Source organism: Salvelinus fontinalis, unplaced genomic scaffold (genome assembly GCF_029448725.1).
Source record: "Salvelinus fontinalis isolate EN_2023a unplaced genomic scaffold, ASM2944872v1 scaffold_0766, whole genome shotgun sequence".
NCBI classification, from domain to species: Eukaryota; Metazoa; Chordata; class Actinopteri; order Salmoniformes; family Salmonidae; genus Salvelinus; species Salvelinus fontinalis.
Window position 1 is genome coordinate 7,050 of NW_026600975.1, and position 72,089 is coordinate 79,138.

General features: G+C 42.2%; 2 protein-coding genes across 4 annotated transcripts; both read right to left on the bottom strand.

Annotated features, from left to right (window-relative positions):
• Nucleotides 1–18,189: 18,189 nt before the first annotated feature.
• On the bottom strand, nucleotides 18,190–29,275 carry LOC129847301 (endonuclease domain-containing 1 protein-like). 2 transcript variants are annotated; one of them, XR_008758399.1, is made up of 5 exons: nucleotides 29,204–29,275; nucleotides 28,091–28,361; nucleotides 23,800–23,907; nucleotides 21,158–21,522; nucleotides 18,880–18,960 (listed from the first exon to the last, which is right to left on the bottom strand). XR_008758399.1 is itself a non-coding variant. In XM_055915052.1 (2 exons), exons 1-2 carry the CDS (start codon nucleotides 21,593–21,595, stop codon nucleotides 18,190–18,192), a joined length of 1,209 nt encoding a protein of 402 aa, XP_055771027.1. In that variant the 5' UTR covers nucleotides 21,596–21,688. The 2 variants fall into 2 exon arrangements, 1 of the variants encoding a protein (XP_055771027.1); XM_055915052.1 differs by lacking the exons at nucleotides 23,800–23,907; nucleotides 28,091–28,361; nucleotides 29,204–29,275 and having other exon boundaries at nucleotides 18,190–18,960; nucleotides 21,158–21,688.
• A 21,745-nt stretch (nucleotides 29,276–51,020) lies between these two features.
• On the bottom strand, nucleotides 51,021–62,998 carry LOC129847302 (uncharacterized). Of its 2 annotated transcripts, XM_055915054.1 has the most exons (3): nucleotides 61,515–62,998; nucleotides 53,890–54,146; nucleotides 51,021–52,127 (listed from the first exon to the last, which is right to left on the bottom strand). In XM_055915054.1, exons 1-3 carry the CDS (start codon nucleotides 61,522–61,524, stop codon nucleotides 51,270–51,272), a joined length of 1,125 nt encoding a protein of 374 aa, XP_055771029.1. In that variant the 5' UTR covers nucleotides 61,525–62,998; the 3' UTR covers nucleotides 51,021–51,269. The 2 variants fall into 2 exon arrangements, with proteins under 2 accessions (XP_055771029.1, XP_055771028.1); XM_055915053.1 differs by lacking the exon at nucleotides 61,515–62,998 and having other exon boundaries at nucleotides 53,890–54,626.
• Nucleotides 62,999–72,089: the final 9,091 nt, after the last annotated feature.

Below are 72,089 nucleotides of genomic sequence, written 5' to 3' on the forward strand. Positions count from 1 at the left end.
CACCAGGTACAACCCTAAATCCGTAAACATGGGCACCCTAATAGACATTATCCTGACCAACCTGCCCTCCAAATACACCTCTGCTGTCTTCAATCAAGATCTCAGCGATCACTGCCTCATTGCCTGTATCCGCCACGGGTCCGCGGTCAAACGACCACCCCTCATCACTGTAAAACGCTCCCTAAAACACTTCTGCGAGCAGGCCTTTCTAATCGACCTGGCCCGGGTACCCTGGAAGGATATTGACCTCATCCCGTCAGTTGAGGATGCCTGGTCATTCTTTAAAAGTTACTTCCTCACCATATTAGACAAGCATGCTCCGTTCAAAAAAATGCAGAACCAAGAACAGATATAGCCCTTGGTTCACTCCAGACCTGACTGCCCTCGACCAGCACAAAAACATCCTGTGGCGAACTGCAATAGCATCGAAGAGCCCCCGCGATATGCAACTGTTCAGGGAAGTCAGGAACCAATACACGCAGTCAGTCAGGAAAGCAAAGGCCAGCTTTTTCAAGCAGAAATTTGCATCCTGTACCTCTAACTCCAAAAAGTTCTGGGATACTGTAAAGTCCATGGAAAACAAGAGCACCTCCTCCCAGCTGCCCACTGCACTGAGGCTAGGTAACACGGTCACCACTGATAAGTCCGTGATAATCGAAAACTTCAACAAACATTTCTCAATGGCTGGCCATGCCTTCCTCCTGGCGACTCCAACCTTGGCCAACAGCCCCGCCCCCCCCGCTGCTACTCGCCCAAGCCTCCCCAGCTTCTCCTTTACCCATATCCAGATAGCAGATGTTCTGAAAGAGCTGGAAAACCTGGACCCATACAAATCAGCTGGGCTTGACAATCTGGACCCCCTATTTCTGAAACTGTCCGCCGCCATTGTCGCACCCCCTATTACCAGCCTGTTCAACCTCTCCTTCGTATCATCTGAGATCCCCAAGGATTGGAAAGCTGCCGCGGTCATCCCCCTCTTCAAAGGGGGAGACACCCTGGACCCAAACTGTTACAGACCTATATCCATCCTGCCCTGCCTATCTAAGGTCTTCGAAAGCCAAGTCAACAAACAGATCACTGACCATCTCGAATCCCACCGTACCTTCTCCGCTATGCAATCCGGTTTCCGAACCGGTCACGGGTGCACCTCAGCCACGCTCAAGGTACTAAACGATATCATAACCGCCATCGATAAAAGACATTACTGTGCAGCCGTCTTCATCGACCTGGCCAAGGCTTTCGACTCTGTCAATCACCATATTCTTATCGGCAGACTCAGTAGCCTCGGTTTTTCTAATGACTGCCTTGCCTGGTTCACCAACTACTTTGCAGACAGAGTTCAGTGTGTCAAATCGGAGGGCATGTTGTCCGGTCCTCTGGCAGTCTCTATGGGGGTACCACAGGGTTCAATTCTCGGGCCGACTCTTTTCTCTGTATACATCAATGATGTTGCTCTTGCTGCGGGCGATTCCCTGATCCACCTCTACGCAGACGACACCATTCTGTATACTTCCGGCCCTTCCTTGGACACTGTGCTATCTAACCTCCAAACGAGCTTCAATGCCATACAACACTCCTTCCGTGGCCTCCAACTGCTCTTAAACGCTAGTAAAACCAAATGCATGCTTTTCAACCGTTCGCTGCCTGCACCCGCACGCCCGACTAGCATCACCACCCTGGACGGTTCCGACCTAGAATATGTGGACATCTATAAGTACCTAGGTGTCTGGCTAGACTGCAAACTCTCCTTCCAGACTCATATCAAACATCTCCAATCCAAAATCAAATCAAGAATCGGCTTTCTATTCCGCAACAAAGCCTCCTTCACTCACGCCGCCAAACTTACCCTAGTAAAACTGACTATCCTACCGATCCTCGACTTCGGCGATGTCATCTACAAAATAGCTTCCAATACTCTACTCAGCAAACTGGATGCAGTTTATCACAGTGCCATTCGTTTTGTTACTAAAGCACCTTATACGACCCACCACTGCGACCTGTATGCCCTAGTCGGCTGGCCCTCGCTACATGTTCGTCGTCAGACCCACTGGCTCCAGGTCATCTACAAGGCTATGCTAGGTAAAGTGCCGCCTTATCTCAGTTCACTGGTCACGATGGCTACACCCACCCGCAGCACGCGCTCCAGCAGGTGTATCTCACTGATCATCCCTAAAGCCAAAACCTCATTTGGACGCCTCTCCTTCCAGTTCTCTGCTGCCTGCGACTGGAACGAATTGCAAAAATCTCTGAAGTTGGAGACTTTTATCTCCCTCAACAACTTTAAAAATCTGCTATCCGAGCAGCTAACCGATCGCTGCAGCTGTACATAGTCCATCTGTAAACTACCCACCCAATTTACCTACCTCACCCCCCATACTGCTTTTATTTATTTACTTTTCTGCTCTTTTGCACACCAGTATCTCTTCTTGCACATGATCATCTGACAATTTATCACTCCAATGTTAATCTGCTAAATTGTAATTATTTGATTTATTGCCTACCTCATGCCTTTTGCACACATTGTATATAGATTCTCTTTTTTCTACCATGTTATTGACTTGTTTATTGTTTACTCCATGTGTAACTCTGTGTTGTCTGTTCACACTGCTATGCTTTATCTTGGCCAGGTCGCAGTTGCAAATGAGAACTTGTTCTCAACTAGCCTACCTGGTTAAATAAAGGTGAAATAAATAAATAAAATAAAAAAAGTACCACCGCATATGTTCAGTTGGTTGGATTACCAGAATATAGTTCATTTCCCCCCACTTTCTGATGTCCCCAGAATCTCTATGTTATTAACCCATGGGTTTCCTTATGTCACATCAGTTATAGTGGGGAGAGAGAAAAAGGGGTAAAGAGGTATTTATGACTGTCGTAAACCTACCCCCAACCCAACGTCATGACACACTGTTACCATAGAGATACTATTATATGTTCTGAATGTAATTCTATCACTGTTACCATAGAGATACTATTATATGTTCTGAATGTAATTCTATCACTGTTACCATAGAGATACTATTATATGTTCTGAATGTAATGCTATCACTGTTACCATAGAGATACTATTATATGTTCTGAATGTAATTCTATCACTGTTACCATAGAGATACTATTATATGTTCTGAATGTCATTCTATCACTGTTACCATAGAGATACTATTATATGTTCTGAATGTAATTCTATCACTGTTACCATAGAGATACTATTATATGTTCTGAATGTAATTCTATCACTGTTACCATAGAGATACTATTATATGTTCTGAATGTAATTCTATCACTGTTACCATAGAGATACTATTATATGTTCTGAGTGTAATTCTATCACTGTTACCATGGAGATACTATTATATGTTCTGAATGTAATTCTATCACTGTTACCATAGAGATACTATTATATGTTCTGAATGTAATTCTATCACTGTTACCATAGAGATACTATTATATGTTCTGAATGTAATTCTATCACTGTTACCATAGAGATACCATTACATGTTCTGAATGTAACATCTATAATGAATGAAGCCTGTGAGAGTCTGGTGTTTTGAAGGAATAAAACAATTATACTTCTGGTCCTTCTTTAGACACTGTGTTAACTAACCTCCAGACGAGCTTCCTGGTCCTTCTTTAGACACTGTGTTAACTAACCTCCAGACGAGCTTCCTGGTCCTTCTTTAGACACTGTGTTAACTAACCTCCAGACAAGCTTCCTGGTCCTTCTTTAGACACTGTGTTAACTAACCTCCAGACGAGCTTCCTGGTCCTTCTTTAGACACTGTGTTAACTAACCTCCAGACAAGCTTCCTGGTCCTTCTTTAGACACTGTGTTAACTAACCTCCAGACGAGCTTCCTGGTCCTTCTTTAGACACTGTGTTAACTAACCTCCAGACGAGCTTCAATGCCATACAACTCTCCTTCCGTGGCTTCCAACTGCTCTTAAATGCAAGTAAAACTAAATTTATGCTCTTCAACCGATCGCTGCCCACACCTGCCCGCCCGTCCAGCATCACTACTCTGGACGGTTCTGACTTAGAATATGTGGACAACTACAAATACCTGGGTGTCTGGTTAGACTGTAAACTCTCCTTCCAGACTCACATTAAACATCTCCAATCCAAAATTGAATCTAGAATTGGCTACCTATTTCGCAACAAAGCATCCTTTACTCATGCTGCCAAACGTACCCTTGTAAAACTGACCATCCTACCGATCCTCGACTTCGGCAATGTCATCTATAAAATAGCCTCCAACACTCTACTCAACAAATTGGATGCAGTCTATCACAGTGCCATCCGTTTTCCGTTTACAATAATAGACTATAGATGGGTGTCACGTTCCTGACCTGTTTTCTCTTATTTTTGTATGTGTTTAGTTGGTCAGGGGGTGAGTTGGGGTGGGCATTCTATGTTATGTGTTTCTATGTTGGTTAATGGGTTGCCTGATATGGTTCTCAATTAGAGGCAGGTGTTTTACGTTTCCTCTGATTGAGAACCATATTAAGGTAGGTTGTTTCACATTGTTTGTTGTGGGTGGTTGTCTCCTGTGTCTGTGTTTGTAGCGCCAAACGGGACTGTTTCGGTTTGTTTGTAGTCTGTACCTGTTCGTGCGTTCTTCGTGTATATGTAAGTTCTTATGTTCAGGTCGGTCTGCGTCGTTTGTAGTTTGTTAAAGTTTTTTCGTCTTTACTTTAATAAATTCATTATGTCTACATTTCACGCTGCGCTTTGGTCCAATCCCTACTCCTCCTCTTCAGACGAAGAGGAGGAAAGCACCCGTTACAAATGTCCATATGGGCTGTGTTATGTAGGTAAACACCACCCATGTTATCTACATGATTAAATGTCCATGTGGGTTGTGTTATGTAGGTAAACACCACCCATGTTATCTACATGATTAAATGTCCATGTGGGCTGTGTTATGTAGGTAAACACCACCCATGTTATCTACATGATTAAATGTCCATGTGGGTTGTGTTATGTAGGTAAACACCACCCATGTTATCTACATGATTAAATGTCCATGTGGGCTGTGTTATGTAGGTAAACACCACCCATGTTATCTACATGATTAAATGTCCATGTGGGCTGTGTTATGTAGGTAAACACCACCCATGTTATTTACATGATTAAATGTCCATGTGGGCTGTGTTATGTAGGTAAACACCACCCATGTTATCTACATGATTAAATGTCCATGTGGGTTGTGTTATGTAGGTAAACACCACCCATGTTATCTACATGATTAAATGTCCATCTGGGTTGTGTTATGTAGGTAAAACCTCTCGTTATCTCAGAGAATTAGTGAACATAAAGTTCAATCAGGAGTAACGACAGGGATTATCCGGTCGCAGTACATTGTAATGACCTACAACATGACATTAATACCTTTAGGTTGTGTGACAGAGAGAAAGTCAAGATATCAGACAGGGGAGGTGATATAACACTGAGCTAATGAGAATGTTTGGGGGTTTTCACCCTCCAGACATGATTCCCTAAAGGTCTTAATGATGAAATGTCCATGCATGTTATGTTGTAAATGTCAACATGAATTAATGCCTCCACTTCAGACTACTCTGACGTTTCTTCTTGAACGGAACCCAATGATTAATGAAAACTTACTTGATGTCCTCATTGTGGGTTTACAGACGTGTTCAGGGCCAGCCCTCCCATTAGACCGTCGCCTATGGCAGCACCTGAATTTGAGACGATATTTTGAAAATTGTCTGCCGCCCTCCGGCGCCCCTGTTCGGTCACTACACCGCCCGCGGCGCCCCTGTTCGGTCACTACACCGCCCGCGGCGCACCTGTTCGGTCACTACACCGCCCGCGGCGCACCTGTTCGGTCACTACACCGCCCTCCGTCGCCCCTGTTCGGTCACTACACCGCCCTCCGTCGCACCTGTTCGGTCACTACACCACCCTCCCGTCGCCCCTGTTAGGTCACTACACCGCCCTCCGGCGCCCCTGTTAGGTCACTACACCGCCCGCGGCGCCCCTGTTCGGTCACTACACCGCCCGCGGCGCCCCAGCCACCAGCTCATAGTGCTGCTCCAGTTCCCTCCCCCACCCCATTCCCCCTTCTCCCGAAGTTCACTCACACTATCCTTGGTAGGAATGGTGAGGTGTGTCTTTATATGGGATTATCCAGTTGTGAAACATTAATAAATGAATCTGCCAAACAAATCATTGTATTTTTTTAAAGTGTGTGTGAGGACGACGATTAGTGATTAAGACAGTAGCCTAACTTAAAACCTGTTATCGTTAGTGATTAAGACAGTAGCCTAACTAACCTGTTAACGTTAGTAATTAAGACAGTAGCCTAACTTAACCTGTTAACGTTAGTGATTAAGACAGTAGCATAACCTAACCTGTTAGCTAGCTACAACTCGTGGATATAATTTTAGATAAAAGTAATCTATCGAGATTTCAAATAATTTGCTACCATGTCTAATAGACAAAAAATATCAGTAAGCAAATGTATTTATTAAACAACGAGAAAAGAGGCACAATCTCTAAACCAAAGAAATTCTCTGGTGAAATGTATCAGTGTGCAGCAATGTCCATCAGCCGGTGTGGAGAATTACAAGCCTACGAGGACAGGACATTCATTCGCCAAGAACGACGAGCCCCCGTTAGCTGATTCTAGCAGCGAAGAGGACAAACCGGAGGAGTCCGGGCCATGCACTTCCACCGATGATGACAGCTCTCTGGCTGGACAAGAACAGGTGGTCGCACCAGGCCTAGCTAGACCTCCAAACAATGCCGGGGAAGACCCTACTATCTTGGACCCAGACTCAGATTCGTCGCTCCCCGTCCCCGGTGACAGTGGTGGTGCTGCTGCTAAATCCGACTCCCAGACAAAATCATAGAAGATCCCGGTGAGTGGCCAGAATATATGAATGGATCTTTACGGGATATGTTAGTGCAGGCTGGGCCACATCAGGATAAGGAGGGGAATTTACCAAGAGATGAGGGGCAACGAAAGTTTTCGGTGGCCAACTACAATAGGAGGATGGCGAACGGGGAGAGAGTGGAGAGACCAAGGCTTGTCTTTTCCAAGCAAAACGATGCAGACTTCTGTTTTTGCTGCAAACTTTTTTCACACGTGTGCAAATCTGCGCTGGTCAGGGATGGAACCAGGGACTGGAAGAATCCGTGTCACCACCTCAGCCTCTCATGAGAAGTCACATGACCACCCAGATAGTTTCCAGAGGTGGAAGGAGCTGGAGTTCAGGCTGGTGTCCAAGCAAACTCAGATGATTTGATTTCAGGACCCTGGACAGCTACCGAGAGAAAACATCGCTGACTGCAATGCAGCACCACAGCAGAGGAAAGAGGCCACTCTACACAATACATACATGATGATGTTGGACAATCACATTCAATATGGAAATAAACGAAATTCGTTAAGGCTGGGTCATTGACAGAAAGCTTATTTTACACTGCTCCAGCGAAACGAGGCCGCCATGCATTCATAACGAGGCCCACCCATTTATAACGAGGCCCACCCATTTATAACGAGGCCCACCCATTTATAACGAGGCCCACCCATTTATAACGAGGCCCGCCATGCATTTATAAAGAGGCCCACCCATTTATAACGAGGCCCACCCATTTATAAAGAGGCCCACCCATTTATAACGAGGCCCACCATGCATTTATAACGAGGCCCACCCATTTATAACGAGGCCCACCCATTTATAACGAGGCCCACCCATTTATAACGAGGCCCACCCATTTATAACGAGGCCCACCATGCATTTATAAAGAGGCCCACCCATTTATAACGAGGCCCACCATGCATTTATAACGAGGCCCACCATGCATTTATAACGAGGCCCACCATGCATTTATAACGAGGCCCACCATGCATTTATAACGAGGCCCACCATGCATTTATAACGAGGCCCACCATGCATTTATAACGAGGCCCACCCATTTATAACGAGGCCCACCACCCATTTATAACGAGGCCCACCCATTTATAACGAGGCCCACCATGCATTTATAACGAGGCCCACCATGCATTTATAATGAGGCCCACCCATTTATAACGAGGCCCACCATGCATTTATAACGAGGCCCACCATGCATTTATAACGAGGCCCACCCATTTATAACGAGGCCCACCCATTTATAACGAGGCCCACCATACATTTATAACGAGGCCCACCCATTTATAACGAGGCCCACCCATTTATAACGAGGCCCACCATGCATTTATGACGAGGCCCACCCATTTATAACGAGGCCCACCCATTTTTAATGAGGCCCACCCATTTATAACGATGCCAACCCATTTATAACGAGGCCCACCCATTTATAACGAGGCCCACCATGCATTTATGACGAGGCCCACCCATTTATAACGAGGCCCACCCATTTATAACGAGGCCCACCCATTTATAACGAGGCCCACCCATTTATAACGAGGCCCACCATGCATTTATGACGAGGCCCACCCATTTATAACGAGGCCCACCCATTTATAACGAGGCCCACCCATTTATAACGAGGCCCACCCATTTATAACGAGGCCCACCCATTTATGGCGAGGCCCACCCATTTATAACGAGGCCCACCATGCATTTATGACGAGGCCCACCCATTTATAACGAGGCCCACCATGCATTTATGACGAGGCCCACCCATTTATGACGAGGCCCACCCATTTATAACGAGGCCCACCCATTTATAACGAGGCCCACCATGCATTTATGAACGCGCTTGTTTCCAAAGCTCAAATGATCTTACTGTGTTTTACAGTTCTACAGGAATATTAAAATATATGTTAAATATGTAATATAAAAGTGTTATTTTTATTGTAATTGTAACAATTATGGGGTCGTACCATGTGTGATAACAGGTGGGATATTATTAATCAGAAACTCGTTTTCCTACTGTAGGTAGTAGGTTGCATAGTGACAGCAACATTGTAACTCTCCGATGCAGCGGTTAAAGTGAAACTCCCTTCTGCCTGGTCAGGAACCTCCTATATGTACACGCGTCCACCCAACATGTTAACGGTCAGAAACACAGAATTACACAGATCATTGGAGCTTATTTCTTCATCCTCCAACAAATAAGTGGTAAGACTTCCTGTTTGACGGACACAATTATCCTCCATAGATGTCGGTATAGACAAATACTACAATACTGTCGCATGTTCTGATTAAATACCTCCGTGTCTGGGAAGGGCTTGGTGTGTTTGGTTCTGATTAAATACCTCCGTGTCTTGGAAGGGCTTGGTGTGTTTGGTTCTGATTAAATACCTCCGTGTCTGGGAAGGGCTTGGTGTGTTTGGTTCTGATTAAATACCTCCGTGTCTGGGAAGGGCTTGGTGTGTTTGGTTCTGATTAAATACCTCCGTGTCTGGGAAGGGCTTGGTGTGTCTGGTTCTGATTAAATACCTCCGTGTCTGGGAAGGGCTTGGTGTGTTTGACTAAAACCAGGGCTCGAATTGACTGAGGGTATCACGTATCCTTTGTAAAAGAAAATAGCTAAAATGATATATATATTGTTTTCTTTATATTTGTAAATAAATACATAAAACGTATCCAGATGATATCAAGCGTTCTATAACAATGCGTAACTCTGTGACGTCTTATGGTAGAAACAAGCTCTGAAATGCCCGAGAAAGACGGGACTCCGATGCATATGGAGATATATTGATTCCTCTCTATGACAATCTGAAGCTGAGCTGCAGCTTATAATATTCGAAGAGATACAAAAAAACGGACTCTACTATTCTGTCCCTATTAATTGAGCTTTTCTCTTTCTGAAAAGAGAATATATTTGTTTAAACCCAGGCAGCTTTTAGTGAAGCACTTCTGTTGTTGCGTTTTACAAGGGACGAGAAGCCAGCGGTTGAAGCTGACAGTTTTCTGCGTCAGTGGAGCCTCTGTCTGGGTGGAAAGATCACTTTTGAAAGCGCCAAGTTTAGATCCATGAGGATGTCTAAGATGTCATTATTTTTGTCTCGTCCTGGGCGGCAGAACAACCAGGCCACTGGTGATTTTATCAATGTAATCAGATTAAAAATATTAGGCTATTTTACTGACATTGAACTGATTATATAGCCTACTAACCAGATGTGTTAAAATGGTGTTTAATTTGTAGCAGAGGACAATTAATTGGGCTGCTATTATGTTCTGTTCCTCCGACTTTTAGCTGAGATAAAAATGGACCCAACGACCTTCGACTCCAACAAAGAACCACTGGGGGGCGACAGACAACAGTAGACAACTCTGTACAACAGAAAATAAATACATAAATAAATTACATTATAATGACATTCACTGCAGACAGTGTGTGTGTGTGTGTGTGTGTGTGTGTGTGTGTGTGTGTGTGTGTGTGTGTGTGTGTGTGTGTGTGTGTGTGTGTGTGTGTGTGTGTGTGTGTGTGTGTGTGTGTGTGTGTGTGTGTGTGTGTATGTGTGTGTGTCTGTCTGTCTATGACTCCAGTTACAATGAAAATCCCTTTGTTCAACAGACCTGGAGATATTTATTGGTTTCTGATGGATCAGCAAAGTGATTGGTGACAGATTGGTAACATGGTGAGTACAGGGTTCTCCATGTTTTCTCCCAGGTCAGTGATGTATTGCTTCGTCCCAAATGGAACCCTATTCCCTATGTAGTGCACTACTTTAGACCAGGACCTATTTGAACCCTATTCCCTATGTAGTGCACTACTTTAGACCAGGACCTATTTGACCATTATTCCCTATGTAGTGCACTACTTTAGACCAGGGCCTATTTGACCATTATTCCCTATGTAGTGCACTACTTTAGACCAGGGCCTATTTGACCATTATTCCCTATGTAGTGCACTACTTTAGACCAGGGCCTATTTAAACCCTATTCCCTATGTAGTGGACTACTTTAGACCAGGACCTGCACTACATAAGGAATAGGGTGCCATTTGGGACACAGCCAATAAGAATGGTTATAATTCCAGACAATGCAGGGCTGCGTTCAGTACATAAAACTAAATAGTATGTTCAGTACATTAAACTAAATAGTATGTTCAGTACATTAAACTAAATAGTATGTTCAGTACATTAAACTAAATAGTATGTTCAGTACATTAAACTAAATAGTATGTTCAGTACATTAAACTAAATAGTGTGTTCAGTACATTAAACTAAATAGTATGTTCAGTACATTAAACTAAATAGTATGTTCAGTACATTAAACTAAATAGTATGTTCAGTACATTAAACTAAATAGTATGTTCAGTACATTAAACTAAATAGTATGTTCAGTACATTAAACTAAATAGTATGTTCAGTACATTAAACTAAATAGTGTGTTCAGTACATTAAACTAAATAGTATGTTCAGTACATTAAACTAAATAGTATGTTCAGTACATTAAACTAAATAGTATGTTCAGTACATTAAACTAAATAGTATGTTCAGTACATTAAACTAAATAGTATGTTCAGTACATTAAACTAAATAGTATGTTCAGTACATTAAAACTAAATAGTATGTTCAGTACATTAAACTAAATAGTATGTTCAGTACATTAAACTAAATAGTATGTTCAGTACATTAAAAACGTAATGGAGCGTTCAGTTGAATATAAATGGTGCTGTACTGAACAACCAGCTGAAGAAATGGGGAGCGGTTGGGTTGTTGGGTCTAAATGCACCGTTTCCCTTTAAATACGTCCCTCAATGCTTCCAGCCACACCAGGCAGACCCACTTCCAGCCACACCAGGCAGACCCACTTCCAGCCACACCAGGCAGACCCACTTCCAGCCACACCAGGCAGACCCACTTCCAGCCACACCAGGCAGACCCACTTCCAGCCACACCAGGCAGACCCACTTCCAGACACACCAGGCAGACCCACTTCCAGCCACACCAGGCAGACCCCCTGAAAGGAGCACATTTATCTCAAAGTCTGATCAAGAATGTACAAAAACATTTTGAGAACTTGTCGTTGAGCACAAACCATTCCACAACGTAGCAAACGTTCCAGCGAACTGAACGTACCCCTGGTGAGTTGTGTGTAGGACACTAGAGCTGCCTTTACACAGACAGACCAATATTGATATAAATATCTGATACTTTTACACTATTTGGTATTTTGAACAATCAGATGACCTCTCAAAAAGAGCAGATGTGAAACGAACTGATATGATTGGTCAACAGATATCTGAATCGGGGTGCCTGTGTTAAAACAGCCTTATTTGACTGAGTGAAACCGAGAATGAGAAAAGATTGAGTGAAATATAAAGAGGGATGGGAAGCCAAAATTCTAACTTGCTTTGACATTGCTGGTTTTTAACCGAATCATTCCTGAAATCTGATCATTACTTTCAATTGATTAGGGACCTGCTTTGTGTACTGAACAAGACTCATATTGTCTAAAGATGATCACATTTTCAATCCCTGTTCAACCTCACATAAAGACAGAGCTGACCCTCACTACCAGGGTAGAAGGTTAATGTCCACTACCTGCTGCTGACAGAGCTGATCCTCACTACCAGGGTAGAAGGTTAATGTCCACTACCTGCTGCTGACAGAGCTGATCCTCACTACCAGGGTAGAAGGTTAATGTCCACTACCTGCTGCTGACAGAGCTGACCCTCACTACCAGGGTAGAAGGTTACTGTCCACTACCTGCTGCTGACAGAGCTGACCCTCACTACCAGGGTAGCAGGTTAATGTCCACTACCTGCTGCTGACAGAGCAGATCCTCACTACCAGGGTAGCAGGTTAATGTCCACTACCTGCTGCTGACAGAGCTGATCCTCACTACCAGGGTAGCAGGTTAATGTCCACTACCTGCTGCTGACAGAGCAGATCCTCACTACCAGGGTAGCAGGTTAATGTCCACTACCTGCTGCTGACAGAGCTGATCCTCACTACCAGGGTAGCAGGTTAATGTCCCCACTACCTGCTGCTGACAGAGCTGATCCTCACTACCAGGGTAGCAGGTTAATGTCCATTACCTGCTGCTGACAGAGCTGATCCTCACTACCAGGGTAGCAGGTTAATGTTCACTACCTGCTGCTGACAGAGCTGATCTTCACTACCAGGGTAGCAGGTTAATGTCCACTACCTGCTGCTGACAGAGTTGATCCTCACTACCAGGGTAGCAGGTTAATGTCCACTACCTGCTGCTGACAGAGCTGATCCTCACTACCAGGGTAGCAGTTTAATGTCCACTACCTGCTGCTGACAGAGCTGATCCTCACTACCAGGGTAGCAGGTTAATGTCCACTACCTGCTGCTGACAGAGCTGATCCTCACTACCAGGGTAGCAGGTTAATGTCCACTACCTGCTGCTGACAGAGCTGATCCTCACTACCAGGGTAGCAGGTTAATGTCCACTACCTGCTGCTGACAGAGCTGATCCTCACTACCAGGGTAGTAGGTTAATGTCCACTACCTGCTGCTGACAGAGCTGATCCTCACTACCAGGGTAGGAGGTTAATGTCCACTACCTGCTGCTGACAGAGCTGATCCTCACTACCAGGGTAGCAGGTTAATGTCCACTACCTGCTGCTGACAGAGCTGATCCTCACTACCAGGGTAGCAGGTTAATGTCCACTACCTGCTGCTGACAGAGCTGATCCTCACTACCAGGGTAGCAGGTTAATGTCCACTACCTGCTGCTGACAGAGCTGATCCTCACTACCAGGGTAGCAGGTTAATGTCCACTACCTGCTGCTGACAGAGCTGATCCTCACTACCAGGGTAGCAGGTTAATGTCCACTACCTGCTGCTGACAGAGCTGATCCTCACTACCAGGGTAGCAGGTTAATGTCCACTACCTGCTGCTGACAGAGCTGATCCTCACTACCGGGGTAGCAGGTTAATGTCCACTACCTGCTGCTGACAGAGCTGATCCTCACTACCAGGGTAGCAGGTTAATGTCCACTACCTGCTGCTGACAGAGCTGATCCTCACTACCAGGGTAGAAGGTTAATGTCCACTACCTGCTGCTGACAGAGCTGATCCTCACTACCAGGGTAGCAGGTTAATGTCCACTACCTGCTGCTGACAGAGCTGATCCTCACTACCAGGGTAGCAGGTTAATGTCCACTACCTGCTGCTGACAGAGCTGATCCTCACTACCAGGGTAGGAGGTTAATGTCCACTACCTGCTGCTGACAGAGCTGATCCTCACTACCAGGGTAGCAGGTTAATGTCCACTACCTGCTGCTGACAGAGCTGATCCTCACTACCAGGGTAGCAGGTTAATGTCCACTACCTGCTGCTGACAGAGCTGATCCTCACTACCAGGGTAGCAGGTTAATGTCCACTACCTGCTGCTGACAGAGCTGATCCTCACTACCAGGGTAGCAGGTTAATGTCCACTACCTGCTGCTGACAGAGCTGATCCTCACTACCAGGGTAGCAGGTTAATGTCCACTACCTGCTGCTGACAGAGCTGATCCTCACTACCAGGGTAGCAGGTTAATGTCCACTACCTGCTGCTGACAGAGCTGATCCTCACTACCAGGGTAGCAGGTTAATGTCCACTACCTGCTGCTGACAGAGCTGATCCTCACTACCAGGGTAGCAGGTTAATGTCCACTACCTGCTGCTGACAGAGCTGATCCTCACTACCAGGGTAGCAGGTTAATGTCCACTACCTGCTGCTGACAGAGCTGATCCTCACTACCAGGGTAGCAGGTTAATGTCCACTACCTGCTGCTGACAGAGCTGATCCTCACTACCAGGGTAGCAGGTTAATGTCCACTACCTGCTGCTGACAGAGCTGATCCTCACTACCAGGGTAGCAGGTTAATGTCCACTACCTGCTGCTGACAGAGCTGATCCTCACTACCAGGGTAGCAGGTTAATGTCCACTACCTGCTGCTGACAGAGCTGATCCTCACTACCAGGGTAGCAGGTTAATGTCCACTACCTGCTGCTGACAGAGCTGATCCTCACTACCAGGGTAGCAGGTTAATGTCCACTACCTGCTGCTGACAGAGCTGATCCTCACTACCAGGGTAGCAGGTTAATGTCCACTACCTGCTGCTGACAGAGCTGATCCTCACTACCAGGGTAGCAGGTTAATGTCCACTACCTGCTGCTGACAGAGCTGATCCTCACTACCAGGGTAGCAGGTTAATGTCCACTACCTGCTGCTGACAGAGCTGATCCTCACTACCAGGGTAGCAGGTTAATGTCCACTACCTGCTGCTGACAGAGCTGATCCTCACTACCAGGGTAGCAGGTTAATGTCCACTACCTGCTGCTGACAGAGCTGATCCTCACTACCAGGGTAGCAGGTTAATGTCCACTACCTGCTGCTGACAGAGCTGATCCTTACTACCAGGGTAGCAGGTTAATGTCCACTACCTGCTGCTGACAGAGCTGATCCTCACTACCAGGGTAGCAGGTTAATGTCCACTACCTGCTGCTGACAGAGCTGATCCTCACTACCAGGGTAGCAGGTTAATGTCCACTACCTGCTGCTGACAGAGCTGATCCTCATTACCAGGGTAGCAGGTTAATGTCCACTACCTGCTGCTGACAGAGCTGATCCTCACTACCAGGGTAGCAGGTTAATGTCCACTACCTGCTGCTGACAGAGCTGATCCTCACTACCAGGGTAGCAGGTTAATGTCCACTACCTGCTGCTGACAGAGCTGATCCTCACTACCAGGGTAGCAGGTTAATGTCCACTACCTGCTGCTGACAGAAGGTCTATTCTCTTTCACAACACATTCAAATGTTATTTATTTATTTTTAATAAGAAGGATGAAATATAAATGTTATAATAACATTGTAATCATATGCAAAGTGAGTCTAGGCTAAGCAGTAAATATTTTAGATATTTGTTTCAAAATAGATTTTGTATGAAGTTGATCCTGAGATTAACATGATATACAGTGGGGAGAACAAGTATTTGATACACTGCCGATTTTGCAGGTTTTCCTACTTACAAAGCATGTAGAGGTCTGTAATTTTTTATCATAGGTACACTTCAACTGTGAGAGACGGAATCTAAAACAAAAATCCAGAAAATCACATTGTATGATTTTTAAGTAATTAATTTGCAGTTTATTGCATGACATAAGTATTTGATACATCAGAAAAGCAGAACTTAATATTTGGTACAGAAACCTTTGTTTGCAATTACAGAGATCATACGTTTCCTGTAGTTCTTGACCAGGTTTGCACACACTGCAGCAGGGATTTTGGCCCACTCCTCCTCCAGATCCTTCAGGTTTCGGGGCTGTCGCTGGGCAATACGGACTTTCAGCTCCCTCCAAAGATATTCTATTGGGTTCAGGTCTGGAGACTGGCTAGGCCACTCCAAGACCTTGAGATGCTTCTTACAGAGCCACTCCTTAGTTGCCCTGGCTGTGTGTTTCGGGTCGTTGTCTTGCTGGAAGACCCAGCCACGACCCATCTTCAATGCTCTTACTGAGGGAAGGAGGTTGTTGGCCAAGATCTCGCGATACATGGCCCCATCCATCCTCCCCTCAATACGGTGCAGTCGTCCTGTCCCCTTTGCAGAAAAGCATCCCCAAAGAATGATGTTTCCACCTCCATGCTTCACGGTTGGGATGGTGTTCTTAGAGTTGTACTCATCCTTCTTCTTCCTCCAAACACGGCGAGTGGAGTTTAGACCAAAAAGCTCTATTTTTGTCTCATCAGACCACATGACCTTCTCCCATTCCTCCTCTGGATCATCCAGATGGTCATTGGCAAACTTCAGACGGGCCTGGACATGTGCTGGCTTGAGCAGGGGGACCTTGCGTGCGCTGCAGGATTTTAATCCATGACGGCGTAGTGTGTTACTAATGGTTTTCTTTGAGACTGTGGTCCCAGCTCTCTTCAGGTCATTGACCAGGTCCTGCCGTGTAGTTCTGGGCTGATCCCTCACCTTCCTCATGATCATTGATGCCCCACGAGGTGAGATCTTGCATGGAGCCCCAGACCGAGGGTGATTGACCGTCAACTTCAACTTCTTCCATTTTCTAATAATTGCGCCAACAGTTGTTGCCTTCTCACCAAGCTGCTTGCCTATTGTCCTGTAGCCCATCCCAGCCTTGTGCAGGTCTACAATTTTATCCCTGATGTCCTTACACAGCTCTCTGGTCTTGGCCATTGTGGAGAGGTTGGAGTCTGTTTGATTGAGTGTGTGGACAGGTGTCTTTTATACAGGTAACGAGTTCAAACAGGTGCAGTTAATACAGGTAATGAGTGGAGAACAGGAGGGCTTCTTAAAGAAAAACTAACAGGTCTGTGAGAGCCGGAATTCTTACTGGTTGGTAGGTGATCAAATACTTATGTCATGCAATAAAATGCAAATAATTTCCTTAAAAATCATACTATGTGATTTCCTGGATTTTTGTTTTAGATTCCGTCTCTCACAGTTGAAGTGTACCTATGATAAAAATTACAGACCTCTACATGCTTTGTAAGTAGGAAAACCTGCAAAATCGGCAGTGTATCAAATACTTGTTCTCCCCACTGTATGTTATTGAATTATCACGTATGATGTCGATCACAGCTTGAATTTCAGATCAGGTCAAATCTAATCTAATCTCAACACTCAAAACCAAATCAGCTACTGGGTTATATCTTTAAGAATCAATGGGAACATATCATTCATTTAAAAGTCCATATGGATACAACAATCACAGATTGTCCCTTTAACAAGAGAAAAAGCATTACAAATAATATACAGAGTGAATCTACTGAAGCAGGTCAGTAGTCTACTAAAGCAGGTCAGTAGTCTACTAAAGCAGGTCAGTAGTCTACTAAAGCAGGTCAGTAGTCTACTAAAGCAGGTCAGTATAGTAGTCTACTAAAGCAGGTCAGTAGTCTACTAAAGCAGGTCAGTAGTCTACTAAAGCAGGTCAGTAGTCTACTAAAGCAGGTCAGTAGTTTACTAAAGCAGGTCAGTATAGTAGTCTACTAAAGCAGGTCAGTAGTCTACTACAGCAGGTCAGGTTAGTAGTCTACTAAAGCAGGTCAGGTCAGTAGTCTACTAAAGCAGGTCAGGTCAGTAGTCTACTAAAGCAGGTCAGGTCAGTAGTCTACTAAAGCAGGTCAGGTCAGTAGTCTACTAAAGCAGGTCAGGTCAGTAGTCTACTAAAGCAGGTCAGGTCAGTAGTCTACTAAAGCAGGTCAGGTCAGACTAAACCAGGTCCATTATTACCTGCTTGACCTGATGATGTCACAGGTTCCTGGTGGTTATGTCACTACATCATCATCACCAGCACAGAAACAAATACAACAGGTAGGTAATAACCTTTGACCCCCACAGAGGAACAGACACAGTCATCATCATAGACACAATGATCATGTTCATCCCCCCCAACCTTGAGGGGAAGAGCTCTCGGAGGATCAACTTTTGGACACTGATCTGGGAACAGCTGGACACCATTACCATAACGCTTGTTCAGCTTGTCATACAGTTCTGCCAAGTTATGGGGTTCCAATACTTTTGTGTTCTTCAGTCCCTCTTTGTTCTCCCCCCAGTGTGCTACGGCCATCCACTTGTCCTTCTCACTGGTTTCACAGCAGAAGGCTGTCCACAGGAGATCTGGGATGTTCACTCTGTGGTTCAGTTGGTTGTTGTTGTTGTTGGGAACTGCTCCAGTCACCACATAGGCTTCTATCTTGTTGTTGTTATCCTTACAGTTCTTCTCAAGATATTCTCTGACTTTGCACTCCATTGTACACCATCTGACTCGGTTGAGGTTTTCGTTCTGGGGAACGGCGTTTGTCAGGGTGCAAGTGGACCTCTTGGTATCATCATCAGGTGCATATGAACATGGGAAAAGGTGACCTCTGTCCAGACCGCTTTTGTCGTAGTCTGTGTTCACAGCCTGGTTGACTATAACTTTACGATTATTAAGCATCTTCTTCACCTCACGTTGGAAATTCATCTCTTCTATATCTATATCTTTATTAAGCACCTTCTTCATCTTATGTTGGGTATTCATCTCTTTTATATTTATATCTTCAAGCTGCAGAAACATCAGTCAGACATTACAACTCTTTAACTAGTTTAGACATTAAAACTCTTTAACTAGTTTAGACATTACAACTCTTTAACTAGATTAGACATTACAACTCTAACTAGTTTAGACATTACAACTCTTTAACTAGTTTAGACATTACAACTCTTTAACTAGTTTAGACATTACAACTCTTTAACTAGTTTAGACATTACAACTCTTTAACTAGTTTAGACATTACAACTCTTTAACTAGTTCAGACATTACAACTCTTTAACTAGTTTAGACATTACAACTCTTTAACTAGTTTAGACATTACAACTCTTTAACTAGTTCAGACATTACAACTCTTTAACTAGTTTAGACATTACAACTCTTTAACTAGTTTAGACATTACAACTCTTTAACTAGTTTAGACATTACAACTCTTTAACTAGTTTAGACATTACAACTCTTTAACTAGTTTAGACATTACAACTCTTTAACTAGTTTAGACATTACAACTCTTTAACTAGTTTAGACATTACAACTCTTTAACTAGTTTAGACATTACAACTCTTTAACTAGTTTAGACATTACAACTCTTTAACTAGTTTAGACATTACAACTCTTTAACTAGTTTAGACATTACAACTCTAACTAGTTTAGACATTACAACTCTTTAACTAGTTCAGACATTACAACTCTTTAACTAGTTTAGACATTACAACTCTAACTAGTTTAGACATTACAACTCTTTAACTAGTTCAGACATTACAACTCTTTAACTAGTTTAGACATTACAACTCTAACTAGTTTAGACATTACAACTCTTTAACTAGTTCAGACATTACAACTCTTTAACTAGTTCAGACATTACAACTCTTTAACTAGTTTAGACATTACAACTCTTTAACTAGTTTAGACATTACAACTCTTTAACTAGTTTAGACATTACAACTCTTTAACTAGTTTAGACATTACAACTCTTTAACTAGTTTAGACATTACAACTCTTTAACTAGTTTAGACATTACAACTCTTTAACTAGTTTAGACATTACAACTCTTTAACTAGTTCAGACATTACAACTCTTTAACTAGTTTAGACATTACAACTCTTTAACTAGTTCAGACATTACAACTCTTTAACTAGTTTAGACATTACAACTCTTTAACTAGTTTAGACATTACAACTCTTTAACTAGTTTAGACATTACAACTCTTTAACTAGTTTAGACATTACAACTCTAACAAGTTTAGACATTACAACTCTAACTAGTTTAGACATTACAACTCTAACTAGTTTAGACATTACAACTCTTTAACTAGTTTAGACATTACAACTCTTTAACTAGTTTAGACATTACAACTCTTTAACTAGTTTAGACATTACAACTCTAACAAGTTTAGACATTACAACTCTAACTAGTTTAGACATTACAACTCTTTAACTAGTTTAGACATTACAACTCTAACTAGTTTAGACATTACAACTCTTTAACTAGTTTAGACATTACAACTCTAACTAGTTTAGACATTACAACTCTTTAACTAGTTTAGACATTACAACTCTTTAACTAGTTTAGACATTACAACTCTTTAACTAGTTTATACATTACAACTCTTTAACTAGTTCAGACATTACAACTCTTTAACTAGTTTAGACATGACAACTCTTTAACTAGTTTAGACATTACAACTCTTTAACTAGTTTAGACATTACAACTCTTTAACTAGTTTAGACATTACAACTCTTTAACTAGTTTAGACATTACAACTCTTTAACTAGTTTAGACATTACAACTCTTTAACAAGTTTAGACATTACAACTCTTTAACTAGTTTAGACATTACAACTCTTTAACTAGTTTAGACATTACAACTCTTTAACTAGTTTAGACATTACAACTCTAACTAGTTTAGACATTACAACTCTTTAACTAGTTTAGACATTACAACTCTTTAACTAGTTTAGACATTACAACTCTTTAACTAGTTTAGACATTACAACTCTTTAACTAGTTTAGACATTACAACTCTTTAACTAGTTTAGACATTACAACTCTTTAACTAGTTTAGACATTACAACTCTTTAACTAGTTCACAATTTAACAATCCAGACTTAAGCTAAAGGTGGTTGCAACACATTCTCAAAGTGTATAAAAGATACTGTATGTCTATAGCAGTAAACAAATACACATGTTGAATGAATAGAGATTAGAACTACCTGGGGTTCTATCATCCAGGTTGGTCTATTGGTCGACGTTGATTTGTTTTGATTTGATCCCGTACACGTTGTATCACCAGTGGGGTCTGTAGGAGGACCAGCGTTTTTTTTTTTTATTATTATTTTTTTTTCAGTTTTTTTTTGTTGACTTGTATTACCAGTGAAGGTGTAGGCTGAGAACACAGGGATCCTGTTGGTCGTGTTGTAGAGAGTTGCAAACCTGTAGATGGTGTTGTACTTTTGGCAAATCAGCTTGTAGTGGTTCTGGTCCTGGACTTCTCCACCAACCAAAATACCTGGGAGATTTGGAGTTGACCCATTCAGGAAGAACTTATTGCACTGTGGAACATCACTGAACTTCTCCACTACATGAGAGAGAGCAGGAGGAAGGAGAGAGAGAAGGAGGAGAGTAGAGAGATGATTCAATACCCCCATCATCACCTGAAGACTGTACACCACAGAGACAAAGATGAAGTTACAGAGACCAGTTGGTAGACTGGAGACTGTTGAGCTGAGTCAGGACAGACTGATTTAAATAGGTTTTCAGAGACTCCTCCTTCAGATGTCAAGACAGAAAGGGTTGATTTGCATAAACCCCTCTGTATGTTTCCATGGAAACTGCTGTAACAAATAACATGTGACTCACCTACTGTAGTTTCTAACACGTATGGACCCAGAACTTAATCACACAAGTCTATAGTTCTGGGTTAATGAGATTAGACTGCTCTAAATAGTGACTGCATCCACACTTTGGTTCTGGTAGAACAACGTTTTAGGATAAAAACATGACTTTACTCAGCATAGAGTCTGTCAGAAGATACACATCCCACTATTACAACAGTGGGACTGTTCTGGAATTACGATTGCTGAGTTCACATTCATTAATGTCCCACAAGGCTTAGCGACTCTGAATCAGCAACTCAAAGAAGTAACACACAAAATGACCTCCAGCAGGCCACAAATGTGCATGTGTCAGCATATGGTCTCACAAGGGGTCTGAGGATCTCATCTCGGTACCTAATGGCAGTCAGGCTACCTCTGGCGAGCCCATGGAGGGCTGTGCGGCCCCACAAAGAAATGCCACCCCACACCATGACTGACCCACCGCCAAACCGGTCATGCTGGAGGATGTTGCAGGCAGCAGAACGTTCTCCACGGCGTCTCCAGACTCTGTCACATCTGTCACGTGCTGAGTGTGAACCTGCTTTCATCTGTGAAGAGCACAGGGCGCCAGTGGCGAATTTGCCAATCTTGGTGTTCTCTGGCAAATGCCAAACGTCCTGCACGGTGTTGGGCTGTAAGCACAACCCCCACCTGTGGACGTCGGGCCCTCATACCACCCTCATGGAGTCTGTTTCTGACCGTTTGAGCAGACACATTCACATTTGTGGCCTGCTGGAGGTCATTTTGCAGGGCTCTGGCAGTGCTCCTCCTGCACAAAGGTGGAGGTAGCGGTCCTACTGCTGGGTTGTTGCCCTCCTACGGCCTCCTCCACATCTCCTGATGTACTGGCCTGTCTCCTGGTAGCGCCTCCATGCTCTGGACACTACGCTGACAGACACAGCAAACCTTCTTGCCACAGCTCGCATTGATGTGCCATCCTGGATGAGCTGCACTACCTGAGCCACTTGTGTGGGTTGTAGACTCCGTCTCATGCTACCACTAGAGTGAAAGCACCGCCAGCATTCAAAAGTGACCAAAACATCAGCCAGGAAGCATAGGAACTGAGAAGTGGTCTGTGGTCACCACCTGCAGAATCACTCCTTTATTGGGGGTGTCTTGCTAATTGCCTATAATTTCCACCTTTTGTCTATTCCATTTGCACAACAGCATGTGAAATGTATTGTCAATCAGTGTTGCTTCCTAAGTGGACAGTTTGATTTCACAGAAGTGTGATTGACTCGGAGTTACATTGTGTTGTTTAAGTGTTCCCTTTATTTTTTTGAGCAGTGTACTATGAATACATTTCTTATTTCATGAAACTACCAGACAGGACTCATCTTCATACAGAGGAGTTTATCCAACCCTCCTTGTCCAGTCTTGACCACTAATTATACCAGACAGGACTCATCTTCATACAGAGGAGTTTATCCAACCCTCCTTGTCCAGTCTTGACCACTAATTATACCAGACAGGACTCATCTTCATACAGAGGAGTTTATCCAACCCTCCTTGTCCAGTCTTGACCACTAATTATACCAGACAGGACTCATCTTCATACAGAGGAGTTTATCCAACCCTCCTTGTCCAGTCTTGACCACTAATTATACCAGACAGGACTCATCTTCATACAGAGGAGTTTATCCAACCCTCCTTGTCCAGTCTTGACCACTAATTATACCAGACAGGACTCATCTTCATACAGAGGAGTTTATCCAACCCTCCTTGTCCAGTCTTGACCACTAATTATACCAGACAGGACTCATCTTCATACAGAGGAGTTTATCCAACCCTCCTTGTCCAGTCTTGACCACTAATTATACCAGACAGGACACATCTTCTCCCAGATACCATCACAGAATATATAACAATTTAGTTAGAAAGGACGCCACTGGGTGAACATTGAGGCATTGATAGATCATGAGAGAAGAAAATACTAAATTACCATTTCTAAACTTTTCATTTAATATGGAAAAACTCACCCCAGCACTTTCTGAGACAGGAAGGACATCACCCTCTTCTGGTCTTCACCCTACCAGGGACAGGACAGTGATGAACTGTGAGTTCTGTAGGTAGCTCCTGTTTGGGTACTGTGGTAGTATAAATACACATATCAGAGGGTACTGTGGTAGTATAAATACACATATCAGAGGTTACTGTGGTAGTATAAATACACATATCAGAGGGTACTGTGGTAGTATAAATACACATATCAGAGGGTACTGTGGTGGTATAAATACACATATCAGAGGTTACTGTGGTAGTATAAATACACATATCAGAGGGTACTGTGGTAGTATAAATACACATATCAGAGGGTACTGTGGTGGTATAAATACACATATCAGAGGGTACTGTGGTAGTATAAATACACATATCAGAGGGTACTGTGGTAGTATACATACACATATCAGAGGTTACTGTGGTAGTATAAATACACATATCAGAGGGTACTGTGGTAGTATAAATACACATATCAGAGGGTACTGTGGTAGTATAAATACACATATCAGAGGGTACTGTGGTAGTATAAATACACATATCAGAGCGTAATGTGGTAGTATAAATACACATATCAGAGGGTACTGTGGTAGTATAAATACACATATCAGAGGGTACTGTGGTAGAATAAATACACATAGAGGGTACTGTGGTAGTATAAATACACATATCAGAGGGTACTGTGGTAGTATAAATACACATATCAGAGGGTACTGTGGTAGTATAAATACACATATCAGAGGGTACTGTGGTAGTATAAATACACATATCAGAGGGTACTGTGGTAGTATAAATACACATATCAGAGGGTACTGTGGTAGTATAAATACACATATCAGAGGGTTGGGTACTGTGGTAGTATAAATACAAATATCAGAGGGTACTATGGTAGTATAAATACACATATCAGAGGGTTGGGTACTGTGGTAGTATAAATACACATATCAGAGGGTACTGTGGTAGTATAAATACACATATCAGAGGGTACTGTGGTAGTATAAATACACATATCAGAGGGTACTGTGGTAGTATAAATACACATATCAGAGGGCAAATACACATATCAGAGGGTTGGGTACTGTGGTAGTATAAATACACATGTCAGAGGGTTGGGTACTGTGGTAGTATAAATACACATATCAGAAGGTACTGTGGTAGAACAAATACACATATCAGAGGGTACTGTGGTAGTATAAATACACATATCAGAGGGTTGGGTACTGTGGTAGTATAAATACACATATCAGAGGGTACTGTGGTAGTATAAATACACATATCAGAGGGTACTGTTGTAGTATAAATACACATATCAGAGGGTACTGTGGTAGTATAAATACACATATCAGAGGGTTGGGTACTGTGGTAATATAAATACACATATCAGAGGGTACTGTGGTAGTATAAATACACATATCAGAGGGTACTGTGGTACTATAAATACACATATCACAGGGTACTGTGGTAGTATTAATACACATATCACAGGGTACTGTGGTAGTATAAATTCACATATCAGAGGGTTGGGTACTATGGTAGTATAAATACACATATCAGAGGGTACTGTGGTAGAATAAATACACATATCAGAGGGTACTGTGGTAGTATAAAAAGACATATCAGAGGGTACTATGGTAGTATAAATACACTTATCAGAGGGTACTGTGGTAGTATAAATACACATATCAGAGGGTACTGTGGTAGTATAAATACACATATCAGAGGGTACTGTGGTAGTATAAATACACATATCAGAGGGTACTGTGGTAGTATAAATACACATGTCAGAGGGTACTGTGGTAATATAAAAACACGTAGCAGAGGGTTGGGTACTGTGGTAGTATAAATACACATATCAGAGGGTACTGTGGTAGTATATATACACATATCAGAGGGTACTGTGGTAGTATAAATACACATATCAGAGGGTACTGTGGTAGTATAAATACACATATCAGAGGGTACTATGGTAGTATAAATACACATATCAGAGGGTACTGTGGTAGTATAAATACACATAACAGAGGGTACTGTGGTAGTATAAATACACATATCAGAGGGTACTGTGGTAGAATAAATACACGTAGCAGAGGGTTGGGTACTGTGGTAGTATAAATACACATATCAGAGGGTACTGTGGTAGTATAAATACACATATCAGAGGGTACTGTGGTAGTATATATACACATATCAGAGGGTACTGTGGTAGTATAAATACACATATCAGAGGGTACTGTGGTAGTATAAATACACATATCAGAGGGTACTGTGGTAGTATAAATACACATATCAGAGGGTACTGTGGTAGTATAAATACACATATCAGAGGGTACTGTGGTAGTATAAATACACATATCAGAGGGTTGGGTACTGTGGTAGTATAAATACACATATCAGAGGGTACTGTGGTAGTATAAATACACACATCAGAGGGTACTGTGGTAGTATAAATACACATATCAGAGGGTTGGGTACTGTGGTAGTATAAATACACATATCAGAGGGTACTGTGGTAGTAAAACACACATATCAGAGGGTACTGTGGTAGAATAAATACACATATCAGAGGGTACTGTGGTAGTATAAATACACATATCAGAGGGTACTGTGGTAGAATAAATACCCATTTCTGTTGTATAATAGTAAATATAAGTAAAAAACAGTTAAAGGTTATATCATTCATTAATATCCCACAAGGCTTAACACTTAACTCTGCACCCCCCCCCCCCCCCTCTATCCTCTGTTAATTTGTAACTTTGTGAGGGTGGAGACTTCACTAACCAGAACTCAGTTCTCATTATTGGAAACCAGAAGATATTAATAATGGTTTCAGTTATTGGTGTTGTTTATGTTGATGTATTGTGGTCTGAACACTGCTGAGTTTATTTCCAGTAACTGAAGTAGTTCACAGTAAGAGTTGACACAAGGCTGTGTATGTAGAGTTAGAAAATGTGGTTCCTAACAACACTGTGGTCAGAGCAGCACTGGACTGTTTAACACCTCAGACTCAGCAGCTGTAGATTCTTCAGTTGAGGCCTTTTCTCAGTAAGAGTAGAGGAGACTGGGGAACAAACTAACACTTTTAGAATTCAGTTTATTAGGAAAATATTATTTAAGTTAGATTAATCATATTTTTATACAAACAACATATCTCAGCTACCATTACACACTAAGTATGTTCCTAGGACGTACCAGTCATTTACAATTCAACCAAAGGTGGAGGGAATTAAATGTTACAATTGACCCAGTAGGTGAATGTTCCACAGGTCAATAATTTAACAAAAAGAGAAGCAGCAAGTATATTTACTTCAGGGACTCAAAACCCTTTTTCTTCTTCAATAAAACTAAAAGTCATCAATGGATTTAAACAAAACCTCTTGGACATGTTGAGAAACTAAACAAGCAATAGCAGTGTTGCTATTGAACGTTGGCTTGTATGATGTATGATATACTATGAATCAATGTCTTATTTCATGAAATTACAGGAATCCTTTGTTTCAGGGAAACATTATATTTGTTCAACATGCGTGTGGGGAGGAGTTCCCCTTTCTGTCCAATGAGGTCATTTCTGGACAATATTTCAGCAAGTAAAATGATGGTTCTACTTTAGAATGTGGAACACACAGCCAATAGGGAGGTTTAATTGTTACACATGATAAATAGTCACACCTGTTCCACATACAGAGGAGTTTATCCAACCCTCCTTGTCCAGTCTTGACCACTAATTATACCAGACAGGACTCATCTTCATACAGAGGAGTTTATCCAACCCTCCTTGTCCAGTCTTGACCACTAATTATACCAGACAGGACTCATCTTCATACAGAGGAGTTTATCCAACCCTCCTTGTCCAGTCTTGACCACTAATTATACCAGACAGGACTCATCTTCATACAGAGGAGTTTATCCAACCCTCCTTGTCCAGTCTTGACCACTAATTATACCAGACAGGACTCATCTTCATACAGAGGAGTTTATCCAACCCTCCTTGTCCAGTCTTGACCACTAATTATACCAGACAGGACTCATCTTCATACAGAGGAGTTTATCCAACCCTCCTTGTCCAGTCTTGACCACTAATTATACCAGACAGGACTAACTCTAGACCAGTTCCTCTGTTTACTTCAGACACATCTTCTTCCACATATCATCACAGAAAAGTTAATCAGTTAGATAATGTTTACCAGTGGCATCCTGAGACATTGATAGATCATGAGAGAAGAAAATATTAAAATTACAATTTCTAAGCTTCTCATTTATTATATAAAAACTCACTCCAGCACATTCTGAGGCAGGAAGGACATCACCCTCTTCTGATCTTCACCCCACTAGGGAAAGGACAGTGATGAACTGTGAGCTCTGTAGGAGGCTCCTGGTAAACAGCATCCGGTCAATCCACTGCTGCTTCTTGTTGAGAGATGCCCGCCGGCTCTCTGGAATAACCAGCTGCATTTAAGGGAGAGAGAGAGAGAGGCAGGAAGGACATCACCCTCTTCTGGTCTTCACCCCACTGGGGCAAGTTCAGAAGCCTGGGGTGGATACATACCTAATACATACAGAGAATACATAAGTGACAGATACAGTACTAAGCATTCTCAGCACCATGACAGCAGATCTACAGCATGAAAGGTAAGTGACAGATACTAGATTTAGTTGTGTAACTAAAGGACAAAGAATGCATAGGCCTTTATGACAGATACAGGAAGGGAGTGTCATAATGGAAGGGGTTTCATCTGTAAAAAGTCCACACTGCATTTATGGAAAGCTGTGTATCATTCAATACATGGACAAATAGTAAGATTAACACAATGCATATCTTCCATTATTGTAAAGTATTCATGCTTGCAGAATGCCAAGGGAATTGAATAGCCTACCTAACATTGCAATACATTGCAGAACCATATTCATGTGTAGATTGAAATGCAAGGCAAATATCCCGATTATCACACCATTAAACTAGATAACATAATACATGTATTAGCTAATCCATGACTGATACATGTTGAATAAAACTGTTATACACTGGAACCGAAAATAAACTACTGTACAGTAGCATGCTAAAGTTACTGTACTGTAGCCTGCATCACGTAAACACTATTTCACAACTTCACAGACGTCTTACACCATACAACAAAGCACGAATATAAGCGATAGTATGCATTAAAATAGCTACGATTGTAAAAAATAGTATTGAAAATGCAGACAAGTGGCCGCTGATTGTACCGGGAGTTACCGATACCAAACCAATGCTACGGGTATCATAGGTAGATGACTGCAGAGATAGAACTGTATAATGTTTTCAATTCACTTTTCCATTCTTCTGACAACTTCACAGATGTAGCAATAAGATTACAATCCATTTCATTCAACCTTATAAAAGATACTTACTCTGTAACTCTCCTTGTGATTTAAACAATGATCCGATGAAGGGAAAATGTCTTCTTCTTCGATGGAGTTTAACGGCGGTTGACATCCAATGTTAAGGTGCATTACCGCCACCTGCTGGACGAGGTATTAAATAAGAAACGTAAAAACAATATCCCGGATAAGAGGTAAAACGATATCATATAAAATAAAACAAGTCAACTAAAAAAACCATCATACGTCTTCAATCACAGTCCAGTCCAAAATACATCCCTACACCGGCTCAAGGGCCTGTGATGGGGCTACATTCACCGACAGGATTTCTTGCACCGAGGAAATCAGGAAGACCCCCAAAAACGTTCAGCTGCATTCACAATGATTCCAATGTTCTTAGACTTCTTCTCTGCTTGTGTTGTACAGTTTATAACTATTGTAATAAATTATACAAAGTCCACCATTTTAACATGTAGCATTTTACTATCCCTCGGTTGATGAAAAACCTTCACTGGTCCTGGAGGCTCTACTACCATTGTTCTTCCCTGCCATTCTTTCCTTCCCATGTTCACTCCTTACCCTTGACACCTCATTCTCCTTCAGCCTATCAGGGCACTCCAAGAGCCACATGTTCACCTCCACAGTTGCAGCATTTCCCTTCATCTGGCGTACGATATTCTTCCCTTCTGCACACACTTGACACATGACCAAATCTTTTACATTTATGACACTGAAGGAGCTTGTGCATTAAAGCTCTTACCGGGTAAATCATGAATCCTGATTTTATATGAGAAGGGAGAGATTATTTACCGAAGAACAGTAGCATGGATGGAGTGAACTTATTTTCTCTGTCCACCATACAAGTCCATCAACGTGCACCAACCACTCCATCGATGTCTTCAGTTATATCCTCTACATATCCTCTTCAGTTATATCCTCTTCATCTCCTCTTCAGTTATATCCTCTACATATCCTCTTCAGTTATATCCTCTACATATCCTCTTCAGTTATATCCTCTAGATATCCTCTTCAGTTATATCCTCTACATATCCTCTTCAGTTATATCCTCTACATATCCTCTTCAGTTATATCCTCTACATATCCTCTTTAGTTATATCCTCTACATATCCTCTTCAGTTATATCCTCTACATATCCTCTTCAGTTATATCCTCTACATATCCTCTACAGTTATATCCTCTACATATCCTCTTCAGTTATATCCTCTTCAGTTATATCCTCTACATATCCTCTTCAGTTATATCCTCTTCAGTTATATCCTCTACATATCATCTTCAGTTATATCCTCTACATATCCTCTTCAGTTATATCCTCTACATATCCTATTCAGTTATATCCTCTACATATCCTCTTCAGTTATATCTTCTTCAGTTATATCCTCTACAGCACATATGTCAGAGTCAAGGCCCGCGGGCCACATCCGGCCCGCGAGAAGGTTTTTTACGGCCCCTGGGATGATCTTGATTTATTATTAGAACCGGCCCGCAGACCGCAGCAAGCCGGCAGCCCGCAGATCTTTTACACGCACCAATACTACATTTCCCACAATGCAACGGTGACGCACCGAGCAGTAGGCTGCTTCATTTCAATATTTATTGGCACAGCAGTCGTCAGCATCACAGTAAAATTAACTTTCAGATACCCATCAAAAATGGCAAAACGGAAGGTGGACACTGAGAACCGGGGGTTTCAAACAAGGTGGGAGTCGGAGTATATGTTCACGGAGGTAGCTGGAAAACCTGTGTGTCTTCTGTGTGGAGAAAGTGTGGCGGTACTGAAAGAGTATAATCTGAGACGACATTATGAAACGAAACACGCGGACAAAAACAAGAATATGGACATGGACAAATCACAAGGCCAGGCTGCTGTCAAGGCCAGTTTTATTTTGCCAGAAGAGATCGCTAAATCAGCCCGGCCATTTACGGAGGGGGATTTCATCAAAAACTGCATGATTAAAGTTTGTGACGAAGTTTGCCCAGAAAAAAGGCAACTCTTTTTAAATGTGAGTCTGAGCAGAAACACCATTGCCGAGAGAGTAGACCAGTTGTCCATCAATCTAAAAGAGCAGCTTGTGAAAAAGGGAAAAGATTTCATTGCATATTCCTTGGCTGTGGATGAGAGCACCGACATTTCTGACATTGCCCAGTTGTCAATTTTCATCCGCGGAGTGGACTCCAGCCTAAGCGTGACAGAGGAGTTTTTGGCTTTACGTCCTATGCATGGCACAACTGCGGGGCATGATTTGTATGAAGAGGTGTCAAGATGTGTAAATGAGATGGAGCTGCCTTGGGAAAAACTCGTGGGTTTGACAACCGACGGAGCACCTGCGATGTGTGGACACAGGAGCGGACTGGTGGCGAAGATACGGGAAAAGATGCAAGAGGAAAACGCGACAGGTGAGCTGACAGCTTATCATTGTATCATACACCAGGAAGCGTTGTGCGGTAAAGCCTTGAAAATGGAGCATGTAATGAGCATCATCACGCGCACAGTTAACTTTATCAGAGCCAAAGGTTTGAATCACCGCCAGTTCAAGGCATTTCTGACGGAGTTAGAAACGGAGCATGGTGATTTGCCTTATCACACAGAGGTGCGATGGCTAAGCCAGGGAAAGGTGCTTCAAAGATGTTTCGAGCTTCGTGAGGAGATTTGTCTGTTCTTGGACAGCAAAGGGAAAGACACAACACAACTCCGAGACGAAATGTTTCTGTGTGAAATGGCTTTTCTGTGTGACATTACGAGTCATCTGAATGCAATGAACTTGCAGCTGCAGGGTCGGGATCATGTCATCTCTGATATGTACAGTACAGTGAAGGCATTTAAAACCAAACTGACTCTGTGGGAGACGCAGATGCGGAAAGAAAATTTGAGCCACTTTCCCAGCTGCCAGACCATGAAAGAGAAGCTCTCTACCAGTGCGTTCCCGAGCGCACAGTTGGCTGATAAAATAGGTATGCTTGCCGCTGACTTTCGACGCCGATTTGCTGACTTTGAAGCACAAAAAAGCAGGTTGGAACTGCTCGGTAACCCATTTGCTGTTGACGTGGAAAGCTCACCACCAAACCTCCAAATGGAGTTGATTGACCTCCAATGCAATGATGCACTGAGGGCAAAATATGCGGCAGTGGGTGCTGCGGAGTTCGCCCGTTTCCTCCCCGACACAATGCCCCAGCTGCGCATCCAGGCTGCTCAAACGTTGTCTATGTTTGGCAGCACATACCTGTGTGAACAACTGTTTTCTTTGATGAACCTGAACAAAACATCACACAGAAGTCGACTTACTGCTGAACACCTCCACTCAATTCTGAGGATTTCCTCAGCTCAGAGCCTTACCCCGAACATTGATGAACTTGTGGAAAAGATGGGACACCACCAAGTATCACCCTCAACCTCAAACAAGTGAACATTACTGTGCAATCACATATTTAGAGTTTTTACTCAGTTCAAGTTTAAAAGTTAAAGTTTAATATTTGTTTTCACTGCATGTTACTTCTCCTTAAACAAAGTGTTGTTTTTGATTAATAGATTTTTGCACTTTATTTTATTGTATTTCAATCCAATTATATTTTAAAAATATTTCAGTTGAGTGGATGATAGAAAATTGCTATTATTGTTTTTTTCTTTGAAGTAAATTTAGCCCACTTTTGCTAAAATAGAAAATATAGGCTACTGATGGTGCCTTGAATACCGGTTTCTTTCATTTAATGTTCATGTTATGGGGATTTTTATATAAAGGAAATTTGTCTTTTGTGTCTGTTGAAAATTAAAGATTACTGACAGAGCCATAAGAAAATATTGCTTTATTTATCTGATCATATTGGAATATATTTGTTAGGTTTTCAGTAGGTTCAATTAGGTTCACTAGACTATATGCGTCATTTAAAAAATTTTCAATGAACATTCGAACAGTCCGGCCCTCGGCTTGTAGCTAAATTTTTTATTTGGCCCTCCGTCCATTTGACTTTGACACCCCTGCTCTACAGTTATATCTTCTTCAGTTATATCCTCTACATATCCTCTACATATCCTCTTCAGTTATATCCTCTACATATCCTCTTCAGTTATATCCTCTTCAGTTATATCCTCTACATATCCTCTACAGTTATATCCTCTACATATCCTCTTCAGTTATATCCTCTAGATATCCTCTTCAGTTATATCCTCTACATATCCTCTACAGTTATATCCTCTACATATCCTCTTCAGTTATATCCTCTACATATCCTATTCAGTTATATCCTCTACATATCCTCTTCAGTTATATCTTCTTCAGTTATATCCTCTACAGTTATATCTTCTTCAGTTATATCCTCTACATATCCTCTACATATCCTCTTCAGTTATATCCTCTACATATCCTCTTCAGTTATATCCTCTTCAGTTATATCCTCTACATATCCTCTACAGTTATATCCTCTACATATCCTCTTCAGTTATATCCTCTACATATCCTCTTCAGTTATATCCTCTACATATCCTCTACAGTTATATCCTCTACATATCCTCTACATATCCTCTTCAGTTATATCCTCTACATATCCTCTTCAGTTATATCCTCTACATATCTTCTTCAGTTATATCCTCTACATATCCTCTTCAGTTATATCCTCTACATATCCTCTACATATCCTCTTCAGTTATATCCTCTACATATCCTCTTCAGTTATATCCTCTTCAGTTATATCCTCTACATATCCTCTTCAGTTATATCCTCTTCAGTTATATCCTCTACATATCCTCTTCAGTTATATCCTCTTCAGTTATATCCTCTTCAGTTATATCCTCTACATATCCTCTTCAGTTATATCCTCTACATATCCTCTTCAGTTATATCTTCTTCAGTTATATCCTCTACATATCCTCTTCAGTTATATCCTCTAGATATCCTCTTCAGTTATATCCTCTTCAGTTATATCCTCTACATATCCTCTTCAGTTATATCCTCTTCAGTTATATCCTCTACATATCCTCTTCAGTTATATCCTCTACATATCCTCTTCAGTTATATCCTCTTCAGTTATATCCTCTTCAGTTATATCCTCTACATATCCTCTTCAGTTATATCCTCTAGATATCCTCTTCAGTTATATCCTCTACATATCCTCTACAGTTATATCCTCTACATATCCTCTTCAGTTATATCCTCTATATATCCTCTACAGTTATATCCTCTACATATCCTCTTCAGTTATATCCTCTATATATCCTCTTCAGTTATATCCTCTACATATCCTCTTCAGTTATATCCTCTACATATCCTCTACAGTTATATCCTCTACATATCCTCTTCAGTTATATCCTCTATATATCCTCTTCAGTTATATCCTCTACATATCCTCTACATATCCTCTTCAGTTATATCCTCTACATATCCTCTTCAGTTATATCCTCTTCAGTTATATCCTCTACATATCCTCTTCAGTTATATCCTCTTCAGTTATATCCTCTACATATCCTCTTCAGTTATATCCTCTTCAGTTATATCCTCTACATATCCTCTTCAGTTATATCCTCTTCAGTTATATCCTCTACATATCCTCTTCAGTTATATCCTCTTCAGTTATATCCTCTACATATCCTCTTCTGTTATATCCTCTACATATCCTCTTCAGTTATATCCTCTTCCTTTATTTATTGCGCCACCCCAGAAATACCCCCCTTGATAGGAAAACAGGAAACATTCCACTCCGATATCTTTTTGATTCTTAACACACGTTTCTTCTGCTCCGCAGACACACAAAACATCTAAATGAGACCCCTTCTTTCAGTGGCTTTTTGCTAGTTGAGACCGGCTCGACATCGGGTTGGCCTTGCGCAGGAACAAAAAAGTGCAAAAGATGACACGCAAATTAGTGAAGCGTTTCTTACTACCCTGGGGGTAGTTTGGGCTTTTTTAAACCTAAGAACTGCCTAAATGACGATGTCTGAAGCCATGAAGTGCTTTGAAAGGCTGGTAATGGCTCACATCAACACCATTATCCCAGAAACCCTAGACCCACTCCAATTTGCATACCGCCCCAACAGATCCACAGATGATGCAATCTCTATTGCACTCCACACTTCCCTTTCCCACCTGGACAAAAGGAACACCTATGTGAGAATGCTGTTCGTTGACTACAGCTCAGCGTTCAACACCACAGTGCCCTCAGAGCTCATCACTAAGCTACGAACCCTGGGACTAAACACCTCCCCAAAAAACTGGATCCTGGACTTCCTGACGGGCTGCCCCCAGATGGTAAGGGTAGGTAACAACACATGGGGCGCCTCGGGGGGTGCGTGCTCAGTTCCCTCCTGTTCACTCATGACTGAACAGCCAGGCACGACTCCAACACCATCATTAAGGTTGCTGATGACACAACAGCCTGATCACCGACAACGATGAGACAGCCTATCAGGAGGAGGTCAGAGACCTGACAACGATGAGACAGCCTATAGGGAGGAGGTCAGAGACCTGACAACGATGAGACAGCCTATAGGGAGGAGGTCAGAGACCTGACAACGATGAGACAGCCTATAGGGAGGAGGTCAGAGACCTGACAACGATGAGACAGCCTATAGGGAGGAGGTCAGAGACCTGACAACGATGAGACAGCCTATAGGGAGGAGGTCAGAGACCTGACAACGATGAGACAGCCTATAGGGAGGAGGTCGGAGACCTGACAACGATGAGACAGCCTATAGGGAGGAGGTCAGAGACCTGACAACGATGAGACAGCCTATAGGGAGGAGGTCAGAGACCTGACAACGATGAGACGGCCTATAGGGAGGAGGTCAGAGACCTGACAACGATGAGACAGCCTATAGGGAGGAGGTCAGAGACCTGACAACGATGAGACGGCCTATAGGGAGGAGGTCAGAGACCTGACAACGATGAGACGGCCTATAGGGAGGAGGTCAGAGACCTGACAACGATGAGACAGCCTATAGGGAGGAGGTCAGAGACCTGACAACGATGAGACAGCCTATAGGGAGGAGGTCAGAGACCTGACAACGATGAGACGGCCTATAGGGAGGAGGTCAGAGACCTGACAACGATGAGACAGCCTATAGGGAGGAGGTCAGAGACCTGACAACGATGAGACGGCCTATAGGGAGGAGGTCAGAGACCTGACAACGATGAGACAGCCTATAGGGAGGAGGTCAGAGACCTGACAACGATGAGACAGCCTATAGGGAGGAGGTCAGAGACCTGACAACGATGAGACAGCCTATAGGGAGGAGGTCAGAGACCTGACAACGATGAGACAGCCTATAGGGAGGAGGTCAGAGACCTGACAACGATGAGACAGCCTATAGGGAGGGGGTCAGAGACCTGACAACGATGAGACAGCCTATAGGGAGGAGGTCAGAGACCTGACAACGATGAGACAGCCTATAGAGAGGAGGTCAGAGACCTGACAACGATGAGACAGCCTATAGGGAGGAGGTCAGAGACCTGACAACGATGAGACAGCCTATAGGGAGGAGGTCAGAGACCTGACAACGATGAGACAGCCTATAGGGAGGAGGTCAGAGACCTGACAACGATGAGACAGCCTATAGGGAGGAGGTCAGAGACCTGACAACGATGAGACAGCCTATAGGGAGGAGGTCAGAGACCTGACAACGATGAGACAGCCTATAGGGAGGAGGTCAGAGACCTGACAACGATGAGACAGCCTATAGGGAGGAGGTCAGAGACCTGACAACGATGAGACAGCCTATAGGGAGGAGGTCAGAGACCTGACAACGATGAGAGAGCCTATAGGGAGGGGGTCAGAGACCTGACAACGATGAGACAGCCTATAGGGAGGAGGTCAGAGACCTGACAACGATGAGACAGCCTATAGGGAGGAGGTCAGAGACCTGACAACGATGAGACAGCCTATAGGGAGGAGGTCAGAGACCTGACAACGATGAGAGAGCCTATAGGGAGGGGGTCAGAGACCTGACAACGATGAGACAGCCTATAGGGAGGAGGTCAGAGACCTGACAACGATGAGACAGCCTATAGGGAGGAGGTCAGAGACCTGACAACGATGAGACAGCCTATAGGGAGGAGGTCAGAGACCTGACAACGATGAGACAGCCTATAGGGAGGAGGTCAGAGACCTGACAACGATGAGACAGCCTATAGGGAGGAGGTCAGAGACCTGGCCGGGTGGTGCCAGGATAACAACCTCTCCCCCAACATGATCAAGACAAAGGAGATGATTGTGGACTATAGGAAAAGGAGCACCGAGCACGCCCCCATTCTCATCGACAGGGCTGTAGTGGAGCAGGTTGAGAGCTTCAAGTTCCTTGATGTTCACATCACCAACAAACTAGAATGGTCCAAACACACCAAGACAGCCGTGAAGAGGGCAAGACAAAGCCTATTCCCCTTTAGGAGACTGAACATATTTGGCGTGGGTCCCCAGGTCCTCAAAATGTTCCACAGCTGCACCATCGAGAGCATCCTGACGGGTTGCATCACTGCCTGGTATGGCAACTACTTGGCCTCCGACCGCAAGGCACAACAGAGGGATGTGTGTACGGCCCAGGTTTCCTGCCATCCAGGACCTCTATGCCAGACAGTGTCAGAGGAAGGCCCTACAAATTGTCAAAGACTCCAGCCACCCCAGTCATAGACTGTTCGTTCTGCTACCACATGGCAAGCGGTACCGGAGCACCAAGTTTAGGTCCAAGAGGCTTCTAAACAGCTTCTACCCCCAAGCCATAAGACTCCTGAACATCTAATCAAATAGCTACCCAGACTATTTGCATTGTCCCCCTTCTATGCTGCTCTTGTTATTTACTGCTGCTCTTTAATTATTTTAATTACATAAAGGTAAATACATTTAATTTGTGCCTTTGCCTTTGATTTGATAGCCTTCACATGCCCCACAGGGCTCAAACTGTTTGAATCAATGTTGTTTTCTGCGCATTAACTTAGCTAGCCAACGTTGCCATGACATCGCCTAGAAGTGCGATCGGGGATTTCTATTGGACAGTTTCTATACATCTTTATACTTGTTAAGAGATGTCGCCACTAGATGGCGCTGCTGTTCTGTGTATCTGAGTGTGATACTATATAGTACTAGTGAGCCAAGTTAGGCATGACTTACTACGCGCTGAATGGAGCTGTATGCGTACTACAGAGTTATGCTGAAGTAAAGACTAACTAATCAACATTACCTTGCTCTTGTATAGAATAAACACCGTACAAAACAATACTAAACCATCTTTGGAATAACTGACAACTAAAAGAGGGCTTTCAATAATCACAATTTTTAGCTCAAATACATTTCTAGAATGTTGAATTGTCTCATATGGGAATCACTTGGTTACATTTACAAGTCATACGTACAAAACACCAGACTTTCAAATGCTTCAATACAGATATTTTATTCCTTCCAATCAGAAGATTGATCACATTTAGAAAATAAAGTAGGATCTCTATGGTTACCATGATAAAACAAACAGAACCTGACATACCGATAAGGGGAACAAGGGAAAGCTAGTCAGTTGAAGGAATTAATCCCAAATATGTCTTCCACATCAAACCCAAGCCCTCTGAATCAGAGAGGTGGGGGGGACGGCCTTAATCAACATCCAAGGCACCCAGGGAACAGTAACTGTTGTTGGGGGTTAAATGCCTTGCTCAAGGGCAGAACGGCAGATGTTTCCACCTTGCCTTCTCAGGGACTAGAACAAGAAACCTATCAGTTACTGTCACAACGTTCTAACCTCTAGACTACCTACAGTATACAGGGGCAATATGCAGTTTAAACAATAACACATTGTGTTATTACACACAGTGGTCCCGTGTGGCTCAGTTGGTAGAGCATGGCGCTTGCAACGCCAGGGTTGTGGGTTCATTCCCCACGGGGGGACCAGGATGAATATGTATGAACTTTCCAATTTGTAAGTCGCTCTGGATAAGAGCGTCTGCTAAATGACGTAAATGTAAATGTAAATTGTCTCACCCCGTCACTGTTTGGGTTAACAGCTGAGGGATAAGGGCTGGAGAAATGTAAACACTCTCAAATTCATAGACAGAGCTTCTGATGCAATGACTGACAATCCATGATATCAAAATTATAGTTTTAACCATGTTTTGAAGGTATACAATGTTTGTTTACAACTAATACAGCTGTCTACTACAGCAGGTCAGGTCAGTAGTCTACTAAAGCAGGTCAGGTCAGTAGTCTACTAAAGCAGGTCAGTACAGTAGTCTACTAAAGCAAGTCAGGTCAGTAGTCTACTAAAGTAGGTCAGGTCAGTACAGTAGTCTACTACAGCAGGTCAGGTCAGTAGTCTATTAAAGCAGGTCAGGTCAGTACAGTAGTCTACTAAAGCAGGTCAGGTCAGTAGTCAACTAAAGCAGGTCAGTACAGTAGTCTACTAAAGCAGGTCAGGTCAGTAGTCTACTGAAGCAGGTCAGGTCAGTAGTTTACTAAAGCAGGTCAGGTCAGTAGTTTACTAAAGCAGGTCAGGTCAGTAGTCTACTAAAGCAGGTCAGGTCAGTAGTCTACTGTGCTGATAGTTTAGTGGTAGGGGTTAGGGGTTAGTGGTAGGGAGTAGGGGTTAGTGGTAGGGAGTAGGGGGTAGTGGTAGGGTTAGGGGTTAGTGGTAGGGTTAGGGGGTAGTGGTAGGGTTAGGGGTTAGTGGTAGGGTTAGGGGTAGGGTTAGGGGTTAGTGGTAGGGTTAGGGGTTAGTGGTAGAGTTAGGGGGTAGTGGTAGGGTTATGGGTTAGTGGTAGGGTTAGGGGGTAGTGGTAGGGTTAGGGGTTAGTGGTAGGGAGTAGGGGGTAGTGGTAGGGTTAGGGGTTAGTGGTAGGGTTAGGGGGTAGTGGTAGGGAGTAGGGGTTAGTGGTAGGGAGTAGGGGGTAGTGGTAGGGTTAGGGGTTAGTGGTAGGGTTAGGGGGTAGTGGTAGGGTTAGGGGTTAGTGGTAGGGTTAGGGGTTAGTGGTAGGGTTAGGGGTTAGTGGTAGGGGTTAGTGGTAGGGTTAGGGGTTAGTGGTAGGGTTAGGGGTTAGTGGTAGGGAGTAGGGGTTAGTGGTAGGGTTATGGGTTAGTGGTAGGGTTAGGGGTTAGTGGTAGGGAGTAGGGGTTAGTGGTAGGGTTAGGGGGTAGTGGTAGGGTTAGGGGTGGACTGGACACCCCCACCATAATGATGGTTCAGCATGTTATTCAGGCTGTCCACAGGAGATCTGGGACTCTGTTGTTCAGATCGTTGTTGATGTTGTTGAGAACTGCTCCAGTCACCATAGACTGTTGTCTGGTCGTTAGCATCCTTACAGTTCTTCACAAGAGCTTCTCTGACTCTCCATTTTACACCATCTGCCTCGGTTGAAGGATCTTTCCTGTGGGGAACGGCGTTTGTCATGGTGAACGTGGACCTCTTGGTATCATCATCATGTACTAACATGGGAAAAGGTGACCTCTGTCCATATCCATGTTGTTTTATTGTAGTCTGCATCCGCAGCCTGGTGGTCGACTCTTACACCTTTATAATCTACCTCCATGTCACGTTGACTCTTACACCTTTATAATCTACCTCCATGTCACGTTGACTCTTACACCTTTATAATCTACCTCCATGTCACGTTGGGCATTTATATCTTCAAGCTGCAGAAACATCAGTCAGACATTAAAACTTTTTAAAAAGTTCATACGTTTAACTCACACAAAAAGTCACAATTTCACAATCCAGACTTAAGATATGTTTCAAAAAAGGAGTGTATATATTTGACAAAGCGGTTTTATGCGCTGACAGAATGGAAGATGATAATTAGGAGTTTTTAAAATTATGAGTCCTCACTGTCCGACGCTGAGTCAAGACCGGGACACTGTGGTGGTGGGCCGGGTGCAGACGGCGGACGTAAAGGTAACGTAAAGGTAATGGCGGACTGAACGAAGTTATGTAGAGCACCTCAAGATAAAACATAATATTCGAAATATCTGCTAAATTAGACTAAAATATTAGCACTAAATAATCTGGTGGGTGATAACCTTCAATCTGGATAATAACACAAAACAAATCCTAAGACTAGAGACATTTATCAACAAATATTAGGAAAACAAGCAACACCCAAACATGACGGAGAATAAGACAGGGGTTCTGTGAACCGATTCAAAAACGAAAACGTGGCTCTTCTACAGACACTGATGATTTAATATTCTCACATTTACATTACATTACATTTAAGTCATTTAGCAGACGCTCTTATCCAGAGCGACTTACAAATTGGTGCATTCACCTTATGATATCCAGTGGAACAACCACTTTACAATAGTGCATCTAACTCTTTTAAGGGGGAGGGGGGGGTTAGAAGGATTACTTTATCCTATCCTAGGTATTCCTTAAAGAGGTGGGGTTTCAGGTGTCTCCGGAAGGTGGTCATTGACTCCGCTGACCTGGCGTCGTGAGGGAGTTTGTTCCACCATTGGGGTGCCAGAGCAGCGAACAGTTTTGACTGGGCTGAGCGGGAACTGTACTTCCTCAGAGGTAGGGAGGCGAGCAGGCCAGAGGTGGATGAACGCAGTGCCCTTGTTTGGGTGTAGGGCCTGATCAGAGCCTGAAGGTACGGAGGTGCCGTTCCCCTCACAGCTCCGTAGGCAAGCACCATGGTCTTGTAGCGGATGCGAGCTTCAACTGGAAGCCAGTGGAGAGAGCGGAGGAGCGGGGTGACGTGAGAGAACTTGGGAAGGTTGAACACCAGACGGGCTGCGGCGTTCTGGATGAGTTGTAGGGGTTTAATAGCACAGGCAGGGAGCCCAGCCAACAGCGAGTTGCAGTAATCCAGACGGGAGATGACAAGTGCCTGGATTAGGACCTGCGCCGCTTCCTGTGTGAGGCAGGGTCGTACTCTGCGAATGTTGTAGAGCATGAACCTACAGGAACGGGTCACCGCCTTGATGTGAGTTGAGAACGACAGGGTGTTGTCCAGGATCACGCCAAGGTTCTTAGCACTCTGGGAGGAGGACACAATGGAGTTGTCAACCGTGATGGCGAGATCATGGAACGGGCAGTCACCACCAGGAATGGTAAAGGTCGAAACCGATCTGTTAAAATCAATAAATGACAAACTGGGTATACTTGAATTAGTTAGTAAGGATATAAAAGAGTTGAAGGCAAGCCTAGAGATGAGTGATGAAAAAGCTGCGACATTGGAGAAAGAAACACACAAGCTAAAAGGGACAGTCAATAAGATTGAAACCGAAATGAATGAAATTAAAAAGGAGAACACCGTTCTGAGGGAAGCCTTATTGGACATACAAATTAGATCCATGAGAGAGAATCTGGTACTTACAGGTATCCAAGAAAAAGAAGGAGAAGTTCCTGAATCTGTAGTTAGAGAGTTCCTCCTTACAGCGCTTCAGATTCCACGCGAAGTTATCGACAAAATCCAACTTGAACGCGTACACCGCTTCAGACAGAGAGGGCAGAGGTACGAACGCCCAATCGTTGCCAAATTTGCTTCATTTAAAGATAAAATAATGGTTAAAAGCCTGGGTAAAAGACTTGCTGGGACCAAAATTGGCATGAATGATCAGTTTCCGAAGGAAATTGCAGAACGGCGCAAAGTTCTGTATCCAATTTTCAAAGAAAATAGATGAAAAGGGAAACGAGTAGCTCTCGTCGTTGATAAACTATATATTGATAACCAGTTGTTCAGAGACACAAAGACTACTCCATGGTTATTTTAAAAATTACAAAGTTCTCATAGACGAGGAAAATAAACACAATTCAAGCCCGGTTACTGATTGTAACAATACAATAAAAAATATAGCTTTTCTATAAATCTTCACATATAACTAATTGAACACACAAACACTATTTCTACATGGTGAAGATAAAAACTAAGTAAACAGAAGGCACAGTATGTGTGGATGGTGTGGTGTGTGTTTATTTTATTTGAAAGTTGAGTGAGTGAGTAATGAAATGGTTGCATATCCCAGAGCCAATGTGTTGCTGTGAGCCGGGTATGAGAGGGCTTTCAATGTTGTTCAGATGATGGATATACTTGTATAATGAATTATACGTCTTATTTATTGTCCTATCATGGGGAAATACATTTTTAAAATAAATTATATCTAATTATTTATTATCCTATTTTAATGGTACGGTCCATGGCCCTATACCCTAGACACCCACATGAATGACCCAGATACTAAGGAGAAGTCCCTAACTGTTTTATGTGCATGCTGTAAGCGGTCTGTATGCAGCCAAAACGAGGTCAGAGACCAAGAGCAGCACTGCCCCCTCAAGATTCTGAGCCTGCTTGGCAGGGTTGGTCCTGCAAAGCCAAAGCCCCCTAAAGGGAGAGCATAATATACAAGGAAATTCTCAAAGCTGCTAATGAGAACCTTGACGACCGTGTACCTAGCCGGTGGGGATTCCGGTGGGGTGCCCCCACCCAGGCAGTGGCAGTGCTGGCAACACTAGCTGCAGTAACCCATGGGGAGGGGGTCACACTCGGACATTCAGAGAGGGGGTATATTATTGTGGCCCTGGTGGCACAAAATCAAAGTCGGACTGCATGGAGATGCTTGGGAACATGGTCATGACGGATGACCGTATTGTGGGTGTTTCAGGAAGAAGGTGTACATTTGACCTCCATCATCTAGGATGTGACAATGGTAAATAAATCTCTACATTTATGCTCATTTTTTGCGCGGTCTTGCAGGCCTTCTCATGCAGCTGCAACTGCAAGTGCATTTGTAATTCATGACCCATCTTGAGTTGGGCTCTGGGATGGTGCAATTGTTGAGAAAGTGAGCTTATGGTTGTGTGGGGGTAAGGGGTGAATGTGTGTGGGTGTATGTGTGTATCCCACAACTGTTGCGAAGGAAGAAGTAAAAGATGTTAGGGACAATAGAGGATGATCCACAGCTATATATAATACAAATCGAGGTGAGGGCAATGGAAATGCATTTGGCAGTTGATCTACTACAATCCGGTAAATGGCACTGTGTGCTCTTTTCAAAGAATGGATCCCAGTCGGTTCAGGGCTATGGGATACAGGGGGTCGAGGGTGGTCTGCCGGGCATTGGGATGACAACCCAACTCGGGATGAGGAGGGCTTTTAGAGGGTGGTCTGCCGGGCATTGGGATGACAACCCAACTCGGGATGAGGAGGGCTTTTAGAGGGTGGTCTGCCGGGCATTGGGATGACAACCCAACTCGGGATGAGGAGGGCTTTTAGAGGGTGGTCTGCCGGGCATTGGGATGACAACCCAACTCGGGATGAGGAGGGCTTTTAGAGGGTGGTCTGCCGGGCATTGGGATGACAACCCAACTCGGGATGAGGAGGGCTTTTAGAGGGTGGTCTGCCGGGCATTGGGATGACAACCCAACTCGGGATGAGGAGGGCTTTTAGAGGGTGGTCTGCCGGGCATTGGGATGACAACCCAACTCGAGATGAGGAGGGCTTTTAGCGGGTGGAATAGTAGGGACCAATTGGAGGTTTACTTAGTAGAAATGCAAATATCATGGTACAACTATATAGACACTCAATCATTATGTTACTTTTTAATAGTACGTTTACAAACATATATTTTGATAAAAATAATTGAAAGTTGTTTCTCATTATGGTAAGTGGTGAAATAAGTATAGCCAGTTACAATTGTAATGGCTTAGCAGATAATAAGAAAAGACGATCAGTATTTACCTGGCTAAAAGAGAAGGATTATAATATCTTTTGTTTACAGGAAACTCATTCAACAGTTTTAGATGAAGTTTTGTGGAAAAAGAACTGGGGGGGCGAAATATATTTCTCCCATGGGCAAAGAAATTCAAAAGGGGTGATGGTTTTAATTAATAATAACTTTGATCCAAATGTGCAACTTGTCCAAACAGATCCTCAAGGTAGATGGATTATTTTAAATATGTTATTGGACAATAAACATATATGGCTTATTAACCTATACGGTCCGAATAATGATGATCCAAGCTTCTTTGACAATATATATAAGAATGTATCAACTCTACAAGCAACACTAGACTCTATTATTATAGTGGGAGATTTTAATACGGTCTTAAATACCTCTATGGACCGGAAAGGAAATCACACTACAAACTATCACCCTCAGGCACTTAAGGAAATCAGGAATGTCATGGATATATTGGAATTAGTGGATATATGGAGACTTAAATACCCTGACCTAGTGAGATATACATGGCGGAGGCTTAATCAAGCTAGTCGCCTTGACTACTTTCTTATATCATTCTCTCTGGCACCAAAAGTTAAAAAGTGTTTGATAGGGGACAGAATGCGGTCGGACCATCACATAATTGGCATATATATTACTCTTACAGAATTTCCACGTGGGCGAGGATATTGGAAATTTAATCAAAGCCTACTAGATGATAACTTGTTTAGAACTAGGACAGAAGAATTTATAACTGACTTTTTTAGACATAACATAGGTACAGCAGATCCCCATATTGTATGGGACACTTTTAAGTGTGCCTTTAGAGGCCATGCAATTCAGTACTCATCTATAAAACAAAAGCAATTTAGATCAAAAGAGTCCAAGGAATTGAAGGACTAACAGTACAGTTAGATAACAATAAAAACGGTACCATAGAGGCACAGAATAAGTTAGAGGAAAAACAAAAAGAAATGGAGGAACTTATTCAAGAAAGATCCAGTGTAATATATTATAAAAATAAAGCGAACTGGATGGAATATGGGGAAAAATGCACCAAATTCTTTTTCAATCTTCAATATAGAAATGCTACCAAAAAAAAACGTATTAAAACTTGTTACAAATGATGGAGTCACGCATGATTCACCAAATTATATTTTGAAAGAGGAAGTAAAGTACTTTAAGAATATGTTTTCGTTTCAGGCTCCTCCATCTCCACTAACTGAAACTAATTGTATGGATTTTTTTCCTAATAATAATGTAAAATTAACATCTATACAGAAAGACTCATGTGAAGGCCTAATTACAGAGGAGGAACTACTTGATGCAATTGGGGCCTTTAAGGATGGGAAAACTCCAGGGCTGGATGGCATACCAGTGGAAGTATACATTTTTTTTTTTGATATACTCAAAGGACCATTATTAGCTTGTTTTAACCACTCCTATATAAATGGTAGATTATCAGACACGCAACAAGAAGGTCTGATATCGTTATTACTGAAACAGGACCCAAGTGGTATATATAAAGATCCAGTCCATTTAAAAAATTGGAGACCTCTTACACTTCAGTGTTATGATGCAAAAATCCTAGCAAAATGCTTGGCGCATAAAATAAAAAAAGTTTTGTCAGATATTATTCATCCTAATCAGACAGGTTTTTTACATGGACGATACATTGGAGATAATATAAGGCAAGTACTGGAAACAATAGAACACTATGAAATATCGGGGACACCAGGCCTGGTTTTCATAGCTGATTTTGAAAAGGCTTTTGATAAAGTACGACTGGAGTTTATATATAAATGCCTAGAATATTTCAATTTTGGGGAATCTCTTATAAAATGGGTTATAATTATGTATAGTAACCCTAGGTGTAAAATAGTAAATAATGGCTACATCTCAGAAAGTTTTAAACTATCTAGAGGAGTAAAACAAGGTTGTCCACTATCGGCATATCTATTTATTATTGCCATCGAAATGTTAGCTGTTAAAATTATATCAAACATTAATATTAAGGGATTAGAAATCCAGGGCTTAAAAACTAAGGTGTCATTGTACGCTGATGATTCATGTTTTCTTTTAAAACCACAACTAGAGTCTCTCCACGGCCTCTTAGAGGATCTAGATACATTTGCTATCCTCTCTGGATTAAAACCAAATTATGATAAATGTACCATATTACGTATTGGATCACTAAAAAATACACATTTTACATTGCCATGTAGTTTACCAATTAAATGGTCTGACGGAGATGTGGACATACTCGGTATACAAATCCCAAAAGAAAGAAATGATCTCACTCCAATAAATTTTTATAGAAAGTTAGCAAAAATAGATAAGATGGAATGGGTACATCGAAAATCTCTTCCCATGGAAATGAAAATACCTGTCTATTTGTGGGAAAATCACCCTGATTAACTCTTTAATCATATCACAGTTTACCTATTTGCTTATGGTTTTGCCTACACCTAGTGACCTGCTTTTTAAATTATATGAACAAAAAATATTCCATTTTATTTGGAACGGCAAGCCAGATAAAATTAAACGGGCCTATTTATATAACGAATATGAATTCGGAGGGCAGAAATTATAAAATATTAAAGCATTAGACCTCTCACTAAAGGCATCAGTCATACAAAAGTTATACTTAAATCCAAACTGGTTCTCTAGTAAATTGGTACGAATGTCTCATCCTATGTTCAAGAAGGGCCTTTTTCCCTTTATTCAGATTACACCTGCTCACTTTCGGTTGTTTGAAAAGGAAATAATCTACAAAATATCTTTATTTTTTAAACAAGCCTTAGAAAGTTGGTTGCAATTTCAGTTTAATCCACCTGAAAGGACGGAACAAATAGTACAACAAATATTGTGGTTAAATTCAAATATAGTAATTGATAAAAAAACTGTATTTATCGAAGAAATGTTTAAAAAAGGTATAATTCTTGTGAATGATATCATAAATAGGACTGGTGGAGTAATGTCACACATGCAGCTAACACAGACATATGGAAATGTCTGCTCTACCCAAAATTACAACCAATTAATTGCAGCATTACCACAAAAATGGAAGAGGCAGGTGGAAGGGGATAAAAGTAAGGAACTTGTATGTCGGCCTTATATTAAAGAACATAAATGGTTAAAGAAAAGTGTGATAAATAAAAACATATACCAATTTCATTTAAGGACCAAAAAACTGACAGCTGTGCCATATAAATTGCAAAATAGTTGGGAAGAGATTTTCGATGTACCCATTCCATGGCACATGGTTTATGAATTGATACGCAAAACAACGCCGGATTCAAAACTTCTAATTTTTCAATTTAAATTACTGTACAAAATTCTTGCAACTAATAGAATGTTATATATATGGGGGATACAATCTTCCCAGCTCTGTAGATTCTGCTGTGAGGAGGCAGAGTCATTAGATAATTTATTTTGGTATTGTCCGTATGTAGCTAGTTTTTGGTCACAGGTCCAGGAATGGCTGTAGAATTGCAACATTTGCCTAGAACTAACGCTACAGATAGCAATACTGGGGGATTTGAAGAGCCATAGTCAATCAATCAATAATATAATAATTATTTTAGCAAAAATGTTTATTTTTAATTTACAATCCGTAGAAGCTATGAGAATAGGAAGGTTCAAATCTTTTGTGAAGCATCACAGCGCAGTTGAAAAATATATGGCAAATAAAAATCCGAAATGGATGATGTTGGAAGATAGATTGGGAGGGGTTGAGTGGAACTGAAGGGTGGGACTAATAACAAGATAAACAATGTAGGGCATACGGGATCTGTGAAATGTGTATAGGTGCGGAGCTTTTGTGAAATAGCACAGTTACAAGTAGAAATCAAACTGGATGGACAACAGAAATAGAGGAAGGACTAAGAACAAACAAGAGAGAACTATTATAAAGTAGACTGTGTCTGTAAATGTGTATAAGATGTATAAATTGAAGGTAAAAACAGAAATGTTTATCAGTTTACTCCAATTGGGGGATCGGTGGTAGGGTTTGCGGGGAATAATAATAAAGGTATATTCTTTAAAAAAGTATGTCTATATAGGTATGTGTATGTATATATGTGTATATGTCTGCATACGTGTATGGATATATATATTTACCCAAAAAAATATGGGGGATTGGAAATGATGCAGACAATTACATTGGAAGCAACATTCTTTCCGCAATATTAAGCTGATCCACCCCCAATTTTTTTTGAATAAATAAATTAAAAACAGTGATAGAATTACATTCAGAACATATAATAGTATCTCTATGGTAACAGTGATAGAATTACATTCAGAACATAATAGTATCTCTATGGTAACAGTGATAGAATTACATTCAGAACATATAATAGTATCTCTATGGTAACAGTGATAGAATTACATTCAGAACATATAATAGTATCTCCATGGTAACAGTCATAAGGAAGTCACAACCTGACTAACTGTAGGCCAGGGTTGGGGTTAATTCTATTTCAATTCCAAATGTTCCTCATTGAAAAGCATTGAAGATAAATGGATTTCCAGTGTACTTCTAGAACTGACTGGAATTGAAATGGAATTGATCTCAACCCTGCTGGAAGCCTAATTATTAACATTAACAAGAGTAATGGCAGCACATCATCAAGGAATTAAACTGTATTTTATTTATTAAAACAGAATTCTGGCCCCTTACATACTTTTTATATTTGATATAAACAGAGAAGAGATGGACAGAGGGAAGAGAAGAGACTATAGATATATATAGACATAGAAGAGATGGACAGAGGGAAGAGAAGAGTAGATACTATAGATATATATAGACATAGAAGAGATGGGTAGAGGGAAGAGAAGAGTATAGACTATAGATATATATAGACATAGAAGAGATGGGTAGAGGGAAGAGAAGAGTATATACTATAGATATATATAGACATAGAAGAGATGGACAGAGGGAAGAGAAGAGTATATACTATAGATATATATGGACATAGAAGAGATGGGTAGAGGGAAGAGAAGAGTATAGACTATAGATATATATAGACATAGAAGAGATGGGTAGAGAGGGGAGAGAAGAGTATAGAATATAGATATATATAGACAGAGAAGAGATGGACAGAGAGAGGAGAGAAGAGTATAGACTATAGATATATATAGACATAGAAGAAATGGACAGAGAGGGAAGAGAAGTGTAGAGACTATAGATATATATAGACATAGAAGAGATGGGTAGAGAAGAGTATAGACTATAGATATATATAGACATAGAAGAGATGGACAGAGAGGGGAGAGAAGAGTATAGACTATAGATATATATAGACATAGAAGAGATGGGTAGAAAGGGGAGAGAAGAGTATAGACTATAGATATATATAGACATAGAAGAGATGGGTAGAGAGGGGAGAGAAGAGTATAGACTATAGATATATAGACATAGAAGAGATGGGTAGATACACGTATCAGAGGGTTTGGTACCTTTATAATCCTCATTACCATTATAACCATAATAACCCTTATAACCCTCATTACCCGTATAACACTTATAACAATTATAACCCCTATAACCCTTATAACCCCTATAACCCTTATAACCACTATAATCTGTATAACCGCTATAACCCTTATTACCACTATAACCACTATAACCCTAATTACCCCTATAACCCTTATTACCACTATAACCCTTATAACCACTATAACCCTTATTACCCGTATAACCCTTATTACCACTATAACCCTTATTACCCCTATAACCCTTATTACCACTATAACCCCTATAACCCTTATAACCACTATAACCCTATAACCCTTATTACCCCTATTACCCTTATTACCACTATAACCCTTATTACCACTATAACCCCTATAACCATAATTACCCCTATAACCACTATTACCCTTATTACCCCTATAACCCTTATTACCCCTATAACCCGTATTACCCCTATAACCCTTACTACCCCTATAACCCTTATTACCCCTATAACCACTATAACCCTTATTACCCCTATAACCCGTATTACCCGTTTTACCCCTATAACCCCTATAACCCGTATTACCCCTATAACCCCTATAACCCGTATTACCCCTATAACCCGTATTACCCCTATAACCCCTATTACCCCCATAACCCTTATTACCCCTATAACCCTTATTACCCCTAACCCTTATTACCCCTATTACCCTTATTACCACTATAACCCCTATTACCCCTATAACCCCTATAACCCTTATTACCCCCATAACCCTTATTACCCCTATAACCACTATAACCCTTATTACCCCTAACCCTTATTACCCCTATAACCCGTATTACCCTTATTACCACTATAACCCTTATTACCACTATAACCCGTATTACCCCTATAACCACTATAATCATTACTCTAACCGTAACAAGTGTTTGCATATCAACATCATTTCAACAGAGTTTAGTTGATAGTTTGTTGATATAGTCTGAGCATCTGTACCTTGATCATCCAATTCTATTCATCATGGAATTGTAAAGATTCCTGACTGTGGAAGAAATGATTTTAAGAGAATTCTTCCAACTGGGTTGGTTAGAGGTAGTGGTAGGTTTAGGACCTCTTGGACAATCCTTTGGGAACACCTGGACACGACCACCTTGGTGAAATTGGTTCAACTCCTTTTCGAGTGCTCCCAAGGTTTCTGGTTTCAATGTTTTCCTCTTTACCTTCTTGTTCCACCCCCAGTGTGCTTCGGCCATCCACTTTTTCTTCTTGTTCAAACAGCAGTAGGCTGTCCACATGAGATCTGGGATGTTCACTCGGTCGTTCAGTGCGTTCTTCAGTGTGTTGTTCAGTGTGTTGTTCAGTGCGTTCAGTGTGTTGTTCAATGCGTTCTTCAGTGTGTTGTTCAGTGTGTTGTTCAGTGTGTTGTTCAATGCGTTCTTCAGTGTGTTGTTCAATGCGTTCAGTGTGTTGTTCAATGCGTTCTTCAGTGTGTTGTTCAATGCGTTCAGTGTGTTGTTCAATGCGTTCTTCAGTGTGTTGCTCTTACTGGGCACCGCTCCAGTCACCACATAGGCCTTTATCTTCCTGTTACTAAAACAGTCCGTCATCAGCTTTTCTCTGACATTTCTCTCCATTTCCTTCCAGCTGCCATCGTTGAAGGACACCACCTGGGGAACGATGTTGGTCAGGGTAAAGGTGGACTTCTGAGTATCAAGGTAATGAGCATGTGAATTTGGGAAGAGGTGACCTCTGTTCACCCCTTTATTTTGTATTGAGTTCTTATAGTCGTAGTTCCCAGCCTGGTGTTGATAGTGTTCTCCCATCATCTTCATTTCAGGGCTGTTGTTTACCCCGTTGAGCTGCAGGAAACAATCATACATCCATTCATTCACAACCTTTCTGTACAATAAACCCTCTTTTCTGTACAATAAACCCTCTTTTCTGTACAATAAACCCTCTTTTCTGTACAATGTGAACCTCCTCCCCCGGAAAAGAGGGTTTAATCAAGACAATCAATCAAGTCTCTACACCCTCCATAGTGGTAGTTTTATTTATATTCTGTAACATAACTGTCTGTGATATACAGTTGAAGTCGGAAGTTTACATACACCTTAGACAAATAGATTTAAACTCAATTTTTCACAATTCCTGACATTTAATCCTAGTACAAATTCCCTGGAAGGTCAGGTAGGATCACCACTTTATTAAAAAAATGTGAAATGTCAGAATAATAGTAGAGAGAATGATTTATTTCAGCTTTTACATACACGTTTACATAGACTCAATTAGTATTTGGTAGCATTGCCTTTAAATTGTTAACTTGGGTCAAACATTTCGGGTAGCCTTCCACAAGATTCGCACAATAAGTTGGGAGCATTTCGGCCCATTCCTCCTGACAGAGCTGGTGTAACTGAGCCAGGTTTGTAGGCCTCCTTGCTCGCCCACGCTTTTTCAGTTCTGGCCACAAATTTTCTATAAGACTGGGGTCTGGGCTTTGTGATGGCCACTCCAATACCTTGATTTTGTTGTCCTTAAGCCATTTTGCCACAACTTTGGAAGTATGCTTGGGGTCATTATTCGATTGGAATTTCCATTTGCGACCAAGCTTTACCTTCCTGACTGATGTCTTGAGATGTTGCTTCAATATATCCACATATTTTTCCTTCCTCATGATGTCATCTATTTTATGAAGTGCACCAGTCCCTCCTGCAGCAAAGCACCCCCATCTGACCAGAGGACATTTCTCCAAAAAGTACGATCTTTGTCCCCATGTGCAGTTGCAAACCGTGGTCTGGCTTTTTTATGGTGGTTTTGGAGCAGTGGCTTCTTCCTTGCTGAGCGGCCTTTCAGGTTATGTCGATATAGGACTCGTTTTACTGTGGATATAGATACCTTTGTACCTGTTTCCTCCAGCATCTTCACAAGGTCCTTTGCTGTTGTTCTCGGATTGATTTGCACTTTTCGCACCAAAGTGCGTTCATCTCTAGGAGACAGAACGCGTCTCCTTCATGAGCGTTATGACGGCTGCGTGTTCCCATGGTGTTTATTCTTGCATACTATTGTTTGTACACTATTGTTTGAACGTGGTACCTTCAGGTGTTTGGAAATTGCTCCCAAGGATGAACCAGACTTGGAGGTCTACAATTTTGTTTCTGAGGTCTTGGCTGATTTCTTTAGATTTTCCCATTATGTCATGTGAAGAGGCACTGAGACTGAAGGTAGGCCTTGAAATACATCCACAGGTACACCTCCAATTGACTCAAATGATGTCAATTAGCCATTTCAGAAGCTTCTAAAGCTCTGACATAATTTTCTGGAATTTTCCAAGCTGTTTAAAGGCACAGTCAACTTAGTGTATGTAAACTTCTGACGCAATGGGTGATACAATGAATTATAAAAGTTAAATAATCTGTCTGTAAACAAATGTTGGAAAAATGACTTGTCATGCAAAGTAGATGTCCTAAACGACTTGCCAAAACTATAGTTTGTTAACAAGAAATGTGTGGAGTGGTTGAAAAATGAGTTTTAATGACTCCAACCTAAGTGTATGTAAACTTCTGACTTGAACTGTATAGCAGTAAACAAATCATGTCATGTTATATGAAAAAACATTAGTCCTACCTGGGGCTCGATCATCCAGGGTTGATTTGGTCTGGGGCTCATAGGAGGACCAGTGAAGGTGTAGGCTGAGAACACAGGGATCCTGTTGGTCGTGTCGTAGAGAGTTGCAAACCTGTAGAAGTTGTTGAACAACTGGCAGATTGGCTTGTAGCGGCTCTGGTCCTGGACTGTCCCACCAACCAAAATACCTGGGAGATTTGGAGTTGTTCCCTGCATGAAGAAATTCTTGCACTGTGGAACATCACTGAACTTCTCCACTACACGAGAGAGAGCAGGAGGAAGGAGAGAGAGAAGGAGGAGAGTAGAGAGATGATTCAATACCCCCATCATCACCTGAAGACTGTACACCACAGAGACAAAGATGAAGTTACAGAGACCAGTTGGTAGACTGGAGACTGTTGAGCTGAGTCAGGACAGACTGCTTTAAATAGGTTTTCAGAGACTCCTCCTTCAGATGTCAAGACAGAAAGGGTTAATTTGCATAAACCCCTCTGTATGTTTCCATGGAAACTGCTGTAACAAATAACATGTGACTCACCTGTAGTTTCTAACACGTATGGACCCAGAACTTAAATCACACAAGATTATAGTTCTGGGTTAACGAGATTAGACTGCTCTAAATAGTGACTGCATCCACACTTTGGTTCTGGTAGAAAAAAGTTTTAGGATAAAAACATGACTTTACTCAGCATAGAGTCTGTCAGAAGATACACATCCCACTATTACAACAGTGGGACTGTTCTGGAATTACGGTTGCTGAGTTCACGTTCATTAATAACTTCTTAAGACTAGGGGGCGGTATTTTCGTTTTTGGCTAAAAAACGTACCCATTTGAAACTGCCTATTTCTCAGCCCCCGAAACTAGAATATGCATATAATTGTCGGATTAGGATAGAAAACACTCTAAAGTTTCCAAAACTGTCTTAATATTGTCTGTGAGTTAAACAGAACTGATATTGCAGGCGAAAACCGGAGGAAAATCCAATCAGGAAGTGCCCCTGTTTTTGAAACCTCTCTGTTCCTATGCATCCCTATTTCCCATTTAAAGGGATATCAACCAGACATCTTTTTCTATGGCTTCCCTAAGGTGTCAACAGCCTTTAGACATAGTTTCAGGCTTTTATTTTGAAGAATGAGCGTGAACGACCACATTGCATAAGTGGATATGTGGGGGCTCTCAAAGTGAGTTGTGCGCAAAAGGGAAAGGCAGCCATTGTTACTCCCGGTCCTATTGAAAAGCCAACTGTCCCGGTTGATATATTATCGAATAGATATTTGAAAAACACCCAGAGGATGGAATATAAAAAACGTTTGACATGTTTCTGTGGACATTATGGATATAATTTGGAATTTTTGTCTGCGTTGTCGTGACCGCTCTTTCCGGTGGATTCCTGGGCATAACGCAGCAAACTAACGGAGGTATTTGGATATAAAAAATATCTTTATGGAACAAAAGGAACATTTGTTGTCTAACTGGGAGTCTCGTGAGTGAAAACATCCGAAGATCATCAAAGGTAAACGATTAATTTGATTGCTTTTCTGATTTTCGTGACCAAGTTACCTGATGCTAAGTGTACTTATTGTTTTGTCTAGTGATTGATAAACTCACAAACGCTTGGATTGCTTTCGCTGTAAAGCATAATTTCAAAATCTGAGACGACAGGTGGATTAACAAAAGGCTAAACTGTGTTTTGCTATATTGCACTTGTGATTTCATGAATATGAATATTTTCTAGTAATATTATTTACCTGTGGCGCTATGCTACGCTATGCTAGTTAGCGTTTCTGATGACAATTATCCCGGATCCGGGATGGGTGGTTATCCCACAAGGCTTAACACTTCTAACTCAGCAACTCAAAGAAATAAACTTGCATTTCCCTTGACCAGCAAGTCAACATATCTAGTATGATGTCTCAAAGGCCTCACATACAGTCGTGGCCAAGTTTTGAGAATGACACAAATATTAATTTTCACAAAGTCTGCTGCCTCAGTTTGTATCATGGCAATTTGCATATACTCCAGAATGTTATGAAGAGTGATCAGATGAATTGCAATTAATTGCAAAGTCCCTCTTTGCCATGCAAATTAATTGAATCCCCAAAAAACCTTTCCACTACATTTCAGCCCTGCCACAAAAGGACCAGCTGACATCATGTCATTGATTCTCTCGTTAACACAGGTGTAAGTGTTGACGAGGACAATGCTGGAGATCACTCTGTCATGCTGATTGAGTTTGAATAACAGACTGGAAGCTTCAAAAGGAGGGTGGTGCTTGGAATCATTGTTCTTTCTCTGTCAACCATGGTTACCTGCAAGGAAACATGCGCCGTCATCATTGCTTTGCACAAAAAGGGCTTCATAGGCAAGGATATTGCTGCCAGTAAGATTGCACCTAATTCAACCATTTATCGGATCATCAAGAACTTCAAGGAGAGCGGTTCAATTGTTGTGAAGAAGGCTTCAGGGCGCCCAAAAAAGTCCAGCAAGCACCAGGACCGTCTCGTAAAGTTGATTCAGCTGCGGGATCAGGGCACCACCAGTACAGAGCTTGCTCAGGAATGGCAGCAGGCAGGTGTGAGTGGATCTGCAGGCAGGTGTGAGTGCATCTGCATGCATAGTGAGGCGAAGACTTTGAGGATGGCCTGGTGTCAAGAAGGGCAGCAAAGCCACTTCTCTCCAGGAAAAACATCAGGCACAGACTGATATTCTGCAAAAGGTACAGGGATTGGACTGCTGAGGACTGGGTTAACTTCTTATGGCTGCAGGGGCAGTATTGAGTAGCTTGGATGAAAGGTGCACAGAGGTGCCCAGAGTAAACTGCCTGCTCCTCAGTCATAGTTGCTAATATATGCATATTATTATTAGTATTGGATAGAAAACACTCTGAAGTTTCTAAAACTGTTTGAATTATGTCTGTGAGTATAACAGAACTCATATGGCAGGCAAAAACCTGAGAAGTTCCACTTCCTGTTTGAATTTTTTCTGTGGCTGGTAGATTTTCAACCAAGCTCCCATTGAAATTACAGCGAGATATGGATGAGTTTTCACTTCCTACGGCTTCCACTAGATGTCAACAGTCAATAGAACTTTATCTGATGACTCTGTTGTGAAGGGGGGCCGAAGGAGACAGGAATGAGTAATCACTGCCATGAGGTGACCACGCGCGTTCACGTGAGAGGCAGCTCCGTTCCATTGCTCAACTCAATGTAATTCTCCGGTTGGAACGTTATTCAAGATGTATGTTAGCAACATTCTAAAAATTGATTCAATACATCGTTTGACATGTTTCTACTGACTGTTACGGAACTTTTGGACATTTCGTCACGTTTTAGTGAACGCGCTTTGTGACTTTGGAATTGTTTACCAAACGCGCTAACCAAAGTAACTAATTGGACATAAATAACGGACATTATCGAACAAATCAAGCATTTATTTGTGGACCTGTGATTCCTGGGAGTGCATTGTGATGAAGATCATCAAAGGTAAGGGAATATTTATCATGTAATTTCTGGTTTCTGTTGACTCTAACATGGTGGCTAATTTGACTCGTTCTGAGCTCCGTCTCAGATTATTGCAAGGTTTGCCTTTTCCGTCAAGTTTTTTTGAAATCTGACACAGCGGTTGCATTAAGGAGAGGTATATCTATAATTCCATGTGTATAACTTGTATTATCATCTACATTTATGATGAGTATTTCTGTTGAAACGATGTGGCTATGCACTATCACTGGATGTTTTTGGAACTAGTGAATGTAACGCGCCAATGTAAACTCAGATTTTTTTACATAAATATGAACTTTATCAAACAAATCATGCATGTATTGTGTAACATGAAGTCCTATGAGTGTCATCTGATGAAGATCAAAGGTTAGTGATTAATCTTAGCTATATTCCTGCTTTTTGTGACTGCTATCTTTGGCTGGAAAAATGTCTGTGCTTATTGTGGTTTGGTGTGACCTAACATAATCGTTTGTAGTGCTTTCGCTGAAAAGCATATTTGAAATTGGACACTTTGGTGGGATTAACAACAAGATTACCTTGCAGTTGCCGTACCAGGAGGTGATACAGATATGTGTCCAACTGAATGAAACGGGGGAAGATGTGTCCAACTGAATGAAACGGGGGAAGATGTGTCCAACTGAACGAAACGGAGGAAGATGTGTCCAACTGAATGAAACGGGGGAAGATGTGTCCAACTGAACGAAACGGAGGAAGATGTGTCCAACTGAACGAAACGGAGGAAGATGTGTCCAACTGAATGAAACGGGGGAAGATGTGTCCAACTGAACGAAACGGAGGAAGATGTGTCCAACTGAATGAAACGGGGGAAGATGTGTCCAACTGAACGAAACGGAGGAAGATGTGTCCAACTGAACGAAACGGAGGAAGATGTGTCCAACTGAATGAAACGGGGGAAGATGTGTCCAACTGAATGAAACGGAGAAAGATGTGTCCAACTGAACGAAACGGAGGAAGATGTGTCCAACTGAATGAAACGGGGGAAGATGTGTCCAACTGAATGAAACGGGGGAAGATGTGTCCAACTGAATGAAACAGAGGAAGATGTGTCCAACTGAATGAAACGGGGGAAGATGTGTCCAACTGAATGAAACGGAGGAAGCTATCAAATGTCAATCAAGTTACCACCTCTGATTTGGACTCTAATCAATCAATCAAATGTATTTATAAAGCCCTTCTTACATCAGCTGATGTCACAGAGTGCTGTACAGACACCCAGCCTAAAACCCCAAACAGCAAGGAATGCAGGTGTAGAAGCACGGTCTAACACACTTCCTGGAAACCAGAAAATATCAATAATGGATGTTCGATTTATTGGTGTTGTTTATGTTGGTGTAGTCTGTGGTCTGACCACTGCTGAGTTTATTTCCAGTAACTGAAGTAGTTCACAGTAAGAGCGGACACAAGGCTGTGTATGTGGCGTTAGAAAATGTGGTTCCTAACAACACTGTGGTCAGAGCAGCACTGGACTGTTTAACACCTCAGACTCAGCAGCTGTAGATTCTTCAGTTGAGGCCTTTTCTCAGTAAGAGTAGAGGAGACTGGGGAACAAACTAACACTTTTAGACTTTAGTATATTATGAAAATATTATTTAAGTTAGATTGATCATATTTTTATACAAACATACATATCTCAGCTACCATTACAGTAAGTATGTTCCTAGGACATACCAGTCGTTTACAATTCAACCAAGTGGTGGGAATTAAATGTTACAATTGACCCAGTAGGTGAATGTTCCACAGGTCAATAATTTAACAAAAAGATAAGCAGCAAGTATATTTACTCAAGTGTCTCAAAAACCTTTTTTTATTGAAGAAAAAACTTCAATAAAACTAAAAGTAATCAATGGATTTAAACAAAACCTCTTGGTCATGTAGCGACTAGAGCTGGGCGATATGGCCAAAAGATCATATTATATTTTTCACATTTTTGACGGTATTTAATGTTTTTGATTAATAAAAGTTGTCCAAGAGAGCGGAGAGGGATGGCTCAAGTAGCAGAGTAAACTATAAAAATGGACGTTACACACAGCGTATCACATTTAACAAACCAAACATTCAAATACCGTTCTAGAAAGTAAAGTAAAAACTCAAACCGGTCCTTGTATCAACACTGGTATATAGTAAAATACAGTATACCGCCCAGCCCTAGTAGAGACACTAACCAACCATTATCACATTGAATAAGAGCTTTCTACCTGGTTTCTAATTGGACTTATTTATCTGTTACAACTGACCCTGTGTTACTTTGTTCCCCAGTCTACCCTACCTTCATGTATAATATTTCAAGTGACTGCTTCACTTAAGTAAAACATGTTTAACTTCTTCACCTACATACAAATGTTAAACAGCTGAAGCAGGTCACACAGTTTTACTTCCTGTAAAGGTGTGGACGTTTATTTGCTAAGTGTTCACATCAAATGTTGCCTTAAATGTTGGTCTTGTATGAAATACTATTGTTGGGGGTTACCCTGGGGGTCGGAGGTGGGGCTACACCAATGCCATGATTAATAAAATGATCATTAATTACTTAAAAATCATACAATGTGATTTTCTGGATTTAGATTCCGTCTCTCACAGTTGAAGTGTACCTATGATAAAAATTACAGACCTCTACATACTTTGTAAGTAGGAAAACCTGCAAAATCGGCAGTGTATCAAATACTTGTTCTCCCCACTGTATGTGATAACCTTTGTGTGCTTGCAATGTGCAACGATGTAAAAGTACTGGGTGATGGAGATGTACTGCTTTAGTTCTCAGGCTGAGAACTGTCTGCTCCTGCTGATAGTCACTCAGCCGCAAGGCCAAGATGTTCTGAAAGTAGCAAAGAGCCTGAGACCACACAGGTGTGGTTGATGGCTCATAGCAGAGTGACAAACCACAGTCTTGACATGCTTTTCTAATCTTAGATACCTTGTATCTAATCCAATGCCACAATGTTAAGGTATGATTGACGTATGCATTTGACATAGGTTGTCCACACCACCTGGTATAAAGTTGTTGTCCACACCACCTGGTATAAAGTTGTTGTCCACACCACCTGGTATAAAGTTGTTGTCCACACCACCTGGTATAAAGTTGTTGTCCACACCACCTGGTATAAAGAGTGTTGTCCACACCACCTGGTATAAAGTTGTTGTCCACACCACCTGGTATAAAGTTGTTGTCCACACCACCTGGTATAAAGAGTGTTGTCCACACCACCTGGTATAAAGTTGTTGTCCACACCACCTGGTATAAAGAGTGTTGTCTCCTGTTTTACCACACAGATCTTTACTATAGACTACTGAGGTATTCTGGATGTGAGTCTCTGTCTGCAATGACATTTTATTACTAAAGAGTTTTACACCAAGGTTCCTGTGTCATCTATCTGGAAGACTGATTGTTGAAGGATACTCACATCACCCCAGACAAAGGACACTATGAATCAATTTCTTATTTCATGAAATTACAGGAATCCTTTGTTTCAGGGAAACATTATATTTGTTCAACATGTGTGTGGGGAGGAGTTCCCCTTTCTGTCCAATGAGGTCATTTCTGGACAATATTTCAGCAAGTAAAATGATGGTACTACTTTAGAATGTGGAACACACAGCCAATAGGGAGGTTTGATTGTTACACATGATAAATAGTCACACCTGTTCCACATACAGAGGAGTTTATCCAACCCTCCTTGTCCAGTCTTGACCACTAATTATACCAGACAGGACTCATCTTCATACAGAGGAGTTTATCCAACCCTCCTTGTCCAGTCTTGACCACTAATTATACCAGACAGGACTCATCTTCATACAGAGGAGTTTATCCAACCCTCCTTGTCCAGTCTTGACCACTAATTATACCAGACAGGACTCATCTTCATAGAGAGGAGTTTATCCAACCCTCCTTGTCCAGTCTTGACCACTAATTATACCAGACAGGACTAACTCTAGGCCAGTTCCTCTGTTTACTTCAGACACATCTTCTTCCACATATCATCACAGAAAAGTTAATCAGTTAGATAATGTTTACCCAGTGGCATCCTGAGGCATTGATAGATCATGATAGATCAAGAAAATATTAAATGACAATTTGTAAGCTGCTAATTTATTATGGAAAAACTCACCCCAGCACATTCTGAGACAGGAAGGACATCACCCTCTTCTGGCCTTCACCCCACCAGGGAAAGGACAGTGATGAACTGTGAGCTCTGTAGGAGGCTCCTGGTAAACAGCATCCGGTCAATCCACTGCTGCTTCTTGTTGAGAGATGCCCGCCGGCTCTCTGGAATCACCAGCTGCATTTAAGGGAGAGAGAGAGAGAGGCAGGAAGGACATCACCCTCTTCTGGTCTTCACCCCACTGGGGCAAGTTCAGAAGCCTGGGGTGGATACAAGGGGGCCTGGAGTAGATCACCAGGGACAGGGGCCGAATGTGAGGCAGGAGGGAGCGCTGGAGGTACCTGTATGTCCAAGGGTTCATACCTTATACATACAGAGAATACATAAGTGACAGATACAGTACTAAACATTCTTAGCACCATGATAGCAGATCTACAGCATGAAAGGTAAGTGACAGATACTAGATTTAGTTGTGTAACTATAGGACAAAGAATGCATAGGCCTTTATGACAGATACAGGAAGGAGTGTCATAATGGAAGGGGTTTCATCTGTAAAAAGTCCACACTGCATTTATGGAAAGCTGTGTATCATTCAATACATGGACAAATAGTAAGATTAACACAATGCATATCTTCCATTATTGTAAAGTATTCATGCTTGCAGAATGCCAAGGGAATTGAGTAGCCTACCTAACATTGCAATACATTGCAGACCCATATTCATGTGTAGATTGAAATGCAAGGCAAATATCCCGATTATCACACCATTAAACTAGATAACATAATACATGTATTAGCTAATCCATGACTGATACATGTTGAATAAAACTGTTATACACTGGAACCGAAAATAAACTACTGTACAGTAGCATGCTAAAGTTACTGTACTGTAGCCTGCATCACGTAAACACTATTTCACAACTTCACAGACGTCTTACACCATACAACAAAGCGCGAATATAAGCGATAGTATGCATTAAAATAGATACGATTGTAAAAATAGTATTGAAAATGCAGACAAGTGGCCGCTGATTGTACCGGGAGTTACCGATACCAAACCAATGCTACGGGTATCATAGGTAGATGACTGCAGAGATAGAACTGTATAATGTTTTCAATTCGCTTTTCCGTTCTTCTTACAACTTCACAGATGTAGCAATAAGATTACAATCCATTTCATCCAACCTTATTAAAGATACTTCCTCTGTAACTCTCCTTGTGATTTAAACAATGATCCGATGAAGGGAAAGTGTCTTCTTCTTCGATGGAGTTTAACGGCGGTTGACATCCAATGTTAAGGTGCATTACCGCCACCTGCTGGACGAGGTATTAAATAAGAAACGTAAACACAATATCCCGGATAAGAGGTAGAACGATATCATATAAAATAAAACACATAAACTAAAAAAAACGTTTGCTGATGACACAACAGTGGTAGGCCTGATCACCGACAACGATGAGACAGCCTATAGGGAGGAGGTCAGAGACCTGGCCGGGTGGTGCCAGGATAACAACCTCTCCCCCAACATGATCAAGACAAAGGAGATGATTGTGGACTACAGGAAAAGGAGGACCGAGCACGCCCCCATTCTCATCGACAGGGCTGTAGTGGAGCAGGTTGAGAGCTTCAAGTTCCTTGATGTTCACATCACCAATAAACTATCATGGTCCAAACACACCAAGACAGTCGTGAAGAGGGCAAGACAAAGCCTATTCCCCCTCAGGAGACTGAAAATATTTGGCGTGGGTCCCCAGGTCCTCAAAATGTTCTACAGCTGCACCACCGAGAGCATCCTGACGGGTTGCATCACTGCCTGGTATGGCAACTGATTGGCCTCCGACCGCAAGGCACAACAGAGGGATGTGTGTACGGTCCAGGTTTCCTGCCATCCAGGACCTCTATGCCAGACAGTGTCAGAGGAAGGCCCTACAAATTGTCAAAGACTCCAGCCACCCTAGTCGTTCTGCTACCACATGGCAAGCGGTACCGGAGCACCAAGTTTAGGTCCAAGAGGCTTCTAAACAGCTTCTACCCCCAAGCCATAAGACTCCTGAACATCTAATCAAATAGCTACCCAGACTATTTGCGTTGTCCCCCTTCTATGCTGCTCTTGTTATTTACTGCTGCTCTTTAATTATTTTAATTACATAAAGGTAAATACATTTAATTTGTGCCTTTGCCTTTGATTTGATAGCCTTCACATGCCCCACAGGGCTCAAACTGTTTGAATCAATGTTGTTTTCTGCGCATTAACTTAGCTAGCCAACGTTGCCATGACATCGCCTAGAAGTGTGATCGGGGATTTCTATTGGACAGTTTCTATGCATCTTCATACTTGTTGCGAGATGTCGCCACTAGATGGCGCTGCTGTTCTGTGTATCTGAGTGTGATACTATATAGTACTAGTGAGCCAAGTTAGGCATGACTTACTACGCGCTGAATGGAGCTGTATGCGAACTACAGAGTTACGCTGAAGTAAAGACTAACTAATCAACATTACCTTGCTCTTAATAAACACCGTACAAAACAATACTAAACCATCTTTGGAATAGCTGACAACTAAAAGAGGGCTTTCAATAATCACTATTTTTAGCTCAAATACAATTGCACCAATGTTGAATTGTCTCATATGGGAATCACTTGGCTACATTTACAAGCCATACGTACAAAACACCAGACTTTCAAATGCTTCATTACAGATATTTTATTCCTTCCAAGAAGAAGATTGATTACATTTAGAAAATAAAGTAGGATCTCTATGGTTACAGTGATAAAACAAACAGAACCTGACATACCGATAAGGGGAACAAGGGAAAGCTAGTCAGTTGAAGGAATTCACCCCAAATGTGTTTTCTGCATCTAACCCAAGCCCTCTGAATCAGAGAGGTGGGGGGGGGACGGCCTTAATCAACATCCACGGCACCCAGGGAACAGTAACTGTTGTTGGGGGTTAAATGCCTTGCTCAAGGGCAGAACGGCAGATGTTTCCACCTTGCCTTCTCAGGGACTAGAACAAGCAACCTATCAGTTACTGTCACAACGTTCTAACCTCTAGACTACCTACAGTATACAGGGGCAATATGCAGCTCAAACAATAACACATTGTCTCACCCCGTCACTGTTTGGGTTAACAGCTGAGGGATAAGGGCTGGAGAAATGTAAACACTCTCAAATTCATAGACAGAGCTTCTGATGCAATGACTGACAATCCATGATATCAAAATTATAGTTTTAACCATGTTTTGAGGGTATACAATGTTTGTTTACAACTAATACAGCTGTCTACTACAGCAGGTCAGGTCAGTAGTCTATTAAAGCAGGTCAGAAGTCTACTAGAGCAGGTCAGGTCAGTAGTCTACTAAAGCAGGTCAGTAGTCTACTAAAGCAGGTCAGTAGTCTACTAAAGCAGGTCAGTAGTCTACTAAAGCAGGTCAGGTCAGTAGTCTACTACAGCAGGTCAGGTCAGTAGTCTATTAAAGCAGGTCAGGTCAGTAGTCTACTAAAGCAGGTCAGGTCAGTAGTCTACTACAGCAGGTCAGGTCAGTAGTCTACTAAAGCAGGTCAGGTCAGTAGTCTACTAAAGCAGGTCAGGTCAGTAGTCTACATTAAACAGGGTAGTACATTAGTCTACTGTGCTGATAGTTCAGAAAGTATTGTCATTAATAGTGAATGTTGATCACAGCGTGAAACTCAGGTCAGACTAAACCAGGTCCATTATTACCTGCTTGACCTGATGATGTCACAGGTTCCTGGTGGTTATGTCACTACATCATCATCACCAGCACAGAAACAAATACAACAGGTAGGTAATAACCTTTGACCCCAACAGAGACACAGTCATCATCATAGACACAATGATCACGTACCACCCGATCCTTGAGGAGAAGCGCTCTCGGAATATCCCCTTTTGGACACTGATCTGGGGGGTTATGGGTTAGTGGTAGGGTTAGGGGGTAGTGGTAGGGTTAGGGGGTAGTGGTAGGGTTAGGGGTTAGTGGTAGGGTTAGGGGTTAGTGGTAGGGTTAGGGGTTAGTGGTAGGGTTAGGGGGTAGTGGTAGGGAGTAGGGGTTAGTGGTAGGGTTAGGGGGTAGTGGTAGGGAGTAGGGGTTAGTGGTAGGGAGTAGGGGTTAGTGGTAGGGTTAGGGGGTAGTGGTAGGGTTAGGGGTTAGTGGTAGGGTTAGGGGTTAGTGGTAGGGTTAGGTGTTAGTGGTAGGGAGTAGGGGTTAGTGGTAGGGTTAGGGGTTAGTGGTAGGGAGTAGGGGTTAGTGGTAGGGTTAGGGGGTAGTGGTAGGGAGTAGGGGTTAGTGGTAGGGTTAGGGGTTAGTGGTAGGGTTAGGGGGTAGTGGTAGGGTTAGGGGGTAGTGGTAGGGAGTAGGGGTTAGTGGTAGGGTTAGGGGTTAGTGGTAGGGTTAGGGGTTAGTGGTAGGGTTAGGGGTTAGTGGTAGGGTTAGGGGTTAGTGGTAGGGTTAGGGGTTAGTGGTAGGGAGTAGGGGTTAGGGGTAGGGTTAGTGGTAGGGTTAGGGGTAGGGTTAGGGGTTAGTGGTAGGGTTAGGGGTTAGTGGTAGGGAGTAGGGGTTAGGGGTAGGGTTAGGGGTTAGTGGTAGGGAGTAGGGGTTAGTGGTAGGGTTAGGGGGTAGTGGTAGGGTTAGAGGTTAGTGGTAGGGTTAGGGGTTAGTGGTAGGGTTAGGGGGTAGTGGTAGGGTTAGGGGTTAGTGGTAGGGTTAGGGGTAGGGTTAGTGGTAGGGTTAGGGGTAGGGTTAGGGGTTAGTGGTAGGGTTAGGGGTTAGTGGTAGGGAGTAGGGGTTAGGGGTAGGGTTAGGGGTTAGTGGTAGGGTTAGGGGTTAGTGGTAGGGTTAGGGGTTAGTGGTAGGGGTTAGTGGTAGGGTTAGGGGTTAGTGGTAGGGTTAGGGGTTAGTGGTAGGGTTAGTGGTAGGGTTAGGGGTTAGTGGTAGGGTTAGGGGGTAGTGGTAGGGAGTAGGGGGTAGTGGTAGGGTTAGTGGTAGGGTTAGGGGTTAGTGGTAGGGTTAGGGGGTAGTGGTAGGGTTAGGGGTTAGTGGTAGGGAGTAGGGGTTAGTGGTAGGGAGTAGGGGGTAGTGGTAGGGGTTAGTGGTAGGGTTAGGGGTTAGGGGGTAGTGGTAGGGGTTAGGGGGTAGTGGTAGGGTTAGGGGTTAGTGGTAGGGAGTAGGGGGTAGTGGTAGGGTTAGGGGGTAGTGGTAGGGTTAGGGGTGGACTGGACACCCCCACCATAATGATGGTTCAGCATGTTATTCAGGCTGTCCACAGGAGATCTGGGACTCTGTTGTTCAGATCGTTGTTGATGTTGTTGAGAACTGCTCCAGTCACCATAGACTGTTGTCTGGTCGTTAGCATTCTTACAGTTCTTCACAAGAGCTTCTCTGACTCTCCATTTTACACCATCTGCCTCAGTTGAAGGATCTTTCCTGTGGGGACGCTGGCAGGAAAGAAAACGTGTACACAGTGCAGTACCCTGGGACAGAAATCACCCACATCTGTATTTTACAATGAGCTTTATGAGTTATAATGAGCTGACAATTCTGCATGTTAGAGAACAATGTGTGGATCTACTTCCATCTAACCACAGTGATGCTGCTGAATAAACTCCTAACTAACTCCTGGGAGAGGGTGATGTTCCTGTTGGACCGGAGGTTCCCAACTTCTTTACATCTGTCTGGGTGATGGGGAGGGATGTGCTTCAACCTGAGGAGAACAGAAACATAAGGGGGGAATTAACCTCACTGCTCAAATTTCAGTGTTGGTTCAAGTTGCTGAGAACCTCCAACTACCTTTATTAATGTGCAATGGTTTTGTAAACAGTTTTGCATATTCATAGGCTTGATCAAATTGTAGGCATTGTATGTAATCAGCTATACACTCGTGGTGGTGGAAAATGGTGTTTCATAAAGTAGGCATATCTTTCCGTTTTTATCCGCCTTCGACATTAAATCGAGTTCTGTAGAAAATCGACGCCTTGCAGCAGAATGTTTTCACGTATGAACCGGTCCACGGGGAATACGAATATAGACGGCTGCATGCAATGCCTTTGGGCGGTAAGATGAAACAACTATATCACCATCTGTAAGAGCTGATCATGTAAGAATGTACAAATAACTTGGCTGGCTAACATGCCTAGATTGAACAGAGTACAGCTGGTTAGCTGCATTTCCAACGTTTTTAAATCACATGTGAGATGAAGAGGTGGGAAATGAACACATCAGTTGCCATCTTTAGTCTCTGAATTATGTTTATAGATTTGCTACATTTGTCATTAGCTGACCAGCAAGTTCCTCAATTCAGGGTTAAAAAATGTCTGGGTCTTCACAATTGCCACATTGCTGACTTTATACTTGGTTAGTTTAGTCCATCTCTTAACAGCTGATATGCAGGAAGAGATCGCCTGCTAACTAGTTTTTGGATCCGATGCCAACTTAGCTTGGCTAGCGGGCTGATAAAAAGCACTGACTCAACATTTGAATAGAAAATTCACATGAAAGTAATTTGTTGAGCTTTTAAACAATTTGGTGAATAAATACAGGTACATTTCACAAAGTTATTCGCTATTCCTCTGGAACATTTTCTCCCACCCGGGGACTTTGTCCGCCATTAATTCAGACATTTTTAAAATTATTTTTATTATTTCCGCTACTTGTCGCAAGGTGTTATGGGATAGCCTCCCCGGTGAAGGATACATCGACGAGGCCTTCAAAACAGGGACTTCTGTGGATGTTCGCTGCCCTATAGTGTCATGTTGGATAAGTGGAACAGGACGGCTGAACTAAACCTAAATCAAGTCACACACTGTGTCCCAATCGACAACGATAACTATAGGGCAGCGGACATCCACTGAAGTCCCTGTTTTCTCCACCACAGTAAACTAAGTTTTAGGTCTAAAAAAACCAGGGGAGGGACAAAATAAGGATGCCTCACGAATTTGCTATAATCTTTTGCGCATTATTTTCCTGATTAGGGCCAACCGGATGTCGAGCCAGTCTCAACTAGCGATAATCCACCAATGGCAATGCGAGACAGTCGCAAAGAACCGTATCAAACCACGTGTGGTCCAATCATATTCGCCCTTTGACCTTAGCTCCGCCCCAAAAGCAAACGGCGGCCATGAAACTTTTCCCTCATCGGATCATTGTTTACATCAAACGGAGAGTTACAGAGGAAGTATCTTTAATAAGGTTGGATGAAATGGATTGTAATCTTATTGCTACATCTGTGAAGTTGTAAGAAGAACGGAAAAGTGAATTGAAAACATTATACAGTTCTATCTCTGCAGTCATCTACCTATGAAACCCGTAGTATTGGTTTGGTATCGGTAACTACCGGTACAATCAGCGGCCACTTGTCTGCATTTTCAATAGTATTTTTACAATCGTAGCTATTTTAATGCATACTATCGCTTAAATTCGTGCTTTGTTGTATGGTGTAAGACGTCTGTGAAGTTGTGAAATAGTGTTTACGTGATGCAGGCTACAGTACAGTAACTTTAGCATGCTACTGTACAGTAGTTTATTTTCGGTTCCAGTGTATAACAGTTTTATTCAACATGTATCAGTCATGGATTAGCAAATACATGTATTATGTTATCTAGTTTAATGGTGTGATAATCGGGATATTTGCCTTGCATTTCAATCTACACATGAATACAGTAGCGTGCCGTGGGCCTGGCGCCTGGGCCTTCAGTGAGGTCCTACAAAGTCCCACCCGAATTAATCCACCTCTTATTACCATCATTATGATGCCATGGCTCTAGACACTATACATTTAGACAGAAACGCAGTTTAACCAGGCGTTGCGTCACCTTGAAATTGACATTTTTTTCAGAGAATTGCAGGGGAAGAGTACAATACAGTACAGTTCAACTAATAGGCAAGAACATAGTTGAGTGCAACAGAGTTATATTAATATTCTTCTTCTATCCATTTCTGGTCCACAAACTTTGAGCTTTAAGTCCCCCAAAAAATAAATACAGTGTGTTCACTAAACAGCGCATTGTCGCACCCAAAGCAGTTTCACCGTGATGATAAAGACACATAACTATTCACTGAAAATAAAAGAAAACAAATAATTTGCAACATAGGCTATTTGCCATTTTATTTTGTTAATATATAGGCTATTTAATATTAACGAAATAAAATGCGAAACATACATACACATTTAATAAAAAATAACATGCATTGTATGCCTACTCACCAAAGACTGATTATTAGACAGTTGCGTGCGCTTAGGGGATCGTGAGAAAAATGCTGCAAGGCCATTGAGGTTGGCAAAGAAGACCTTGCATTCTTTAAGCTTTGAGGCTCCTTGAGTCAGTACTAAATTTAGTCGATGTGCATAGCAGTGAATGAATAAGGCCATCGGTGCCCTCTCCTTAACTTTAGCCTGCACCCCATTGAGTCCAGATGCCATGACTGCTGCGCCATCAAAACACTGTGCCACAACTTTATCCAGACTACATTCATTTTCCTCCAAGAAACGGAAAATAAGAGCGGCAATGTCATCAGCTCGCTTGCCGCTTGTCACATCTTCAAACCGGATAAATCGCTCCTTGACTCCCGTGTCCGTCACATAACGCAGGACGAGTGAGAGCTGTAGCTCCACTCTGGTGTCCCCAAACGTTTTCAAAAGCACCATTGCTTGTAAGTGCCCAGCCGTACTTTGGTGTCTCGTTGCTGCCTTGGTTAGACAACTCAAGTTTGCAAAGCCAGTGTGGCTCCAAACACCAAATCGATCACTTGCAAATAATAGGCATTCCCAGCAGTACAGTTTGCAGTGCTTCTCGGAGCCTGTGAGCCATTGACAGCGCTCATAGTTGAAACTTTGAAAGTGGCGAACGAACGAACCCCTTTCCCGCCTGTGACAGGCTTTGTGGCGTCGGGCGACCTCTCCTTACAATGTCTAACTTTTCTTGAAAAGTTCGTCTTGAGAATGGCGTTATAATTATATCCTCGACCAAATCGATATCTTCTCCTCCTTCCGCCATTGTGGGTTCAAAAAACAGTAGAACGCGAATTAATTCGTTTATCAAATTTAGTTTCCTAGATCTGCATAGACCTGCCCATAGGACCTGCCTCTCAATATTGGTAATCCAATCAAAAGACGTGGACGCCCTACGCCTGCTAGCTGGCTCCTGTGTAACACTGGAGCCAGCCAGCAGGCGTACAATAGCCAACTCTAAAGCTGATTGGTTGACACAAAATTTTAATTTCCATTCACTTTAAGCTACAAGCGCCCGCACTGTTGATTCTGAAGGCCTGAGGGCAGATTTTAGACCCCTGGCAACACATGATGGCTGAATATGATTGGATAAAAGATCTAACGTAAAGACCAGCCCTCCAAATCTCAACCTGGGGCTGGAAGCAGTGCAACCAAGAGGAAAGCTATGAAATGAAGAGTATAACTCTTACTCTGGGGAATAATTTAATACATATTTGTGGGAAAATATATTTAAAAAAAAATTATATTCTGATGATGTTTAGGCCAGCAGAGAAGGCCTTGCAGGCCCTGACGGCCCACCACTGCATGAATATGGGTCTGCAATGTATTGCAATGTTAGGTAGGCTATTGAATTCCCTTGGCATTCTGCAAGCATGAATACTTTACAATAATGGAAGATATGCATTGTGTTAATCTTACTATTTGTCCATGTATTGAATGGTACACAGCTTTCCATAAATGCAGTGTGGACTTTTTACAGATGAAACCCCTTCCATTATGACACTCCTTCCTGTATCTGTCATAAAGGCCTATGCATTCTTTGTCCTTTAGTTACACAACTAAATCTAGTATCTGTCACGTACCTTTCATGCTGTAGATCTGCTGTCATGGTGCTGAGAATGCTTAGTACTGTATCTGTCACTTATGTATTCTCTGTATGTATTAGGTATGAACCCTTGGACATACAGGTACCTCCAGCGCTCCCTCCTGCCTCACGTTCGGCCCCTGTCCCTGGTGATCTACCCCAGACCCCCTTGTATCCACCCCAGGCTTCTGAACTTGCCCCAGTGGGGTGAAGACCAGAAGAGGGTGATGTCCTTCCTGCCTCTCTCTCTCTCTCCCTTAAATGCAGCTGGTGATTCCAGAGAGCCGGCGGGCATCTCTCAACAAGAAGCAGCAGTGGATTGACCGGATGCTGTTTACCAGGAGCCTCCTACAGAGCTCACAGTTCATCACTGTCCTTTCCCTGGTGGGGTGAAGACCAGAAGAGGGTGATGTCCTTCCTGCCTCAGAATGTGCTGGGGTGAGTTTTTACATAATAAATGAGAAGCTTAGAAATTGTAATTTTAATATTTTCTTTTCTCATGATCTATTAATACCTCAGGATGCCACTGGGTAAACATTATCTAACTGACTAACTTTTCTGTGATGATATGTGGAAGAAGATGTGTCTGAAGTAAACAGAGGAACTGGCCTAGAGTTAGTCCTGTCTGGTATAATTAGTGGTCAAGACTGGACAAGGAGGGTTGGATAAACTCCTCTGTATGAAGATGAGTCCTGTCTGGTATAATTAGTGGTCAAGACTGGACCAGGAGGGTTGGATAAACTCCTCTCTATGA

What these genes read in the sequence shown, in the direction of transcription:
- LOC129847301 (XM_055915052.1), bottom strand. Translation starts at nt 21,595, where the DNA reads ATGATGGGGGTATTGAATCATCTCTCTACTCTCCTCCTTCTCTCTCTC. An exon ending in CCTGGATGATAGAACCCCAG is followed by an intron (nt 18,961 to 21,157) that starts GTAGTTCTAATC and finishes ATGTTTCTGCAG; the next exon opens with CTTGAAGATATAAATATAAA.
- LOC129847302 (XM_055915053.1), bottom strand. Translation starts at nt 54,219, where the DNA reads ATGATGGGGGTATTGAATCATCTCTCTACTCTCCTCCTTCTCTCTCTC. An exon ending in CCTGGATGATCGAGCCCCAG is followed by an intron (nt 52,128 to 53,889) that starts GTAGGACTAATG and finishes TGTTTCCTGCAG; the next exon opens with CTCAACGGGGTAAACAACAG.